Source organism: Achroia grisella, unplaced genomic scaffold (genome assembly GCF_030625045.1).
Source record: "Achroia grisella isolate CSIRO2021 unplaced genomic scaffold, CSIRO_AGI_Agris_v1 utg509, whole genome shotgun sequence".
In the NCBI taxonomy this organism is placed as follows: Eukaryota; Metazoa; Arthropoda; class Insecta; order Lepidoptera; family Pyralidae; genus Achroia; species Achroia grisella.
The window spans coordinates 857,134-929,222 of NW_026712902.1; the positions used below are offsets into that span (position 1 = coordinate 857,134).

At 34.3% G+C, this 72,089-nt stretch overlaps 1 protein-coding gene across 1 annotated transcript; it reads left to right on the forward strand.

Annotated features, from left to right (window-relative positions):
• Positions 1-5,177: 5,177 nt before the first annotated feature.
• Positions 5,178-23,650, forward strand: LOC131846266 (piggyBac transposable element-derived protein 4-like). Its single transcript, XM_059195530.1, has 2 exons — positions 5,178-6,308; positions 23,351-23,650. Exons 1-2 carry the CDS (start codon positions 5,178-5,180, stop codon positions 23,648-23,650), a joined length of 1,431 nt encoding a protein of 476 aa, XP_059051513.1.
• Positions 23,651-72,089: the final 48,439 nt, after the last annotated feature.

A 72,089-nucleotide genomic window follows, 5' to 3' on the forward strand; every position in this document is an offset into this window, starting at 1 on the left:
CTGTCGGCATCACTTCGAACAATTCCTCAGAATGCTGTGTGTGTATTTTATATATCAAGCGAATAACTCTCAGTGACTTGATGCCTTCGGACAGTTTGTTATTTCTGTACTTACAGATTTGCATTTGAGAAGTTAAGCTTTTTCTTTCATATAATTTTGTTACTGAAGCTGTAGTTTTTATATATTTTTATCTAGCTACTTGCTGACCCTATTTCATTCACCTTTCGTAATATTTTTCATTGCTACTCCGATCCTATTGGTCGTAGCGTAATGTTATATTATATAGCCTTCTTCGACAAATGGACTAACATTTTTTTCAATTCGAACCAGCAGTTCCTGATATTAGCGCGTTCAAACAAACAAACTCTTCAGCTTTATAATATTAATATAGACTTGTCAATTTATATTCACACAAAATTATAAATATGTAATGCTTCATGCCATAGTATAAAGCAAAATCGCTGTCGCTGTCTGTCCGTCCCTATATATACTATAAGATTGAAACGCATTTTAAAATATACAGCTGGCATTTTTAGTCGCTGCGACAGACGACGGACATTCAAAAGGTTATATAGCAGTGAAATCATAGTTTACGACGACGTAACATCTTAATCCTATGTAATGGCAACATGGATAAAACGCGCGTCACGCCGGGTGGTGTAAGTAGTTCATCATGTATAGCTTGCCATCATTACATAGTATAAAACAAAGTCGCTGTCGCTGTCTGTCCGTCCCTATATATGCTTAAATCTTTAAAACTACGCAACGGATTTTGAAGCGGTTTTTTTTAATGTATAGAGTGATTCGAGAGGAAGGTTTATATGTATAATATATGTACACTCGAGCGAAGCCAGGGCGAATAGCTTGTTTATTTATAAGACCATCACGCAAGTTTCTTCCTTATTATTGTTAGGTGTCAGCTTTCCAAACGAGCGGTGGAATAAAAAAAATATTAAGTTCAGTAGCATCAATAGTCAATAAGTGTACGGAAACCGTGAGTGCTGTATGTATGTCGCGAACTTTCGTTAAACAATCTAGTGACGGTAGATGAAGAAAAAACTGCTGTCACCTATCTACATTGACATCGCTGTTACTCCAGTCAGCTCGTGACCACGGCTAGTGCAACCTAGTCGAAACGTCGAGAGAGGTAAATACCTTTATTTGCCATAAAATTATTCGTGTTAAGACTCGGTTAATAATTTAAATAATGTATTTAACACGAAAGTTTAAAATTAACTATTCAAAAGTGCTTATACTAAGTTTATTTGAATAAAGATTATTTCTATTTTATACTACCTCCGCTTTGTTTGTGATATGAATGTAAAATAAAAGATCAAGTTAAATTCCAAACGGGATAGTTAGAGAAAATGTTAATAGTTCAACTATTTAGTTATTTGTTTTTATTGCGTTTCTTGTTAGATTTGTTAACTGAAGCAGCAAACTTATATACAACTAGCTGCACCCGCGACTTCGTCCGAATTTAACTTTATTTTTCTAAAATCAAGGATATTTTCTAAAATAAAAGTCATCTAAGTTACTCCTTCTTACATTAGCTACCTACCAAAAAAAGTCACATTAAAATCGGTCTAGCCATTTCAGAGATTAGCCGGAACAAACAGATAGACAGACAAAAACTGTAAAAAATGTTCTTTTGGTATGGTACATACACCAAAAGAACAATTTTTACAGTTTTTGTCTGTCTATCTGTTTGTTCCGGCTATACGGCTATAGTATTTATATTCATATGCATATAGTAAAAATGGTTATTTCAATATTACAAACAGACACTCCAATTTTATTTATATGCATAGATTCGAACTGGTTGACTGCGACATACTAAACTGAAGTGGCAATAGTCAGGGTACATAGCTTATAGGACAGATGGCAATTGGGGCAGTAAAGTCCTCGAGTGGCGACCGCGGACCGGAAGACGCAGCGTGGGAAGACCTCCAGCAATGTGGACCGACGATCTGGTCAAGATCGCTGGAAGACGTTGGATACGAGCAGCGCAGGACCGATCGTCGTGGAGTTTTTTAGGGGAAGCCTTAATTCAGCAGTGGACATCTTCAGAGCTGAATTAAGGCTTCCTCTAAAAAACTGATGATGATGACGATGAGTTAATTTAGTATTATATTAAGAGCGAGATATATTTATAATATTTAAGAATTGGTAGAGTGTTACAAAGTTATGGAGATGAAAAAGTAAAGCAACAATTTTATTCTTAATTACATTTTCAATTCGAACTGGTTAACTGCGACTTGTGATGAACATCGAATAGTTTAGCCAACTGTAATAAACTGTGAAACATTGTACACTATATTCCGATGTTCAATGCCGAATAATTATACAGTGTAAAACAAAGTCGCTGTCGCTGTCTGTCCGTCACGTATGCATCTATCTTTAAAACTACGCAACAGAATTTGATGCGGTTTTTATAATAGATAGAGTGATTCAAGAGGAAGGTTTATATGTATAATATATGTACACCCGTGCGAAGCCGGGGCGAGTAGTTAGTACTGAATATTTAATTAACTTTGAAATTAATCAATTAATTTCAAAGTTAATTAAATAATATAAGCAAATAATATTATCTATATGACGTAGGTAAAGCAAAAACTTTGTACCTCTTTTTATGAAAATTGAAGAAATAATAATAATCTCAGGACAATTCACACAGCGCTATCTAGACTCAAGTTAGCTAAAGCTTGTGTTATGGGTACTAGTATAACATTATCTGTGGTACTAGATAACTGATACAAATATATTGATTATTTTTCGTAAGTACATTACGAAATAAAATATCTATGTATTTGTATCAGTTGTCTAGTGCCCATAACACAAGCTTTAGCTAGCTTAACTTAGGTATATGTATGTAATATTATATTATCTGTGGTATATGTGAGTTGATGGCGCTGTGTGAATTCTCAAAAAATATCTATAAAATTTTTTTTCAGTGATATGGAATTAATAATTTCAGGAATAATATCTTAAGACAATTCACATAGCATCAAATATATTATATTTTTTATGTATCTACTTTTAATATTAAGGCAATAAAGAATTCTAAATTAAAAAAATAGCGTCATCTAGACATAGAAAACACCCAGGCCTATACAAACTAAGGCCGATAAAACAAAGAATTGGATCTATGTACCGAACTGGACGGTAGGGAAAAAAAAATATAATGTAAAAACTTAACGTTCATAAGCGGCTAAAATGTCCTATATGAATAAATGATTTTTGAATTTGAATTTGAATTTGAAACAATCCTACTCATGAATACAAAATATTGCTTGAACATTAACAAATAAATTCCAATTATAAAATCAATTCTTCTATAATTCTAAATCTAAATATATATAACTCAAAGGTTACTAACATAGTGATCTATCAACGCACAGCCCAAACCACTGGACGGATCGGGCTGAAATTTGGCATGCAGGTAGATGTTGTGATCTAGGCGTCCGCTAAGAAAGGATTTTGATTAATTCTACCCCCAAGGGGATAAAATTGGGGATGAAAGTTTGTATGCAACTTTGTCAATTTTAAACCGATCGGGCTGAGACTTTGCATGCAAAAAGCTACTATGACGTAGGCATCCCCTAAGAAAGGATTTTGATAAATTCCACCTCTAAGGGGATAAATTAACGCGAGCGAAGCCGCGGACAAAAGCTAGTAATTCTATATTTGTATTTACTAAATCGAGAAGCGATATTCGTAAAACAGATGGAGGCCCTAATAATCGTATTACAGCTTGTTGGGAAGTCAACGACGCAAGAGATCACAGGAATGGGAGATGTCAAAGGATGGGAGGGAAAGGGAGAGGGTTGGATTACCTATAGGGTGCTCCGTACAGCCATTTGAAGTAATACAACAATTATAATTGTTAGAGACGAAATTTAAATTATATTATTACACATAATTTAAATTTTTAAATATTTTTTTAAAGTCGGTAAGTGTAACGGATCGGTGACTGTATGGGTGTCTAAATGATGAAAACGCGTAGTTTATAATAATACTGGCTACTCGCCCCGGCTTTGCCCGGGTGTACATGTATTACACATGTAAACCTGCCTCTTGAATCACTCTATCTATTAAAGAAAACAGCTTCAAAATCCGTTGAGTAGTTTTAAATATTTAAGCATACGAGTACATAGGGACGGGAAAAAATAAAATAAAATCAATAAAATTTATAATAAATGATAGACCGTGTTGACAGAAAGAAAAGAAGTTTTTATTTATTTACTAGCTGTACCCGCGACTTCGTCCGCGTAAATAATGAAAAAATATTTAACTCAATTAACACGTTAAACGCCGATAGAAAAAAATAAAAATCGTAAAAATACTTTTGGTCGTAATTTGTTTATTATGTTACGATACGTATAGAAAATAAGTTTTATTCAATTCTGTACATGGGTTACATAGTTACAGTCAAATACATAGCTGAGGTCACCGGTGCACCCCATGGCGCACAAATACAGAAAATATATTTTACGGTACCCGGCGCCGCGCCGCCCACCCCGCCGGCCACCCGCTACACCAGTAGTGCGCTCGCGCTTACGGTGATAGAATGTGTGTTACTAGATCAATTACGTTCCTACTATCTTAGCTGTCATCATTTTCTTATTGAATAGTTAATGTGCGAGCCTTTAGATATGGATTTAGCTATGGAGGACTTCGAATTTACGCAGGATGAATGGAAGCAAATCAACGCGTCAGAAATTTCTTTTTCGATCGCTTCTATAAACAATGACGCTCTCGTAGAATCGGATAGTGAACCCATGCAATTACCGAAAAAGAAAAGACGTTTGGTTATCGCAAGCGATAGTGATAGTGACAGTGAGTCGGCTGAAAATTTTGTTACCGCCAATATAACGCAAAATGACCGTATTTCCTCAAAATGGTCGAGGCCAAAAAGACGACAGCCATCAGTGATTCCTTTCACCGAGTTCGAGGGTATGAAACCTCCATATTCTAATTTGCTGAAAGAAGCTGGCCCTGACCAGTATTATGATCTGTTGGTGCCTGAAGAAATTCTTGAAATGATTGCTGAGCAGACAAATTTGTTCGCAAGTCGAAACATCACAGCCAGGCAAACAAAGCCTGGATGAAGGTCTCATTCATGGAAGCCAACAAACAAGACAGAAATAAAACAGTTTCTTGGGCTGGTCTTGTTTATGGGCGTAGTAAAGCTGCCGAAATTAGCTTATTATTGGAGCAAAGACAAGATACTTGGACAAACTTTTCCAGCCACCGTTATGAGTAGGAACCGCTTCGAGTTACTACTGCAATACCTACACTTTAGCGACAATTTATCTGTCGACAGAAATGATCGTATTGCCAAAATAAGACCTTTAATCGATGCTCTCAATGCTACTTTCCAGAAATATTATTCGCCTAAAGAAGATGTTTGTGTGGATGAAAGCCAAGTACCTTTCAGAGGTCGAATAATATTCAGGCAATACAATAAAAGTAAGCGACACAAGTATGGCATGAAGCTATTTAAGTTATGTACTGTTCCCGGATATACTTGCAAACTTAATTTGTATAGTGGGAAAAACATTGACGCAATAAATACTACGCCAACAAAAGTGGTGATGGCACTATGTGAAAATATATTTGACAAAGGACACACGCTAGCAACTGATAATTGGTACACTAGCTTGCAACTGGCTTATCGGTTATTGGAGAAGCAAACCCATTTAATTGGCACATTGCGAAAAAACAGAAGAGGATTGCCTAAGGCTGTTGTTGATTCGAAACTGCAAAAAGGTGAAACAATGGCTATGGAGAATGAAGATGGAGTAACAGTGCTTAAATGGAAAGATAAGAGGGACGTGCTTATTCTGTCGACAAAGCTTTCCGACAAAATTGCTGTGGTGGTGAAAAAAGGCAAACAGATTCGTAAACCAAAAGTTATTTTGGATTATAATAAATCGAAAGGGTCTGTAGACATGAGTGACCAGATGGGTGCCTATTCTTCGCCATTGCGGAAAACCGTAAAATGGTACAGAAAATTGGCAATAGAACTACTTCTAAATACGGCAGTTGTAAATGCTTGGGTCATGTACAATGAAAATAAGCAGAGCAAATCTTCAATTGTCGACTTTAGGAGGGCTCTCATAAATTATTTGACTCGGCCAGCAGATTCCCAAGAAATAATTATCAATGAAAGACCTAAAAGACTCAAGCATGTTCTAAAATTAAAGGAAGGAAAAGTAAGAGACACGCGTCGTTTTTGCGTGCAATGTTATAAAGATTCAGTACAGGAATTTGGTCGTAAAGTAGCTAAGAATAAAGCTAAGAAAGTGAGTACGTACTGTGTGCAATGTAAGGGGGAGCCTCACTTTTGTCTAAAATGTTTCAATTATGTCCATCGCTAATATGTTGATGCTATAAAAGGTTTCTTATCTCATCTTTTACAGCATGTTTTGTCAAATATTATGGCTAATTATTTATATTTCTAATGGTTGTTTGTGATTATGCTTACTAATGAGAACTTTATTTTATTTTTCAGTAAAACTGATTTTTATGTTTGTATTTCATTAAAAAATAAAGACTGCTAATTTTCGTTTAAATAATAAAGACTAATTTGAATTATATATCCTGAATTTTTATTTTGGTTACTTTTTTCGCTATCTTTCATTTTTTCAATTCCTTACAAGGTATGTTTGTCCCACTGCGCAGTATAGTTCTACAGCGCCGTGCCGGTCACGGAGTACGAATAAAGTAACAGTCAGTATGGCCGGCGGCGAGAAAAAGTAGTTTGAATATGACTATACGTTGAGGTCACCGGTGACCCCCATGGCGCTATGATAGAGGAAGGGTGAGGTCACCGGTGACCCCCATGGCGTTTAACGTGTTAACACAATATAAGTCAAATAAATAAGTTTCATCGTTTTAGCTTCAAAAATGATAAAAAGTAAAAATAAATATTTAATCAATAGGCTAAAAAATAAATTTCAAACTTCTAGCTTTAAATATGACGATACATCTATATAACCTTGGATCTACCCTTTTAATCCTCTTGCAACCCTTTTTCACATTAAAAAGTAACCTATGTCCTTTCTCAGGATCTAGTCTATCTATGTCTGTTTCAAATTTCAATTTAAATCGGTTCAGTATTTTTGGCGTGTAAGCGAGACAAACAGATAAAGTTACTTTCACATTTATAATATCAGTAAGGTATTTAATAAACTAACCCTAAAAAGACAAAGAAAAAAGTTTAATCGTTCTAGCTTCCACAACCACACAAACAGCAAATTTCCACAATAACTTTCATTCTCTATTTTATTTTACTACCCCCCCTCCCCCTAAGAGTAAACATTTTACAAACATTGAATATCATATTTATTGATATTTAAACAACAGCCTAAAAATGAGTCTCAAACTTCTAGTTTTAAAAAATGACGATTCTTCCATACAGCCTACCATTGCAACCCCCTTACAATCCTTTTTTCACATTCAAAAGTACCCTATATTCTTTGTCCGGGTGTAAACTAACTGTGTACCAAATTTCATTTAAATTTTTATTTTGTTTTGGAGCGTAAGACTGACATAAAGACAAACAGAGTTACTTTCACAGTTATAACATTAGTGGGGTTTTTAAAAATCTACCCCAAAAGAACCAATGAAAATAGTTTCATCGTTCTAGTTTCAAAAATTACGAATTTACATAATAACTATCATCCCCTACTTTATTTTACCCCCTTAAGGGTAATTTTTTTACAAACAATGAATGTCATATTTATTTATATTTAATCAACAGCCTCAAAAATAAGTTTCAAGCTTCTAGCTTCAAAAATGACGATTTTACATAAAAACTTGCATCTCCTATTTTATTTTACCCCCTTAAGGGTATTTGTTTTTACAAACAATGAATGTCAATGTATTTATATTTAATCAACAGTCTCAACAATAAGATTCAAGCTTCTAGCTTCAAAAATGACGTGTTTACATAAAAACTTGCATCCCCTATTTTATTTTACCCCCTTAAGGGTAATTTTTTTACAAACAATGAATGTCATATGTATTTATATTTAATCAACAGTCTCAACAATAAGTTTAAGCTTCTAGCTTCAAAAATGACGAATTTACATAAAAACTTGCATCCCCTATTTTATTTTACCCCCTTAAGGGTAATTTTTTACAAACATTGAATGTCATTTTTATTTATATTTAATCAACAGTCTCAAAAATAAGTTTCAAGCTTCTAGCTTCAAAAATGACGATTCTTCCATACAATCTTTCATCCCCCCTTTTAACCCCTTACAACCCTTTTTTCGCATTAAAAAGTAGCCTATGTCCATTCTCAGGGTCTAGACTATCTGTATACCAAATTTCATTCAAATCGGTTTAGTAGTTTTGGCGTGAAAGCGAGACAGACAGACAGAGTTACTTTCACATTTATAATATTAGTTTTTGTCGCAGCACAAAAATATATTTTTATCGTTTCCGTACAAATAATAATTTTACAGTATTAATCTACAAACCAACATTTTGTTTCTTACAATCAGCTAAATAATTTAAATAGTTCCATAATATATGGCATAATGAAAAGGTCATTTATTTTATAAAAAAGACAGTTAGTTTTTATTTTAGTGAAAAATAAGAAAATTCTATTTTGATACAACAACCATATATTTATTAATACCTATACTTTATTAATTTTGTGTTAATGCTTTTTAAATAAACACCCACACATTATTTCTGTATAACCTACAAAAATGGGTAAATAATTTAATTTCGGATAGTGCCACACCACAACATTCTTTAAAAAATGTAAATAATAAAATTTGAAGAAATTGTGATTGTACTGAACAACTTAAAAAGAAAACTTAATAGTTTTTTTTTAAGTTGTTCAGAACAGGGAAACAACATTTGACATTTATTATTATTTAACATTGGATATTGACTTTAATTTTTGTAATTTATATTGTAAAACTTTAAGTTGGGCTAAACTGGGCTTGTATCCAGAGCCGTAAAACAAATTGATAAAAAAAATCGCCAAATTTGTCTCGCAATCGGCCAATTTCAGGTTTAAAGAAAAAACACATACACACGATATACGATTTTATCATAAAAAAGTGTCAAAAACAATATTTTCACTAAACGTCAACGTCATGTTTCCGGCAAGATCTTTCGTTTTACATTATGTTATCTGTGGTTTTGTTCTCTGTGATGGATACCTTATTGGCGCAAACGCACGCGATGTGTTGATTGGTTGTTAGCTAGTGAAATGAAAATATGACGAATAAGGATTCAACCGCATAAAGATAACCTTGTATTTCCATTTTGAACCCCTTACAACCCTTTTTTCGCATTAAAAAGTAGCCTATGTCCATCCTCGGCGTCTAGACTATCTGCGTACTAAATTTCATTTAAATCGGTTCAGTAGTTTTGGTGTGAAAGCGAGACAGACAGACAGACAGACAGACAGAGTTACTTTCGCATTTATAATATTAGTAAGGATTAATTACAATTATTTTATGGCGTTTAAATGGGAAAATGGGATAAGGAAGAAGCAGATGATGATGATACAAAAACAGGTTTCATGTGCTGAACAATAATAGTTAACTAGCATTTTATTCAAATAACGTATTGTCTACAAATGCAGTCGTGAAAATATAATTAACTAAATAATGGCAATATTCTCTGAGTGGCCCCTCATTAAAACACTCCAATTAGTATTCGCGGAGTATCTCCAGCATCCTTGGCTCATTTATTTATTAACTTTTCGGAATAGTCTAGAAGGCTTCATGTTTAGTGGAATGTTTAACCGAAAGTGATGGATACGTACAGGTTTGCATTTGTGCAATGTAATAATATTTTAAGGATTACCAACACAAGATACAGCAATAAAAATCTTCGTGATTCTTATATATATATACAATTCTATACATTATGCTTATACTAACTGTTCTCACATTTATAGGTAACTACAGCATACGTTGAGTTATTATATCGCTACTATTACACTATTATTTATTATTACAATATAACAATAAAAAAAAAATCAAATTCAAATCAAAATATCTTTATTCATGTAGGTCTATTACAGACTTATGATATGTCAAATTTACCGTCAGTTCGGAATGATTTCGAGATGAGAAGAACTGACAAGAAACTCAGCTCGTATTTTTTTTTAATGTTGAACATATTTACTATTTCATATAAATTCAAATTTGGGAAAATAGAGTGACCACCAGCATATGCTATATAAAAAAAAAGCACATCGATCCGGCTCACCACGCCGCCACAAGTTTTAACTTTATAGCGAGCATGACTGTTTCAAGTTACTCCACTACGTCATTTATATTGTACTGTACCAATCACAGTTTTCACCCAGTACAATATTTAATTTACATTAATATATAATAATAATCTCGAATCTGATCTGGATGAAGTTGATAATTTCCAGCTTATTAAATAATAATAATCATGACCATCATCATAAGAAGCACTAATAAAAGATAACGACTGAGGCTTTGAAGCCGGCTACCGCAAGGGAAACCCCAAGTAGACCCGTGTTTTGTGACACGGGTGTAGGTTTAAAAGGCCCTTTTAGAATCCATTAACACTCACCTTCACTACTTGCAGCTTCCCCCCAGGCCCAACTAAGATCGGGATGAGCCCATTTCTAATACAATTCACAGTGAATTTTTTCTAAAACCTATTATTTTAGTTTCTTAAGTTAGTTTCTAGCTGAGCCCGCGAATTTGTTGTTGCCACGCAAAATGACGATACATCTATATAACCTTTCATCCCCCCTTTCAACCCCTTGCAACCCTTGTTTTGAACCCTTGATTAAGACGTAGCCTACGTCCTTTGTTAGGGTCTAGACTATCTGTGTACCATATTTCACTTAAATCGGTTCAATGGTTTCGGCGTGAAAGCGAGACAGACAGAGTTACTTTATTAGTAAGAATGTCTTATTTTGTTAGTAAAACATCAAATAAACATTAATGTAGAATTCATTTAAACGCAACATCAACTTGTCGTAAAGTGTCAAAGGCCATTTCACGGCTGCCGTTCTAAATAAGGAAACTGGCTCGGCCGTAATCCTCTTAGTTATAAATAAATCAGTCATTAATGAATGATTTATGATTATTAAAAGTTGCTACAGCTGCCCGGAATATGGATGGATCGCTCTTTGTTTTATATTACGTCTTTCCGACCAAATTCCGAAAGGACTTTTCAATTTTATGTATCACTAGCTGTACCCGCGACTTCGTCCGCGTGGAATTATACTTTATTTTTCTGAAATAATAATTTCAAAATGTTAACATCTGTTCAGCCATTTCAGAGGTTAGCCGGAACAAACAGAACGACCGACAGACTGACAAAAATTCTAAAAAGTGGGTTTTGGTGTATATACCTTATTTATATTCATATGCGTGCAGTAAAAAACGGTTATTGCAATATTACAAACAGACACGCCAATTTTATTTATATGTATAGATAATACCGGCTGCCGTTCCCGGGTTTGCACAGATTTTTTATATTCATTCTCATTTACTAGAGGAATGTCTAAGTTGTTATAATTTTTGTTTCATTTTTTTATTTATTCGAACTTTAATTTTATTAACACACATTAAAAAAAACAGCCAAATTGAGACCTCCTATCGCGTACAAGCAGCAAGCAACAAAACGCAACGAAAAGGGAGCATTCTGATTGGAGCGCACACCCATCCAATTTAAATACGCAACCTAACGAACAGATTTTAAAAATCTATTCCATCGATGTGACGTACCTTCGTTCACTCCACCAAAATTGTAATTTATAATAGTACTAGCTTTTGCCCGCGGCTTTGCTCGCGTTACTAATACTCGGGTACTAATAACTGATAGATATATTTTTTTCTACTTACATAAGAGAAATCAATGGTAATCCGAATGAGTGGTAGAATAAAAAAATAGGGCTATTCAAAAGTGCTTATATTACATTTATTTAAATAGAGATTGTATCTTTTCTATTCTGTTTCTTTTATTTGATCTTTATGTTAAGTTTTTATTGCTTCTGTTCATTAAACACCCGTTATATGTATGTAGCGTACAAACAAACAAACATCCCATCAATTATAGTTATAGCACAGATAATATAATATTACATAGTTATAGTGAATGTTTGGCGAAACTAATTGGCGAAGTAATAGATTTTATAGTTAGTCTAGCTTTTGCCCGCGGCTTCGCTCGCGTTAATTTATCCCCTTAGCGGTGGAATTTATCAAAATCCTTTCTTAGGGGATGCCTACGTCATAGTAGCTTTATGCATGCAAAGTCTCAGCCCGATCGGTTTTAAATTGACAAAGTTTCATACAAACTTTCTATTTTAACCCCTTGGGGGTAGAATTACTCAAAATCCTTTCTTAGATAACTACGTCATAACATCTACCTGTATGCTAAATTTCAGCCCGATCCGTCCAGTGGTTTGGGCTGTGCGTTACTATACTACACTCTATAAATCACTACGTCAGTCACCTTTGAGTTATATATATGTAGATTTACCCATTAAATTGAAGAATATAAGCAAATTATATAATTTCTACAATCCGTAATCTACTGAAGCCATCATCTAGTACCATCTATTCATTCGAGCCGCATCACCACCTATCACCTCCTACTCCATTTTCTTAGTCAACTAAAAATAAACAGTCCGTCATCATTAAAATAAAATATACACATAATAGTAGAACGCTATTTATTTTATTAGAACAAAGAATTAGATTCACCTTAAATAATGTTCCTCCACCTAAATCTCATCAAAACCCCAAATTTCGTATTTAAAGGTAAAAAAGTGACGTAATTTACAAATAATTTGCGACAGCCATCCGCGTTTCACCGTCATCTTTGGCCTTAACCTTACAACGCAATAAATTGTTTGCAGTAGTGCGGAGCTGTTACAATGTTTTTTTTTAAACAATATGAGGGCTTCGGTAGTCTAGTGAATTTGCCCGGTATAATTGTTTGTAATAAAAAAAATATATATTTATATCAGTTATCTAGTACCCATAACACAAGCACTGCTTACCCTGAGACGATAATAATGATAAGAATAAAAATATGGCCTTATAATATATGGGTTCCACAAACGAACAACCTTATGGTACAACTAAAACCAATTGATTCCTGTTTTTTGGAATGAGGCACTAACAGTTTACGCTGGTGGAGCACTAGTGGATGATGACAAAATGAAGTCAGGTTACTTTAGAATTTAGTAATAAAGAAAAAATAAAAAAAATTTTGACTACAATTTTTTTTTGTGTATAATAATGGATTGGTGCTCCCGCCTGCGCTAACGGTTTACGCTGGCGGGGCACCAGTGGAGGATGATAAGATGAGCATGTGGTCAGGTCAGTTAGCACATCGTGACAAATTCACCAAGAATTTACCAGGGGGAACCGCGTGGAGGTCGACCTAACATGTTACATGCTAGCAATGGGATTATTAGTCCACATTATTAACAATCCCTTTCTCTCAGTCAGAGGCATTGCCAACTGTTCACGGCGTGATGCTCTCAATACTTGATATGCTCTAAATAAGTTCTACGTGGCACTTGTACGGTCAAAGTCTCTAGAATTATTTTTTCTTTTATTGCCGATATATCCATTCCCGGAGAGTCAATCAATAGATGATAATGATATATGATAGATAGATGATAATGGAATTGTGCCCCCGCCTGCGTTAAAGGTTTACGGTGCAGGGGTTTCAGTAGAGGATGCTTGGATGAATATGGATGAATATGAGGTTAAGTTAGTCGGTATTCATCATGATGGTTTCCACGGGAAACGCGTAGAGGTCAAGCTGACATGATCTGCATTATAAACAATCCCCCCCCCCCCCCCCCCCACTTAAACCACTTGGCTACGAGGCTTTTAGTAACATGTTTCAATAACAATTATAAATATTCACAAGTCTATTGATATCATCTGGATTCGAAGTCATGCTCTTTAAGTTTCAGGGTACTAAACCACTTGGCTACGAAGCTTTTAGTAACATATTTCAATAATTATGTTAATGACGAAGTTGTACTGCTGCTCGAGTTATATTCATCGTTCCGAGAATTAATGTTCAAAAACACAATGGCGCGTTGGTAATTTTTCCTTATTAATGCGTCTTTTCACTCATTTTCTAAGACGACCAGCAGCGGCTTTGTCTCTCGCACCATAAGGGAAATTGCTCGAATTTTTCCTTGCGAACACGGCCGGAATTTTTTTTCCAAGACCACTTTTTCTACGTCATTATCGCGGCATTTTCGTGGATCGCAGCGCTGCGGTTGTAAACGTAAGATGTTTTACATCGTGTTGGCGATTACAAGTGACAGATTAACCCTTAATCAAATTAAGCAATTGCCTAGGTCATCACGTCTGGGGAGGTACCAGAAGAAGCACAAAATAAATTGTCCTTAGGGCATCACGTCTCACTTTTGTGTCACCAAAAAAGTAGCATCACGTCACCAAAAACCACACAAAAAAGTTGAAATATTAAAATTAAAAATCTTAAAAATTGGAACAAGGACAAAGATGGTACAAGAAAGGCTCGATAATTTATGGATATTCTAGTTGACATACGGATAGGGGGGCCCAATGGCGTGGATCGCTTAGAGCAGTGGTTCCCAATTACTTTTTCCTGCGTACCACTTCAAAAAAGACCTCAAATCTTGCGTACCCTTTATTACAGCAATTACACTAATATTATGCGAAAGTTTGTGTGTGTGTGCGAGTATGTTTGTTACTTCACGCTCAAACGCCTAGACCAATTTGAATAAAATTTGGTGTACAGGTAGTTAACACCCTGGATTAATAGACAGGCTACATAACCCGCGGGGCACAGCTAGTGGTAAATAAAAAAAAGTTAGTTTAAATAACATTAATAATGGGTGACGGTTGGCGAGGGCAGCCGAATGACGAGATGCGGCAGGTGCGGGATAGCGCACAGTCGGTCATAGTGCTCCATGCTCCGTGCTTTTACGATGGTGATCGTTACAAAATAATATTTTGGAAATTGTTCTTGTTTTTACTGATAGCCGCACGTACTCCTTGATGCAACTTCACGTACCCCTGGGGGTACGGGTACCACTAATTGGGAAACACCGGCTTAGAGCATCAAGTAGTTTTAATTCACTGGTGCTTACAGGAACAAAGACACGTCTATTACTCTCGTTTTTAGTCGTTTTGTATTGCCTCGATGGTCTAGTGGTATAGTAACGACCATCGGAAAGTAAGGCGCCGCGCCGTGCCTTGTCGCGGGTTCAATTCTCCAGTACAAACATTTGCATTCATGAGTATGATTGTTTGTATCGGTCTGGTTATTTCTTATGTATAGTATATATGTTTTTATAAAAAAAAGGTATCTATCTAATATTTCCCATATTAGGCTGAAGTCCACACAGTCCCTGGAAACTATCGCTGTCTGTAAGAGATTGCTTCTTGCGATAAGACAGCCTTTTGTACTTCCATATCTCTTTTCTGTATAATTCTTATGTATTAATTCAATAAAGAGGTGCAATAAAGAGTTTATAAATAAATATACTTTTACAAAAAAAAAAATATCAAACCATCTAGTAATACTACCCGTATTAGGCCGAACTCCACACGGTGTCCCCTGGAAATCTTCATGAGAAATTCCTGGTAAATTTCAAGGTGAATTCATCACGATGCTCAACTAACCTAACATCATGTTCATCCTGTCATCCTCCACTGGTGCACCGCCAGGGTATATCATTAGCACAGGCAGGTACGCCATTCCATTATCATCCATAAAAAAAATCACTCGCACCTCTTACCCTGTAATTACACTGCCTAATCAGCACAGTACAACCGTAACATAAGTACAAAACCACTTACTGTCCAGACAATGTGTTTTGCTATCTTCGCCCGGCGCGGCGGCGTTTCTTTGAGTTATGGCGTCCGGTCCGGCCCGGTCCGGCGCGGCGGTCGGTACGGTTTTTGTGAATACGTTATCACCCGTACTATTGGAGTTGCTGAAAATTTATCGCGGTTGGATGCTTTTTGTGCATAAATTTCTTTGCACGATTTTACAAATCTGACTCGGAATTTATAGTGGTTGATTTTTTCCGGATAAAATATAATAATATTACATCTATTTTTAACCGACTTAGAAATAAGATGTGGTTCTTAAATGGGTTGTATTTTTTTTATATTTATTGTCTTAGAATTCCGTCATGTATTGACACGATTTGGAAAACCCTAGGGTACTGGCACTAATAGTCGGCCCCGCACCAGTACTCAGCCTTTTTCGGTTTAAAACCAATAGGAATAGCGCTATAACAGAAAATACCTAATCAAATTATTTTAAATTGCTTCTATGACTTCTCATTGGTAGAATTAAATCCAAACATAATAGCTACATGGCTGCGAAGTACATTAAATATGAATCTATTTCGACGTCATCGGCTGACGAGGCGACATGCGGCGTGCGCGCCATTTTTTTATTAGTGAGAAGCGTTCACAGAAATGGTAATTTATTTCATTTTTTTGTTAGTTTTAGACCACATTGTATTAAAATTTACATTAATTAATAGTTTTGGCATTCTAATCAATGAAAAGTATCATGTTTTTCTTAAGAATTATTAAATAATGAAGTGGCCGACTACTGGGTTCCATTTTTATATACATTATCTAGTACTCAACCACCCCTGGTTGACTACTGGTTTTAACGCTGTTTGTCAAAAACCCAATAGTCGGCCACTAAAATAGTTAGAGTTTGTTACCTGGCTGAGTACTGGTGAAAGTAGACCCAGTATTCACCCGTCCATATTTAAATTGCTTTTATATAGTTTTTTATACAAAAAAAAGAAAAAAAGCATGATCTAGATTCTACCAAAAGTAAAGCGAAGGAGACTACAAAGAAGAAAAATTATGAATATGATAAGGAATTTAGTGTAAAATGCACAAAGACAGGCTGTGATTTAGTGGGAATCAAAAGAAAATAAAATTAAAATTCTCAGTAATATACTTCTATCTCCTGAAACTCCTGACACAGAAACCTGTAAGGAAGATAAGCTCCTAAAAAAATTGTTTATCGGCGACTTTTACAAAGAAGAAGAAGAAGAAGAAGAACTTGTAATCTTTTTAAATACTGATGTTACTAAAGAAGTTTCTGACTGATTTAAATATAAGTTAGATAGGTATTTGATTGTTGTGATTGTTAGGGCACAGTTAAGTCCTTTTAGGTTCTATGACCGGACTAATTGTTTATTAATGTTCTTAATCTTTAAGCTTAAAACTATTGATCTTAAGAGAGGCTGACCACTGGTGGCAATATGGCTGAGTACTAGTTTTTGGCGGCTGAGCACTGGTGAAAAGTGCCTTATTTTGTTAAAAAGTATTTTTCACTTTATTAAAGGATAAATTTGTAACTTTTGTTAATTTTGTAACAAAGTTTAATAAATGAGTAAGTTAAATTATACAAAAGACTTTCAATTTACTCTTTCTAATATTTTCTTATATAAGTTTGAACCCAGACTTACCACTAAAAGGCTGACTACTGGTGCCAGTACCCTATACTTATATTAAATCTAAATAGGTAATTCAAAGGTGACTAACATAGTGATCTATCAACGCACAACGCAAACCACTGGACGGATCGGGCTGAAATTTGGCATGCAGGTAGATGTTAAGATGTTAGACATCCGCTAAGAAAGGATTTTGATTAATTCTACCCCCAAGGGGTTAAAATAGGGGATGTAAGTTTATATGAAACTTTGTCAATTTTAAACCGATCGGGCTGAGACTTTGCATGCATAAAGCTACTATGACATAGGCATCCCCATAGAAAGGATTTTGATAAATTCCACCCCTAAGGGGATAAATTAACGCGAGCGAAGCCGCGGGCAAGCTAGTTTAACTATAAAATCTATTACTTCACCAATTAGTTTCGCCAAACATGCACTATAACTATGTAATATTATGTTATCTGTGCTATAACTATGTAATATTACATATATTATCTGTGCTATAACTATAATGGATTGAATGTTTGTTTGTTTAGTACGCTACATACATATAACGGGTGTTTAATGAACAAAAGCAATAAAAACTTAACATAAAGATCAAATAAAAGAAACAGAATAGAAAAGATACAATCTCTATTCAAATAAATGTAATATAAGCACTTTTGAATAGCCCTATTTTTTTATTCTACCACTCATTCGGATTACCATTGATTTCTCTTATGTAAGTAGAAAAAAATATATCTATCAGTTATTAGTACCCATAACACAAGCTTTAGCTAGCTTAACTTGGGTCTAGATGGCGCTGTGTGAATTGTCCTGAGATTATTAGTATATTATTGTTATGTTTATTCATAAATGAACTTTTTATAATAAGATTTTTCGGTCATATTGACGGCCTCGGTGGTCTAGCGGTTTAGCATACCATACTTCCGAAGGTCGCTGGTTCGATTAATCTCACAAACATACATGAGTATTATTTGTTTCAGTCTGAGTGTTCCATATATGTTATGTATGTATTCACAATAAAAATATATAAGTACTTATATCAGTTATATAAATACATAGATATATCTTGGCAAAACGCATAAAACAAGCTCTGCTTAGCTTGGGACTAGATGACATGGAATCATCTACTCCCAATAAATAAATTCAAAAATCATTTATTCATGTAGGACATTTTAGCCGCTTATGAACATCAAGTTTTTACATTATATATTTTTTTTCCCTATCTAGAATTTTTTTCTTCCCTAAATAGAAATAATCTTTATTCAAATAAACTCATTACAAGCACTTTTGAATAGTCATATTGATTCTACCACTCATTCGGAACGATTCATCACAAGAAGAATGAACAAGAAACTTGTGTGTTACTCTTTTGAATAGATGTTTTTTTTTATATAAATAACTAGCTACTAGCCTACTCGGGTGTACATGTATTATATATATAAACCTTCATCTTGAATCACTCTATCTATTAAAAAAAACCGCTTCAAAATCCGTTGTGTAGTTTTAAAGATTTAAGCATACATAGGGACGGACAGACAGCGACAGCGACTTTATTTTACACTATGTAATAATCACAGTATAACAAGTAAGAGGCAAGCGATAATCAACATAGAAATCGCTACGCACTCATTACTAGTGTAACCAGATAATATTTTCAGCGCCAAGTCGTGAATTGTCCAGGCCTATTATTGTTATAAGCCCTCATAATTATGCTGAACTCATTCTACGTTTCACGCATTTTAATACAGGAAATTGTGTTTGTATTTTTAGTACATTAATTTTGCTCGCTTCCTGCTTTTTTCATGTAATGAAGTCTAGCGCGATTAAAGCGGTTTTCCTTTGTTTTCAGAATAAACACAGCCCGTCATCCTGTTGTGTCAGATACTGGGTTTTACAACCGAATCTATTCTTGTTTGGACCGTCAACCGAAATTCCTCAAATTCTAAATTCAAATTCAGAAATAATTTATATTTGAAAATAACAAAAAGGTTTTTTTTTAAATTCCTCAAATTCTAAATTCAAATTCAGAAATAATTTACATTTGAAAATAACAAAAAGGTTTTTCTTTTTAAATTATTCAAATTCTAAATTCAAATTCAGAAATAATTTATATTTGGAAATAACAAAAAGGTTTTTTTTTAAATTCCTCAAATTCTAAATCGAAATTCAGAAATAATTTATATTTGAAAATAACAAAAAGTTTTTTTTAAAAATTCCTCAAATTCTAAATTCAAATTCAGATATAATTTATATTTGGAAATAACAAAAAGGCTTTTTTTTTAATAATTCCTCAAATTCTAAATTCAAATTCAGATATAATTTATATTTGAAAATAACAAAAAGGTTTTGTTTTAAATTTCCTCAAATTCTAAATTCAAATTCAGAAATAATTTTTATTTGAAAATAACAAAAAGGTTTTGTTTTAAATTTCCTCAAATTCTAAATTCAAATTCAGATATAATTTATATTGGGAAATAACAAAAAGGTTTTTTTTTAAATACCTCAAATTCTAAATTCAAATTCAGAAATAATTTATATTTGGAAATAACAAAAAGGTTTTTTTTTTAAATTCCTCAAATTCTAAATTCAAATTCAGATATAATTGATATTTGGAAATAACAAAAAGGTTTTGTTTTAAATTTCCTCAAATTTTAAATTCAAATTCAGATATAATTTATATTTGGAAATAACAAAAAGGTTTTTTTTAAGCCGGGATGTGAAATTCCAGGTCTTTTACATAGTTTTATTGGACACACAACTATATTTTTTGTTACACTAAAACCTAGAAGAGTAGTTTTCTAAGGGATATCTACTTCATGTTGGTGTTTACATTTTACCATTCTTAACCTACTTCTATTACATACATACATACATTTCTATGCTGAGTGTCAGCCATGTTGCCAACCATATGTAGAAATAATATAAGATGAATTATTGTAATTGTTCTAAGTGTGTATGTATGTATGTATATATGTATATGAGTGTGTGTGTGCATATGTGTATATACATACGTATATATATATATAAATATAGTATATATGTGTAAAGTGTACAATTGTCAAATGTGTATATGTAATAATGGTTGACAATAAATGTTTTTCTTTCTTTCTTTACATTTTTTATACTACTGCTATTATACTTATTACTATTTATTTCTAATGCTTATCTAATGGCTGTATATCCACAGAAGACCGAAGAGATGGCTCCTAGGACAAAGAATTAGTCTAGCTATTCAAAGAGGAAACGCTGCCAGTATCTTCGGAACTTTGCCTAAAGAGACTCCTTTTGATATACATTTTAGTTATTATATTACATTTTTAATTTTAGATCCTTAGTTGTACAATTAAGATATATAAATAAATGTTCGTTCGTATATTAAAGAAACAATTATTTATTCATGTAGGACATTTTAGCCGCTTATGAACGTCAAGTTTTTACATTAGAATTTTTTTCCCTACCGTCCAGTTCGGTATATAGATCCAATTGAGAAGAACTGGCAAGTAACTCAATTGAATAACTTTTTTTTAAAGCCAGTTTATTTACAATGTATATTTATATAGGTGTCTATGTCTAACATTAAATGAAAATCCCGTGCATGAACAACTATTGCCATACATGCTCGTCATTAAAGTAATCGTTTAGAGAGTAATTAAAAAAAAAAATTCAAAATTCAAAATATCTTTATTCATGTAGGTGTATTACAGACTCTTATGATATGTCAAATCTATCGTCAGTTCGGAATGTTATCGAGATGAGAAGAACTGACAAGAAACTCAGCTCGTATTTTCTTCAAATAATAGTGGAACATGTTTATGATAAATACAGTTATTAAAATTCTAATTTGGGAGAATAGAATGACCTCCAGCATATGCTATCGCAAAGAACAATTTAATCAGTGTTCACAACCTGAACAGACCAGTCCCCACAAGCAGCACCCGTTCACGAGTATGACGTATGAGCCAGCCATCATTGTACTCAACCATATTTGAGGGAGCACTTCGACCCGGCCCACCACGCCGCCACAAGTTTGAACTTTATAGCGAGCATGACTGTTTCAGGTTACTCCACTACGTCAATTATATTATTTACAGCATAGGCTGTACCGATCACAGTTTTCACCCATTACAATATTAAATTTACATTATTTAATTTGCATAATAGGCTTTGCTCAGTAAAAAGTAAAGCGTGTAATTATAATTCGTATTACAAAATGTAAGAGCAATTTATCATTTTTAATTATATTGTAATGTAATTAATAAAATGCTTCATAATGGTCACATGGACTTTGATCTGTATAACAAAACATTTGTGCCCCTTTTTATGATAATTGCTCGAACGTAGGTGTATGAAATTTCGCAAACTTATCTATACATATAAATAAAATTGGAGTGTCTGTTTCTATATTGAAATAACCGTAATTACTACATGCATATGAATATAAATACGGTGCATGCACCAAACATTTTTTACAATTTTTTTCTGTCTATCTGCTAGTTCCGGCTCATCTCTGAAATGGCCGGACCGATTTTGACGGGACTTTTTTGGCAGGTAGCTCATGTCATAAGGAGTAACTTAGGCTACTATTATTTTAGAAAAATAAAGTTAAATTCCACGGGAACGATGTCGCGGGTACAGTCAGTAGTTTCTATATATACTAGAGTGGAAAGAGAAGGAGTGCAGAATACTAACTTTTTTTTTAAATATCCGTCTTCTTCTGTCTGGCCTTAGTTCCATTTATTTGGGGTCGACTCCTCTGGTCAATGTATGGTAGAACGATAGGCAGGTAATAGTTTTTAAATTATGTCTCGTACCTGTATGGTTCTGCGGATTTCTTGGGCTTCAGGGTCTCGAAGATATCTTCGCTAGCTTTCCAGTTTCACAGTAGGTTTAACACAGTTCTAATTTATTTCAATTCACAACAAATGCGCGCGCGTCATGGCCGCTGTACGGTCAGTTCAGTACTTTCCCTAACATTTTGGTAGCAGAGCGTAGTTTCCCTAACAGTAATATTGTTTATCTTTCATTAAAGGTGTGTCGAGTTTGAGATTATCATCATCATCGCAGCCCGGAAGACGTCCACTGCTGGACATAGGCCTCCCCAAAGATCTCCACGACGATCGGTCCTGCGCTGCTCGCATCCAATGCCTTCCAGCGATCTTGATCAGATCGTCGGTCCATCTTGTTGGAGGCCTTTCCACGCTGCGTCTTCCGGTCCGAGTTAGTTAGGTAGTTAAATTATAGAAAACAGAAGCATAAAATATTTCATATTTATATAAAATTTAGGTAATAATATATACCCGAACATTTTTTTTCTATAAATATTATACATACATAATATACAGAGAAAATACCCAGACTGACACAAACAACTATACTCATGAATAGTAATTTTAACCGTGTGAGGAATCGAACCCGCGACTAAAGAAGTAAGGCGGTGTACTAAACCACCAGACCATCGAGGCCTTATGTGAAACAGACGAAGTCGAATTTCTGCAGTGTACTTAAAGTACCGTAATTGCACTCAGGCGAAGTCAGGCGTATAGATAGTTTATAATAATATTATGTGGATGCCATACACAAGACTGTTTTGGTTTACTTGGAGCAGTGGTTCTAAAACTTTCAGCGATGCGTTATTTTTTGTTTTTTTTTTTTGGTGTACCGTATTAATATTCATATGCATGTAATAAAAAACGGTTATTTCAATATTACAAACAGACACTCCATTTTATTTATATGTAATAAATGGCATAACAGAAAACAAATTTTCACAAATGGCCCCCATTTGTGTTTTGGAGTTGTACCAAATTGGAGTGTCTGTTTCTCGGACTTATTCAGCTGTTTGAAGAATTGACTCTCGGACTATTTCAGCTTTTTGAAGACTTGTCTCTCGGACTATTTCAGCTGTTTGAAGACTTGTCTCTAGGGCTATTTCAGCTGTTCGAAGACTTGTCTCTAGGACTATTTCAGCTGTTCGAAGACTTGTCTCTCGGACTATTTCAGCTGTTTGAAGACTTATATCTAAGACTATTTCAGCAGTTTGAGACTTGTCTTTCGAATGATTTCAGACACGTCGATGGACCACGTGGTCCGTGGGCCACCGAGTCGACGGACCACGTGGTCCGTGGGCCACTGTTTGAGAACCACTGGTTTCCAGGCAGCTTAATGTAATTAATTAGCAGTGTTTCATGTTTCAGTACATTGCAGTGGATATGCGACCAATATAATCAAGGAGGCCATTTATATAATTTGTTTTTAGTACACTACATTTGAAAATAGACCTTAATGCTCTAGTATTTAATTTTCAATTCGTCTGTACATGTGAATCTAGAGAAATAATGAAGAAATATATTCTTATATATACATATATATAAGAATACATTTCTTTTAGAAAAAAAAAATTATATGAATATTTTTTTTTTTAGTATATTTACGATATATATACATATATATATATATCGTAAGTATACTAAAATATCATTGGATGACCCCTGTGGTCTAGCGGTTTAGCACACCGTCTTCCGATGGTTGCGAGTTCGATTCCTTTATCTTAATCTATACATATAAATAAAATTAGAGTGACTGTTTGTAATACTGAAATAACCGTTTTTTACTACATGCATATGAATATAAATACGGTACGTACACCAAAACAACATTTTTTAAAATTTTTGTCTGTCTGTCAGTCTGTTCTGGCTAATCTCTGAAATGGCTGCACCGATTTTGACGGGACTTTTTTGGCCAGATAACTGATGTAATAAGAAGTAACTTAGGCTACTTTTATATTAGAAAAATAAAGTTATATTCCACGCGGACGAAGTCGCTGGTGCAACTAGTGAAGAATATATACATATGTTTGGCCTAAGTATAAAATAACCTCGGTAGTTAGTTACCTAGGTAGCGGTTTAACACATAATATACATAGATAACGTTCAGACAGACAAACATTCAGAACCGAGCAGCCAGAATCATTGGTAATCAACGTCTTTGTGACTCGACCCATTGGCTTTGCGGCGAGATATTGCATCTCTGTGCATTTTCTACCGCATATATCACGGGGAGTGTTCTGAGGAATTGTTCGGATTAATACTGCTGCTGAAACTGCTGAGTGTCACCACCGTACCACCCGCCAAAAACTAAAATACCATCCTGATCATCTGGATGAATGGCGGTCCTACACAGTGCGGTTTTCTAGAAACTTTTTGCCTCGCACAACCATATTGTGGAATCACCTTCCAGCAATGGTATTTTTGATACGATATAGAAACCTTCAAGAAAAGAGCTTATTCCTTCCTAAAAGGCCGACAACGTACTTGCAATTCCCCTGGTGTTGCGAGTGCTCATGGGCGGCGGTAATCACTTACCATTAGATGAGCCGCATGCTCGTTTGTCCCCTGTGTTATAAAAAAAATCATACTCATGAATGTTTGTAAAATGTTTGCACCGTGCAAGGAATCGAACCCGTGTCCACCGTAATTAAGGCATTGTACTAAACCACTAGTCCATCGAGGCCGTCAAGAAATGTAGGTTACATTTATTCTCAATACTGACTGAATATTTTTTCCAACGCTGGCAAGTATTGTACAAGTGGGATGGGCGAGCGACAGTAATTGATGGAAATGGGTGGGACAGACGATCTGTCACTGCTGATGCTGCTGTCTACTGCCATCAGGGTCTTAAGGATAATAGCAACGGTATTCTTGCTACCAATATACGGCATATACAGGGTTGCCAGCCATCCGTCCAGGTTTCCCAGGATTTGTCATAGTTTAGACCGGATCCGGTCCGGGGGCGTCCATTTTTTAGGTCTAATAATTAAAATACATTATAATACTTTATATTAATAAATTGTGTTTTATTTGGAAAACAAAAAAAAAACAAAATTATTAAAACATTTTGTAATAAACTATTTAAGTAATATTATTATAAATTGTTTTAATAATTTTGTTTTTTTTTTGTTCTTCAAATAAAACACAATTCATTAATGTATTTTAATAGATTAGGTAATATAGGTAGATTCTCTTTTGTTAGTCGAGCGATCTACTGTATGAAGAGTCGTGACTCATTAAGAGAGAAATTCAAAGAGGCAAATATTCTCACCGTTGCTTCTCAATTTATATATTCAAATATCCTATATGTTCATAAAAATCTTGACTTATTTCCAAAAAACAGCAATATTCATAATATTAATACTAGATTTAAAGACAAACTTGCTGTCCCCAAGTATCGTTTAGAAAAAGTCAATAGGTCTTTTATGGGAATAGGTATAAAAATTTACAATAAGATACCAAAGGATATGTTGGAATTACCCTTAAATAAATTCAAAACATCTGTTAAATCATATTTACTGAGCAAAGCCTATTACTCACTACACGATTACTTGAATGACGAGTGTGCATGACAATAGTAGTTCATGCACTGAAATTTCATTTAATGTTAGACATAGACACCTATATAAAAATACATTGTAAATAAAATGGCTTTAAAAAAAAAAGTAATTCAATTGAGTTTCTTGCCAGTTCTTCTCAATTGGATCTATATACCGAACTGGACGGTAGGGATAAAATAAAATTATAATGTAAAAATTTGACGTTCATAAGCGGCTAAAATGTCCTACATGAATAAATGATTTTTAAATTTGAATTTAAATTTGAATTTAGGTACATTTTAGGTATAATAGGTAGATTCTGTTTTGTTAGGTACATTTAAAGTTATAACAAAAAATTACTACTTATTTATTTATAAATATTTTTTATTTCAATGACTTTGTTTAAAAAAAGCGTGTTGACATATCTGGGCTCGGGATTCTAAAATCCGAGGTCTTCACGCGTCTTGGCCCTGTTTCCAAATTTTAGAGATGGCAACCCTAGACATACAGAGACAATACTAATACATTATACTATTATTAGTACAGGGTGGCCCAGAAGTCACTTTACATTTTGAAAATGAAATAACTTTTTTTCTATTAATATATTTCTTTTTCTCTTTTCAGAATTAAAAAATATAATCCCTGGAAATTTTTATCATGGATAAGTTTACAACAGAACAACGAGTGAAGATTTCAACAGCATTTGTTGAAAACGCTTCACTAAGTTCCTTATTGCAGGCCTACTAGGGGGATGTCGAACATTAAAATGGCGCATATACGATCTTTGCGTTGCAACAATTAACCATCCATTTTCAAAGTAAAATTCAATTATCTTCACTCGTTGTTCTGTTGTAAACTTATCCATGATAAAAATTTCCAGGGATTATATTTTTTTATTCTGAAAAGAGAAAAAGAAATATATTAATAGAAAAAAAGTTATTTCATTTTCAAAATGTAAAGTGACTTCTGGGCCACCTGTATATTGTAAAAATATCGCACAGCAAGCAAATGGTACTTGAATAAAATAACGTTTCCAACACACTTGCTCGTAATTTTTTTACAATTTTATTGTGAGATATCCTGGGAAACTTGTATAACCAATAATGATGTTCATTGATCAAAAATCATCTTTGGTAACACAAGTTTTTCGTTGTTACCATAGTAACAGTTATACTTGCTGCATAATAAATTACCTACAGTTAGCAATCTCTGTTCAAAATTGTTCACAAACAAACTGGCTGATAAATGTGTTTACTCATTGAAAGATTATTTTGAATACAAAATTAAATAGACTCGGTGGTCTAGTTGTTTAGCACACCATTTTAGTTCTTAGGCTCGCAGGTTCGATTTCTCGTACCTTGCAACAAATGTATTTCTTTATTTGTTGTATCAGTCTAGATGTTTTCTACGTAATATACCTAGAGTATGTTATTATTTACAAAAAAATGTATCTAAATTTTCTATCAGATGTCTGGTACCCATAAGCTCCTAACATTCCTAAGTTAAGTTTAGGAGATGGCGCTGTAACTCATACAGGGTTGTTATTATTATTGTAATACATCGACAGACGACCTCGGTGGTCCAGCGGTCTAGTGCACCGCATTACGACCGATGGTCGCGGGTTCGATTCCTCGCACGGTACAAACATTTGTATTCATGAGTGTGATTGTTTGTATCGGTCTGGGTGTTTTCTATGTATAATATGTATGTATATGCAAAAAAAATATATATGTATATGTATCAATTATCTAGTACCCATAACACAAGCTTTAGCTAGCTTAACTTGGGTCTAGATGGCGCTGTGTGAATTGTCCTGAGATAAATTAAATAAATAAAAATAAAAATACATATATGAAAAAAACTATTACGTATATATAATATAGTTATATATATGGATTTATTTTTAGATTATATTTTGGGGGAACTAAATATAACTCTATACTAGTACAATACATTCAGTTCGCGTTATGGACACCTGTATAAAGTTGTGATATACATATATATTTAGATTATATGTAATATAATAGTACATATATATTATAAAGCTACTAGGCGACCCGCAAACGATATTTTGCTATATAAATTAAAATCGTTTTTAAAAAATAGGGGTTGATGGTAGAAGGGCGAAAATTTGGTATTGTATTTATTTTTAATGCCACATAATAAATAAAAAATTTTGCCCAAAATATAAAAAAATAATGTTAAGTTATTTTTTTATTTTTAGTTAAACCCCTAAATGATAAGGGTTGTCCAACAGTACGAAAAATAGATAGTAGCCCATTCTCAAACCTACTGAATATGCATATAAAATTTCATAAAAATCGGTCAAGCCGTTTCATAGGAGTATGGTAAGTAACATTGTGACACGAGAATTTTATATATAAGATATATTATACAATGATTTAAGATCTCACGCTAAATAAGGATGCGATCAAGTGCTCCAGAACGGTCTCGATTAAATGGAAAAACGGACGTATGGAGGCTCGAATATGCGAAGAAAACAAGTTAAGTAAAGACTTAAAATTGTAGAAGCCACAGGCGGCCATCGGACACCGTTATTTTTCTTTTATACATTCTTCTTCACCACTAAGTGCACTGTAACTTCGTCTGTGAATATATTTATTTATTTTTAGATGATATTTTTGGAGAACTAAATATATGTTAGTATCACAGAACCCAGATCACGTTTCACGTTATGGACATCTTTATAAAGTTGTGATATATGTATAACTAAAAGGTGACTGACATAGTGATCTATCAAAGCACAGCCCAAACCACTGGACGGATCGGGCTGAAATTTGGCATGCAGGTAGATGTTATGACGTAGGCATCCGCTAAGAAGGATTTTGATTAATTCTACCCCCAAGGGAATAAAATAGGGGATGAAAGTTTGTATGAAACTTTGTCAATTTTAAACCGATCGGGCTGAGACTTTGCATGCATAAAGCTACTATGACGTATCCCCTGAGAAAGGAACCAAAGTAAAGCCGCAAAAACTATACCTAATTAATAATAATACTTCTTAACGCCGTTAGCCGCGGACAAAACCTAGTATGTAATATAATAGTACATATATTATAAAACAATATATTAATGCTCACTCACTCTAAATAAGGACGCGATGAAGTGCCCCAGAGCGGTCCGAAATAAATGGAAAAACGGACGGATGGAGTTAAATAAAGACTTAAAATTGTGGAAGCCACTGACGGCCATCGGACACCGTTATTTTTCTTTTATTCATACCTCTTCACCCCTAAGTGCAGACGGCAGATGGTGTTTAATTAAATTTTCACGGATCAGGTATAATAGCGTTTTCAGACGATCTGTCGATAATTCTTTTGTCGAAATTTTTTGTTTGATCTTTGATTTATTTGCTTTTTATTACTGAAGGGTTTTTGAGTATTATTACAGTTAACTAACTTTGATCTGTGACTTCGTCTGTCTTTATATTATTTATATTTTATTTAATTAGAGACGAGATCTTTTTCTTCAAATTTTTTATTAGAGGGGGGGGGGGTTACGATTAAGTTATATTAAAATTTAAATAAACGTTTCTTTATTACATTGTACATGAAAATTTATAAAGTGCGAACGTACAACCTACAAAGAATGAGTTTATTTCTTTTTATTTATTAGATTGATGTTTGTTACTCTTTCACATTAAAACTACTGAATATATTTTGATGAAATTTTACAGTAATATAGCTTATACATCAGAATAATAAATAGGCTATATTTAAATGGATATTATGTAAAGTCTGCGACATATATATAATGATAAATGTATCTTATCTTAATAATATCACAGATAACATAATATTACATACAGATACCCCATCCCATACAAGAAAATGGTTCCTTCCTAACTCGGGCTATTCTTCGGGCTATTTTATTTCGCCGCCGTAGCCGCTAGATGTCTCTAGATCTGAAGCAGTTCGGATTACTAGTGGGTGCTTAGTAACAAAGCACGAAAATAGATGGCAGTCAATTCAGTCTACATGACATCTGTTTTGCAAAGATAGGTATATACAAGATATGTAGGTAACTGTATCGTGTACCTCATTAGGGACGATTCAAGATTCAATGTAAATGTGTAGGTATAATATCGTTAGCCGACACTCTGCAGTTATGGCTTATGTGCCAATGTATATACCTATTATGTTATGGTTTATTTTACATTCCATGCCTATTTTTTTGATATGTTGTAACGTGTCTGCGCTATACGTATAGCCCGATTTTGATACGTTTATACTCGTACGTATCAACATCGGGCTATAAGATTTTTTATTTCAATCGTTATGTGTAAGAGACTGGTTTTAGCTACAATGAATTTACTGGTATATACCTCATGTATTCTACGATGTACCCCTCTTTTCCCTAATGAGAATTCCGCTATATCTTATATATAAACTTCGTATCACAGTGTTAGTTGCCATATTTCTCCCACATTTTGATGAAATTTGATATGTATACTTGCTAGGTCTGAGGTAGGGTTGTTATCTATTTTTTATACCCCTAAGTCATAGGGGTGGCCTACCCTGAATTTTTTTTTTTTTGTATTATGGACAATTTTTTATTTATTTATAATGTTACATACACGCCTAAATTTTGGCCCGTCTTTCACCAACCCCTATTTTTAATAGCGATATTCTTACAAATATTATAAATGCTAAAGTAACTCTGTCTGTTTGTCTCGCTTTCACGCCCGTTACACGTTAGAAATGTGTAACGGGGGAACACGTTACTTAGTACGAAATTATGTATATTGCAATAAAACTTAACGAGAAAATATTATAATGATGTCACTGGAACACTCATTGCTTTACTACTATACCGTCCATTAGTCGCGAACTTTCTGGATGCGCGAGAGGCGCGCTCCTATTGGTCCGTCGGTGCGGTTACCGCACGACGCGCATGCGCTGTATGCTTAGATGAGTCTCACGGCACGGGCGTAAGTACTTACTATGTAATATGTATACATATGGGTGTCACAAATGTTTTTATTACAAGTAATATTACTCTATTATCTAAGCCAGTAATGTGTGCTTATTTTGAACTTGATAATATTCAGAATTACTTGTATACATAACTTTCGATATCTACAATAATAATATCTTTGATGTATGAAAGAAATGTATGTACCTACATTAAAAGAGAATTTTTGACATGTATGAAATGTATGAAAGAAATGTATGAACCTAAATTAAAATATAATTTTTGAAATGTATGAAAGTAATGTATGTACCTACATTAAAAGATAATTTTTGACATGTATGAAATGTAAGTACCTACATTAAAATATAATTTTTGAAATGTATGAGATGTATGAAAGAAATGTATGTACCTACATAAAAAGTTCATTTTTTAAATGTATGAAATGTATGAAAGAAATGTATGTACCTACATTAAAAGATAATTTTTGACATGTATGAAATGTATGAAAGAAATGTATGTACCTACATTAAAAGATAATTTTTGACATGTATGAAATGTATGAAAGAAATGTATGTACCTACATTAAAATATAATTTTTGAAATGTATGCACCGTACAATAACAATACACGTTAAACATAATACCACAGAGTCATACGCAAGTTAAAAACAAACTGCTATGATATTAATGAGAAAGGAAAATCAACTTTATGATATTCGAGTTAGGGTCGATTTCTCTCTTTTTTTTAAATACTATTTTAATCTTGCCAGTATTCAAAGACAACTACGATTCGTACTCGATATTTTAAATTATTATGTAATCGATTTTTAGTACAAATGTAAATAACCAACGACACTAATAATGTACTACTACTATATTCCGTTCTTTGAAACGGAACACTGCTATAATACAAAATAATGAAAATTTACTGTTCACAACGACTCATTAAAAGCATCATCGAATAATGCGCTGTAATAAAATCCTGTTATCGATTATTAAAAAAAATCGATAATACATGTATTTATTTTTAATATGATAACACTTCATACATAAGTATTATTGGAAATAGTATTACTTGCTTGTTCGGCTATTTTTAATTTACTTAAAATTTTTTTATATGTTTAATTTACAATAATGATATATTAAGTGCTTATTATTGGAAAATATAAAAAAGACATTTAATTAGGCCGATACAAATGACGACAATGCCATCTATGAAAGCATTTTGAAAACATTGAGCCCCATATTAGCACTGATTAAAGTGTAATTAAGTACTGGAAAATAACAAAATGAGTAAATATATGAAAATTACTTTTCTAAACGCATTATTTCATTTTAACATGTATATATAACTTTTTAAAAATTGATTAAACATTTTTGTAAACACAGTTTTGTTTTTTAAAACGTTTGCAAAACTATGAAGAATTCCATCGATACCAATCACGCCATCTATATTTTACAACTTTTAGCAATAATAATGGCTACTTCCTCACGGATTGCCACTGATAATATTATAAATGCGAAAGTATGTAAGTCTGGATGTTTATTATTCTTTCACGCAGAAACTACTGAACGGATTTTGACGAAACTTTACAGTAATATAGCTGATATGTCAGAATAATACATAGGTTATATTTAAAAGGATGCGAAAGTTTGTTAGTCTGTGTGTTTGTTACTCTTACAGAAACTACTGAACGGATTTTGATGAAACTTTACAGTAATATAATAAAATAGGCTATAATTAAAAGGATAGCATGTAAAGTCTGCGACATATAATGATAATTGTCAAGTAAGTGTGATACAGACGAAGTCGCGCGGGTCACATAGCTCGTACATAATATTATGGTAATACAGCATCTAGAATAAAAGGGTTAAAGATCTCAAACAAATCTCCAAGTTCCGTTTGCCGGCGTTACTTTTATTTATTCTTTGCACACAAAAATCTATGCATGGCAGACTTAATGCCTGATGGCATTCTCTACCAGTCAACCGTCGCGTTGATCAGAAATAATAAGGCACTTTAATAATTAATTGAAAGAAAAAAAGAAAAACAAAAATTATAACAAATAGATACAGAAAAATAGTACATATATATACAGATGCAAATATATAAAAATACTAATATACCTATATAAAATATATAAGTTTATGGATTACATATAAATAAAATATAAATTTAAACTACATATAATAAATATTCATATAATCTCATGGAGTTTATATAATATCATATCTCAATAGAAGTTTGGTTGAATACTATTAAAGAAATTTGGAATAATGTTCACGCAAGGACCTCTTCAAGGTAAATTTGGTTTAACATCATCTACTTTTCTATACCCCACACGGATATTCCCAAGGTTTTCCTGCCAACCGCAAAGAATTTTTATTCGACCGCACAAGAGGTTGAATGGAAATTATTATTGTGCCTGTAAGATGTAGGCAATGGGCACCGTATCCACAAATATTTATAAGAAAGGGTCTAGTGTGATTATACGCCTTTTCTCCCGATAAAAAGGGTAATTCACGGATAGGGCTGCATTTGAATTGTTCCCGTATCAATTTGCGTATAAATATTGTGATTTATTGTGCCCCCCAAAGGGAACCCCGCGATTAGCTGGGTCGATGTTATTTTTTCATTTCCCCGCCATTTTTATCTTGACAAATTTACATTGACTGAATGAAACAAAAATGGACCGTCTGGAAGCTGAATTTTCATTAACTTCTATTTTTTTTTTTCAATGAATATTTTTTTTCTATAGTAATATTATAAAGACGAAATATTTCTATTATTCTTTGCATTGAATAGACTCCATAACTACTGTAAAATATCTTATAATATTACTAGCTGTTCCCGCGACTTCGTCCGCGTTGAATTTAACTTTATTTTTATTATCACGTGATAGTGGCCACGTCGTAATAATAATAATATCACGTGACCTACATATAAAGAGAAGGGAATGGGCTGTCTATTCGCTTAGATCTTTTAAACTACGCAACTGATTTTAATCCAGTTTTTAGGAATAGGAAGAGTGATTAAAGAAGAAGGTCTATAAGTATAATATACTAGCTTTTTCCCGTGGCTTCGCTCGCGTTAAATTATTCCCTTAGGCGTGGAATTTATAGAATAGAATAGAAAATCATTTATTCAAATAAACTTACATTGAAGCACTTTTGAATAGTCATTACATTTTTTTAATCTACCGCTCGTTCGGAAAGCTATCAAAATCCTTTCTTAGGGGATGCCTACGTCATAGTAGCTTTATGCAGACAAAGTCTCAGGTTTAAAATTGATAAAGTTTCATACAAACTTTCATCCCCTATTTTATCCCCTTGGGGGTAGAATTCATCAAAATCCTTTCATAGCGGATGCCTACATTATAACATCTACCTGCATGCACAATTTCAGTCGGATCAGTCCAGTGGTTAGGGCTGTGTGTTGATAGATCACTATGTCAGTCACCTTTGAGTTATATATATTTAGATAACTTTATATTATGGATGATGAACATAGGCACTCGCCTATGTTCATCATCCTTTTTATTGATTTTTTATTGAGTTCCATATTATTGATCTCTAGCGTTTTTGAAAAGTAGCACTCGCTACTTTTCAAAAACGCTAGAGATCAATATGAAAAATTAGATACTGTAATTCAACTTGTGAAAAAATACTAAAAATTACTCATTATTTAATTTATTTAATATAACTATATTTTAGAAAAACAAAGTTATTTTATAATAACTTTATATTTCTACAATAAAAGTAGCTTAAGTTACTCCTTATTACTATCAGCTACCTGCCAAAAAAAGTCCCGTCAAAATAGGTCCAACCATTTCAGATATTAGCAGGAACAAACAGACAGACAGACAAAAATTGTAAAGAAGTATTATTTAGGTGTCTATACCGTATTTATATTCATATGCATGTAGTAAAAAACGGTTATTTCAATATTACAAATAGACACACCAATTTTATTTATACCAATGTAATTTAAGCGACTATGTTCTAAATATTTATAATAATTATGTGATATATATAAATATATATATTTATATATATATAATATAATACACAGACATTAATATAATTAACGATACGCGTGCAATTTATGTACAGAACCGTCATTAAACCCAACTTATTCGCACAAAGGGAACATAAAGTTTTATTGTCTATAAACTTACATGCGTTTGTCATACAAAAGCACGAATTACAAAGATCATTGTCAGCGTATTCAAATATGAGAGAAAGGTTCGTAATGTATTGTATACACGGTGGACTAGCGCGTAGCACACCGATTCACTTCCGATGGTCGGTGGTTCGATACCTCGCACGGTACAAATATTTTTATTTATGAGTTGTTTGTATTGGTCTGGGTGTTTTCTATGTATATTATGTATTAGCTGTTCTCGCGACTTCGTCCGCGTGGAATTTAACTTTATTTTTCTAAAATAACATATTTTTTAAAATATAAAATTGGCCTAAGTTACTCCTTATTACATCAGCTAGCGGCCAATGAAAGTCCCGTCAAAGTCGGGCCAGCCATTTCATAGATTAGTCGGAACAAAAAGACAGACAGACAGACAGAAAAAAATTGTAAAAAATGACATTTTAGTGATACGTTTATAAACAAAAATTGAAGTATGCATCAATAAGAAGAGGACTTCAATATATTTTTCAACTAGCTACTCACCCCGGCTTCGCACGGGTGCACATGTATTATATATATAAACCTTCCTCTTGAATCACTCTATCTATTAAAAAAAAACCGCTGTAAAATCCATTGCATAGTTTTAAAGATTTAAGCATACATAGGGACGGACAGTCAACGTCAGCGACAGCGACTTTGTTTTGTACTATATAATGATATATTTATATATAAAAAAAACATCTATTCACGTTTCTTCTTGTGATGAATCTGCGTTCCGAATGAGTGGTAGATAAAAAACAAATTGTTATGACCATTCAAAAGTGCTTAAATTAAGTTAATTTGAATACATGATTTTCTATTCAAGAATCAAAATATGACTATTCAAAAGTGCTTGTAATGAGTTTATCTGAATAAAGATATTTATATAGTTTATTTAAATATAGTTATTTCGATTCTTTTGCAATTCAACTTCTATTGCAATATCGAAGTGGTCCTATGTTTTTTTTTTATAGCATAGCACAAACGAGCATGCGGCTCACCTGATGGTAAGTGATTACCGCCGCCCATGAGCACCCGCAACACCAGGGGAATTGCAAGTACGTTGTCGGCCTTTTAAAAAGGAATAAGCTCTTTTTTTGTAGAATTCAATATCGTATCGGTTCGGAAATACCATTGCTGGAAGGTGATTCCACAATGTGGTTGTGCGTGGCAAAAAGTTTCTAGAAAACCGCACTGTGAAGGAGCGATGCCCAGATGATCAGGGTGGTATTTTAGTTTCTGGCGGATGGTACCACAATGTTTTTCGATGATTTAGAAAAAATCCATTTGGACTGTAGAAGCCTTAATAAATCAATCACATACCTGAAATTGCAAACGTAAATACTACGTCCCGTGACCCGGAAGCGGGCACGTAGTTTAATTTTAGCCGAACAGGTGCCATTAGCATAGATCATCCATATATCATTGCTACATCGAGTTTTCGAGCCACGGCAGTTCGTATTCTAGAATGTACACTAGTGATCAATTCCCAATTTATGATCAATGATGATGATGATGAAATCCCGGCCGATTTCGCCAACGGGGACTGTCTTCAACTCCGGTTTTGCCGTTGATGTGCTCGCATGTTATGTAGACAATTTTGTTTGTGAAAATTATCACACACTGTGGGCATGAGAGCACACTGCTCGCAGGTGGTCGGAATTTCAGCTCGTCGCGTCTAGCATCCAGCTCAAGTAGCCGCCACTTTTCAAAAGCTCTGACGCTAGAAATTAATTATACAATACAAGAATTGTTGTTATTATCTTTAGAATAGAATAGAAACATACAAGTTTCTTGCTCGTTCTTCTTGTGATGTGTCTCATGATTTCTTTCCGAATGCGTGGGAGATCAAAAAAATTGTGGTGACTATTTAAAAGTGCTTAAATCAAGTTTATTATTATTATTTGAATAAAGGATTGTCTATTTCTCTTCTTGCCACAATAATAATTAAAAAAATAACAAGCAACAACATTTTACACCCATTACAAAAAAGACTCAATATGGACCACGACTCAGCATCATAGTTTCCAGCGCTGATTTTCAGTTGGGTTTTATTTTTACTAGCTGTACTTGCGACTTTGTCGGCGTGGAATTTAACTTTATTTTTCTAATATAAAAGTAGCCTAAGTTAATAAGGATTTATTACATCAGCTACCTGCCAAGAAAAGTCCCGTCAAAATCGGTCCAGCCATTTCAGAGATTAGCTGGAACAAACAGACAGATAGACAAAAATTGTAAAAAATGTTATTTTGGTGTACCGTATTTATATTCATATGCACGTAGGAAAAAACGGTTATTGCAATATTACAATCAGACATTCCAATTTTATTTATATGTTTTTTTATACTCCGATGGTGGCAAGTAATTAAGCATACGGCCCATCTGATGGTAAATGGATACCGTAGCCTATTAACGCTTCAAACACCAGGGGTATCACATGCGCGTTACCGACCCTTAAGAAACCTTAATATACCCTTCTTTAAAAACCCCATGCTGTAGTCTCGTGGGAAAACCTCGGCAGGAAGTTCATTCCACAATCTAAGTGTACGCGGGAAGAATCTCCTCTGAAACCGCACTGTCCGAGACCACATATGTTCCAGCGTGTGGGAATGAATTCCCTGTCGATGGCGAGCGGTGCGATGGTAAAAGGTAGGCAGGCATCATGTCGAACAATTCCTCAGTACAAAGTATGTATAGATTATTGAGCTAGCAGTAAATACCTACCTAGGTAGATAACTACAATTTCTAGTCCAGACAATCAAGTAGGTACGACCTGTCGAAACATAACCCTGTACCTAACTGAAGGTCGTCAATAAATTTAAATAGTATTTAAACAAAGATAATGAATTTATTATACACTAGCAGTTTGTCCCGGTTTCAGACGGGTATTTAAACAATTTAAAAAAAAATCTAGGAATATAAAGTCACCAATAATGTGGACTTTGTAGCGGCAAGTACTATTGCATATTTTAACATGAAAAAGTAGTTATTGTGACGTAACTATAATAGTTAGTATTGTGTTTTTAGAGGTAGGTAGGCGACAAGCAAACAACGAGGTTGGTTACACACTGATCCAATATCTAAATATATATAACTCAAAGGTGACTGACGTAGTGATCTATCAACGCACAGCTCAAACTACTGGACGGATCGGGCTGAAATTTGGCATGCAGGTAGATGTTATGACGTAGGCATCCGCTAAGAAAGGATTTTGATTCATTCTACCCCTAAGGGGATAAAATAGGGGATGAAAGTTTGTATGAAACTTTGTCAATTTTAAACCGATCGGGCTGAGACTTCGCATGCATAAAGCTACTATGACGTAGGCATCCCCTAAGAAAGAATTTTGATAAATTCCACCCCTAAGGGGATAAATTAATGCGAACGAAGCCGCGAGCAAATGCTAGTATTCCAATAAAGAGTGGACGCAGCCATCCCTCAATAACTTAATCTACCCACATATATAACAGTTAGAAATATGGTTTTAAGTACTTTTTTATAGACATTGCTGTTCTCTATAAAACTGTAGTACATTACTTTGCTTTATCGCCAATAATTTCTGCAGTATACGAGATACAAAATTTTTTTTAGTATGTTTTTTTCACATATTGAGTTAAAGTTCACAAATTATTGAAGTTTTCATACGGATATATAATAATAATGATTTTTTAATATATCCTATCATATATGTTCATAAGGGACAATATAGGATTCTAATGGTAAATTTTTTTTTTCAAAAAGTCCAATAGTGTCCGAGCAAATGCAAACAAACAAACTGACAGTTAAATCTTTCCTGTATATAATATTAGTGTAGAAATACTAAACAATCGGCTTTTGTTTTCACAGTATATATTACAAGTCTGTACAAGGAATTTCTATTTTCGTCCATTACTAAATATTGTAAAGTGTTTACAACAACTGCGTTGAAATGCTTTGTAAATATCATTAGACAAAAGCAAATGACATACAAAAGAAATTAATATAAAAGTAACAGTTTTAAAATAACAATAAACGGTGGACAAAGTGATTTTGCTTGATATAAAATTAGCTATATTAGAATATATATGAAAATTAAGAAAAAAAACTTTCTAAGAACAATTTTTAACCAAAGCATTCATTGTGATAAATTATAAGTGCTATTTGCTATTTGACATTGTTTTGAATTTATTATTTAGTAGCTGTACCCGCGTCTTCGTCTGCGTGCAATGTAACTTTATTTTTCTAAAATAAATGTAGCTTAAGTTACTCCTTATTACATTACCTGCCAAAAAAAGTCTCGTCAAAATCGATCCAGCCATTTCAAACATTAACCAGAACAAACAGATAGACAGACAGATAGACAAAAATTGTAAAAAATGTTATTTCGGTGTATTTAGCGTATTTATATTCATAGGCATGTAGTAAAAAACGGTTATTTCTATATTACAAACAGACACTCCGATTTTATTTATATGTATAGATTATCAGACTTTTTTGAAAACTTTCGCATTTAGTACGCATTATTATTATTATTAAACGGGGTTTACCAACGAATAATTTTATGGTAAATAAAAATATTTACCTTACAGCTAGTGAAGTCTAGTCAAAACGTCGAAGTAGGGAATCAAATTTAAAAATAGTTTATTTATGTAGGGCATTTTAACCGCTTATGAAAGTCAATTTTTTTCTATCATAATTTTTTTCCTTACCGTCCATTTGAGCATGTAGATCCAATTCAGAAGAACTGGCAAGAACAATCCTTTATTGAACTGTAAAATTCATTGTCAAATTACACGCATACATACATACTGTACGACTAATTGTACCTATATATATAAAAATATACTAGCTGACCCTGCGAGCTTCCTTCCGCCTCAACGTTAACTTTTTCAAATGTTTTTTTAAGTTTAGTTACGCAATAAATTTCTGAACGCACCCTATTTGACAGGTATCAGCCGTTTGAATGAGAACATAAAATTGTTGTTTTTATTATTTTATATTTTATCACCGTTTAAACCTTCCCTGGATTTCCACGAACATATCAAGACTAGAATTAGACAAATCTATTTAGCCGTTCTCGAGTTTTAGCGAGCCTAACGGACAGTAATTCATTTATATATATATATATATATATATAGAAGATATAATGATAGCAGGCCCGTCCACGCGTTGCTGTGGTTAAGGTTCTTGAATAAAATAATATTGCGACTATAAATTGAGATGTAAGCTATCTTATCTCAAGTTGGATCAAATTGCACACAATGTGCAAATCAAATTTGCAATCGGTTCAGTAGTTTAGACCATCGCCGACAAACAACGTGACACGTAATTTTTATATATAAAGATAGGTACCTACCTAGATAGGTACCTACAACGTATTCACTTGCAACTTTCCCTAAAGTGCCTGTAAAAAATTGACAAAGTTTATCACAATGAAACAGTAGGCTGCTCCTAAAAAACCATCAAACATATATTTTTGGCACCTATATGCTTGAAGATTCCATAATGTAGTTGTTCGTGGTAAGAAGTTTCTAGAAAAACACACGACATTCATCCAGATGATCAGGATGATATTTTCTGGCGGGTCCTGTATGCTCCTGAGGGTTTCTTGGGCTTCTTAACACAGACCAGCGTAAAGTTTATGATTTTGCTAAAACTTTCACAGTTCGTAAACTAGGTTTCACACTCAGTTTATAATTCATTTTATTATAGAAAACGTACACGCTTTGAAGGCAGATTCGGTCTGTACTGTCATAGGTAAGGATCAAAGTGGGGGACAGAAACTAATGGGCTTTAATATAATAATCTGTGCTTAAAACGGGTATAGAGTGGATTTTGAACAATACTCTATTTTTGATTCTATAAAATAGAGACGAACTCTTGACAAGTAGTGCTTAATAAATGCTCGAATCTCGTGCATTCATCGCAGACAAACTCTTAACAATTAGTCCTTAATTAATGCTCAAATCTTGTACATACATCTCAGACGAACTCTTAATAACTAGCGCTTAATAAAAGCTCAGATCTCGTGCATTCATCTCAGACAAGCTCTTAACAACTAGCGCTTAATAAAAGCTCAGATCTCGTGCATTCATCTCTGACGAACTCTTAACAAGTAGTGCTTAATAAATGCTCGAATCTCGTGCATTCATCGCAGACAAACTCTTCACAACTAGTGCTTAATAAAAGCTCAGATCTCGTGCATTCATCGCAGACAAACTCTTCACAACTAGTGCTTAATGAAAACTCAAATCTCGTGCATTCATCTCTGACGAACTCTTGACAACTAGCTCTTAATAAAAACTCAGATCTCGTGCATTCATCTCAGACGAACTCTTGACAACTAGTGCTTAATAAATGCTCATACCACGTGCATCTCGCCACTGCCACTAAATCATTATGCGTCTGAGCATCCCGAACACTCGTTACCATTAAGCGCAATTCATCATTTCAACTGTCACAAGTTGACGGCGGCCACGTCATCTGCAGTGTGACAGATGAAATAAATCGAGACACGACGATCTGGACTGTTTACAGTAAAATCCCAGAGCATTGTTTTTGGATAAAGTGTCCAGATATTGTTTTAAGATAAATAACAAAAAAATTGCCCTGGAGAAATCACACGTCATCTAATCCCAAGGTAAGCAAAGCTTGAAAAGTTTTTGCTCTACGTATTAAAATACACAAAAGATATATAAAAAAGATTATGAGAAAGTTTATTTTAATAATAATAATAATAAACTCAGCAAAAAAGCTGAGAAAACAAAATATACCAATAATAATAATAATAATTTGATAAGTCTATTACCCCATCAAAGGGAGATATATAATATATATAATAATACTAGCTGTCCAGGCAAACGTTTTGCCTTAAATTAAAAAAAAAATTTTTGGGTTTGACTACCCCTAACATTTAGGGGGATGAAAAATAGATGTTGGCCGATTCTCAGACCTACTCAATACGCTCACAAAATTTCATGAGAATCGGTCAAGCCGTTTCGGAGGAGTATGGGAACGAAAACTGTGACACGAGAATTTTATATATAAGATCAGGACAATTCACACAGCGGCATCTAGTCCTAAGTTAAGCTAACTAAAGCTTGTGTTATGGGTACTAGATAACTGATACAAATACATACATATTATACATAGAAAACATCCAGACCGATACAAACAATCATACTCATGAATACAAATGTTTGTGCCGTGCGAGGAATGAAACCCGCGACCATATGAAGTGAGGCGGTATGCTAAACCACTAGACCACCGAGGGCGTCAATGTGTTTTATTAACATATTTATAGTATATTATTAAAAATAATAATAACAGAGATGAATCGAAGAGAAAACCATATTACGCCGACCCCAAATAAATGGGATAAGGAAAAAGCAGATGATGATGATGATGATGAATAATAAAGCCATATGTTAGGCAGAATTATTGTTTAATGGAGAATAAATAAAAGACCAGCTCAGTCGCCCAGGTACCAGGCTAATATTAATAATAATAAACCATGCATCGGAATTCTCTAAGCCGTAAGCTCGGCCATATTGATTCCACTGTAATATCTACGGGCCGACTTGAGATGGGTCTGGCACATACACAGATTACGAGGGACCTATCAAAATCGAATTAATTAACAGAAATTAGATAACCACGTTTAGTACCACTCAAATAGTTCACTTACTATATATTATTATTAATTATAGGTATATATTATATAATAAATACCTTTTAGACTAACATACATCTATACATATAAATAAAATTGGAGTGCCTTTTTGTAAATAACCGTTTAGTACTACGTGCATATGAATATAAATACGGTGCATACCCACACAAAAATTACCTTTTTTCAGTGGTCATCAGTCTACATTATTAACAATTCCGTTCCCCCTGATTTTCTGGTATTCCTCAAGGACAGAAGCAGTAAGTTCCACTAACTTACTTGTTCCGTATTCCGAACCTCCTTAGTCTGAGCAGGTTGTATCACCGGCTTGCTTACTGGAGCAAAGGGCGCTCGGTAATACTGGCCACATACATGTGGCCACTTAAATTTCATAAAAAGAATAATAAAACAATTGATAAATAAGAACTGGTATTAAAAGGACGCTCCGTATTTTTATCTATATAATACAAGATAATTAATGATTTATTTAACACAATATAATTGTTTTTGATGAAAATATACACTGTAGAGTGCGTGGCCACTAAACAGTACTACACATCGGGACGTTCCTGAGCAAAGGTGAGTAAGTTTGGTGTTACATTGCTTACTTTGGGGTGTTCGGAGTGTGGAAGACGTTCTTCCAGGTCGAAATCGTATTTTTACTTCCTTTTCCATTAATTATTTTCCTTTCAATAAATACAGTCCACTCTCTCTTTTATATATTAATTTATAAGGATTCGTAATCCAACTTCTGTCCTTGAAAAACTTCTTACTTACTTCAGTAGTAAACATTATTAAAACACCCTGTTCTTCTAAAATGTTTGGTGCAAACAGAGTCCGGGGGGACACAATATGTCCATGGTAAGAATCCTTTAACTTGAGGGGTCGTTTATAATTTGATAATATGGAGTGAGATCTGAGATAACAGACTGTTTGCGGAGCTGGCACCCGTAGCTGGAAGTTTGTTTCGGTGAAGTTTTATCCAATTATTGTTCAGCTTTGTCGGTTAATTTGTCGACTGGTTTTAATTTCTAAATAGTTTTAAATTATATATTTCTTACCGCGGTTGACTTTCAGTCTTTATTATTTTTCTTTTATATAATTGGTGTTGTTCTACTCGAGGCCAAGAAATCAAACAACACCGAATTGGATAGTAAACAAAGATATATTCAGGTATAAATCGAATTCAAAAGTTACATTGTTTTTTGGACTACTCTAATGCGCGAAATACTCCAAAGTGTGAGTGTCATAGTCATATAACATCTTGCTACGACCAATAGGAGCGGAGCTGCAACGAAAAATGTCCCGAGAAATGAGGGAAATGTGACGCAAACGAATTTTTTCGATTCAGCTAGTTGCAGAAACGGGAAATGTGACGTATGCGAATTTTCTCGATTCAGCTAGTTGTAGAAACGGGAAAAGTGACGTATACGAATTTTCTCGATTCAGCTAGTTGCAGAAACGGAAAAAGTGACGTATACGAATTTTCTCGATTCAGCTAGTTGCAGAAACGGGAAATGTGACGTATGCGTTTTTTCGCAATTCAGCTAGTTGCAGAAACGGGAAAAGTGACGCATACGAATTTTCTCGATTCAGCTAGTTGCAGAAACGGGAAATGTGACGTATACGAATTTTCTCGATTCAGCTAGTTTCACATAAAGATAAAGAATATTATTTGTAGTGACTACGAGTGACCCTGAATGTATACATATTGGAGTACATAGCGGTTTTGAGTGATGACCACGAATAAATTTATGTCGGGCCAGTTTGCAAGCGCCGGATGACAAAACACTAGATACCCTTTGTCAATATTTACATTCAGGGGTCCCTGCGACCCTGGAGTAATAACGGAACGAATGTCTAAGCATTGTCTATATTAACCCAAACAAACTGGTTTGCTTTTATATTTAGCTATGATATTTTCAAATTTTCACAGATTATACTAATTGATTCGCATCTGATCGATCCCCCGTCCAATTCAAACGAGGATTGGTGGCCTCAGCCGAAGTTCGAACCTCTAACGGTGCCCTCAGACTAAAGTCGTATCTAACAGGCGGGAGTTGGCCTTTAGTCGCCCCATGAGTACTTCCGCGGGTCCTCTGCACTCGCCCCCTATCGTCCGGTGAAGATGTAAAGGCGGTTGCGACCAACGCATTAGAGTAGTCCGAAAAAAAAGCAAATTAGATCAATGATGGAATTTTATACTTTAACTCACTGATCTATAATGGTTAATATCATCTGGCAATTCATTCGTGGACTACAGTGATATAGGTTCCCCTAGTGCAGGGTCCAATGTACAACAGCTTTGTTGTATATGTAACATTAACAGTTTTTCACTAAATGCATATAAACATATGTACGGCAAATAATTAAAAATTAACATTGAAATATTTGTATGTCTATTTGTTCTTGCTTATCTCTGAAACGGCTGGACCTATTTTGACGAGACTCTCACTCACAGATAGCTAATATTGTAAGTAGTAACAAAGGCTACGATTTGACACATTGAGCGTACTCAATGTGTAGGGATAGATGATGTAAAAAGTACTGACGTCTCCATTGAATACGGAACTCCTCAGGGAAGTATTTTAGGACCCACCCTTTTCTTGATTTATATCAATGACCTCTGCTCCCTCGAAGTCCCGAAATGTAAAATTATTTCCTATGCAGATGACACAGCCTTACTGTTTTCTGCAGACACATGGCAGGAAACATACAATTATGCCCAATCTGGTTTTGACCGTGTTTCCAACTGGCTGCGCCTCAATCTCCTAACACTAAATGCCCAAAAGACCCAATACTTAACTTTCTCCATAAATTCTGCATCCCAAAACATTACATCAACCCTCTCAATTAGAGCCCATTCCCACCCAATAGAATCCACTCCCTCCTACTGTAACTGTCCTCTTCTAGTTCGTACTGATACAATAAAATACCTAGGTGTATATTTGGATTATAGACTTAACTTCCACCACCATCTGAGTATCACTGCCGGGAGGATTCGTAAACTTATGTACGTCTTTAAGACATTGCGTCATGTGGCTGATGCGAATATTGTTAGGATGGTCTACATAGCCCTCGGCCAATCCCTCCTTACATATTGTATCACTACATGGGGAGGCGCCAGCAAAACTTCGCTATTAAAATTAGAAAGAGCACAGAGAGCTCTTCTCAAGATATGCACATTTAAGCCCATACTATGCCCCACCCACGACCTTTACCAATATTGCGAGGTACTTACTGTTCGTCAGCTTTTTATGTTATACACTACACTCAAACAACACACCATAACTACTCCCAACCCTATTCTTATCTCATACCGCCGTAATCGATCTGTCGCTAATACAGCTCTATACAAAACACAGTTTTCCCATCGCTTCTTTTGTTTCTTAGGCCCATTTCTCTATAACGTCCTGCATCGCAGATTGAATATTTTAGAACTAACAAGCTTTCAATGTAAACTCAAATTGACAAATTTCTTGCTGGCCTTAAATTACCAAGACACAGAGAAACTATTACTTGCATAAACATACTTACTACATATCATTACAGGTTCACACACAAACCAAACCCGCAAACGTACACGCACACACACACACACACACAAACACATTCACACGTACACATACACTCATACACTCACAACATTACTACACATATATATATATTTACTATACTTACCTAATATGTTAGACACTACAGATAACTAGATATTGCCATAATCTTACTGTGTAAATCTAAGTAGAACCGCACAACCGAGGGGTGAGTACTGGTCTACTGAGATACAGGCCTCGTGCCTAGTTCAGTTCCCAGGCTCATACAATCACAACATATTGTTTATAAAAAAAAAAAAAAGAATTTATACCTGTACATGATTGTGGCTTAATAAAATTTATTATTATTATTATTATTATTATTAATTTTAGAAATTTTATTTATTTTAATTCCACGCCAATGAAGTTTCTCGAAAAGAAAGTTGTTAATGTCACATCCATTTAATTCTTATTGGCTGTAGTCTTGGCTCGTCTCTATTCGGAATTATAGCTAAGACTGTAATTGAGAAGATATCTCGCTAAAGCCCGGGTTATAGGCAAAGGGCAGCGAAAACTCGTCGGGAAAGCACCCCTGATATCGAGTGGAAATCCTTACGTATTCCGATGCGTTGTTTGTAAGGTTGTCAAAAGTGTGAGCAGCCTCGCTCTTTTGAGAATAATGATTTTCGATATAATATGTCATTATAATTGCTCGACAATTTCGAGTACTTTATCATTCGTTATGATAAGGACATCATCATATGCTTGACATTTTCGAGAATTTATATTTTCTCTACGACACACTAAGTCGTTATCGTCTACTTGGCTTTTACGAGAATATTTATTTTCGGTATGAGATATGAGGACGTCATAATCTGCCTGGATTTTTCGAGAATTTTTATTTGCTATGAGATTTTAAGAGTTCATCATCTGCTTGGCATTTTGATAATTTTAATTTTCAGTTTGAGATATAAGGACGTATAGAGTATATTAAGGTTTCTTAAGGGTCGGCAACGCGTATCTGATACCCCTGGTGTTTCATTCGTCCATAGGCTACGGTAACCGTTTACCATCAGATGGGCCGTATGCTTCTTTGCCACCTAAGTGGTATAAAAAAAAAGGACGTCACTATCAGACTGTGTTTTTCGAGAATTTTTATTTTCTGTCTTAGGTATGAGGACGTTATCAACTGTCTGGTTTTTTTCGAGAATTTTTTATTCTACATAAGATATTAGGACATTTTTATTTGCATTTTTTTTTATATATCCTTTTTCTTTCAAACGTTTGTTCTTCTCTGTCACCTTTTTTTATATAATTTTTCTTCCACCGTTGGCAACCCTATTAGCCTTCGATTCTATATATTGCCATGAAACTTACTGGGGCGTTGTAATCTCGCTGTTTTGCATTCATCACGTTACCAGTGACACTATTTTGCATAAAATTTAAAGAAATTATAATATCAATGGTAGATAATATATTTTTGTTAGTCCATTCGATTACTAATAAATAAATATTTTCTTTTTGTCTTTAACCTCTTTCCTTTTTATATATTATTTTTCTTTCATTGCTGGAAATCCTGGTTTGTTCTTGTTATTTTTTAGCTCTTTTTTATATTATTTTTCTTTTAACTTGGGAAGACCTGGTTTATTCTTTCTTTCTTTCTTTCTTTCATAAATTTTGTTTATAATCTTTTTCTTCCATCGTTGGCAACCCTATTAGCCTTCGATTCTATATATTGCCATGAATCTTACTGGGGCGTTGTAATCTCGATGTTTTGAATTCATCACGTTACCCCACGCTAATTTCGAAGTCAATGTCTGTTCAAGAGATGGCATTCATATAAATTTTACAACTCGCGTCATTTCTGATTGCCATGGACATCTGGAGCATGCGTATGCTAATTTATGTATTATGTATTCTCGATCTTATTACAGTATCAATAAAGTATAAATTTAATTAGATTAGGGTTATATGTATAATAAATATGTTATGTATTTCTGTCTGCGCGTGGTACATGTAATAATAATAGTATATGAAATGATTTTTTTTTCTATGTTACTCTTATTAATACTTTCTTTTTTTTCGTTTAATACTTACCACTCAGTTAAAATTATATCAAATTATACTCTGAACTATTTACATTATTTTCATTATACACACACCGCACAGACAGTCACCAATAATATTGCTCTTTTTATTTTATATTTATTTTAATTATTATTTTCACGTACCCTCAAATGAGTTGACGCTGAAAATCAGTGTTTTGTTCCCTGAACAATGTTCCACGCTGAGCTTCGACCTTTTTGTATTGCTACAGATCACACATAATAACACAATTTTATAAATCTTATGTCGTATTATGTATTGTCTATTCTTATGAACATGTTGTGTGTGATTAGTAACAAACAAATAAACGATATATCTATCTATCTATATATCTAATATCTCGGGACAATTTATATAGCTCCAGCTATTGTTGTCTCAAGCTAAATAGAGCCTGTGTTATGGGTAGGTACAAGACAACTTTAATATACTTATATACATTGCAAATGCACCAAAATCAATATGGACAGTGAATAATCTTATCCACGGATCCCCAAGGGTGTACCCCTTTTTTATTGATCTTTGATTAGTGTAGTTAAATAAATTAAACTACGGAAACCTTTCCACAGTGGTTGTTATATTATGTAATTAATTCTTTTTTTTTTCGACCACTCTAATGCTGTTGGCCGCAGCTGGCCTTTACAGCTTCACCGGACGTTAGGGGGCGAGTGCAGATGACACTCCAAACCCGCGGAAGGACTTATGGAGCGGCTGAAGGCCAACTCCTGCCTGAATGTAATTAATAATTATTAAAAGACTATGTGTTCCAAAAAAATCTAAATAGCGTGATGTAGAAAAACTTATAAAAACTAAACACCGCCATCTAGTGGCACACTTAGGAACTAAAGCAAACATGTAATCTCGTTCGATTGTACAGACAGAGATATAAATACTTAGATATTTTTTATAAATACATATATAATATACAAACAAGATCGATACAAACAATCCAAATACTCTTGAATACAAATGTATGCACCGTGCGATGAATCGAACCCGCGATCATCGGAAGCAAAGCGGTGCGCTAAACCGCTAGACCACCGAGGCCGTCGATATACATATATATAAACATAATATATATGTGTGTATATATATACATTATTTCATGGAATCGTAGCAATTAGTTTTCATAAAACAACTTGATTGTAAGCAACCCACGTGTCGTCTTAATAATGATTACCAGGAAATTTAATTTATCGTGTAATTAAATGTGTAAATATCGATGTTGCCATAATAGAAATAGAGTTTGTATATTGTTAAACGTATACATATATTTACGACTATTACTCTGAATGAGGTAGGCAGAGTGTGGTATTGATAATAAATAAATAACTCTGGACAATTAATACGTTTCAACACGGGATCACCTAGTAGACTATATAAACATCATATAATCTATACATATAAATAAAATTGGAGTGTCTGTTTGTAATATTTAAATAACCTTTTTTTACTAGATGCATATGAATATAACTACGGTACATATACCAAAATAACATTTTTAACAATTTTTGTCTCTATATCTGTTTGTTCCGGCTAATCTCTGAAATGGCTGGACCGATTTGACGGGACTCTTTTTGGCAGGTGGCTAATATAATAAGGAGTAACTTAGGCTACTTTTATTTTAGAAAAATAAAGTTAAATTCCACGCAGACGAAGTCGCGGGAACAGCTAGTGATATTAATAAGATTTTTCGTAACTATGATTCGTCTAGCGTCCAAGTTGTTACATGTCGTGATTTCGAGTTGTGATTTCTAGTATTTGGCCTCTTTATATATATAAATATAATGTTCTGTGTTCTTCCACAGTGTTCGCATTCATTCAAGGATAAAAACATCGAAATGACCGTATAGGAAATTGCTGCCATAGTCCAAGCTTGAAACAACGCCAAAAAGAACCGGAACAACGTGCTCCGTTTAAGGAATTAGTGCGCGACCGTGATTACTTTTGCCTTTTGTGAGGATGAAATTAATTCTAACTATTTGTATCAGCAGAACAATAGATAGAAAGATAGATAAGAATTTTATTTCTATCTTCAGTTTATCAATTTTTTTTTTAATAATATCCCTGAAGAATTCACACTGCGCCATCTAGTCCCAAATTAAACAGAGCTTGTGTTACCAGTACTAGGAAACTAATATAAATACTTAGATATACATTTTTTTTTAAATACATACATAGAAAACACCCGGAACGGTGCAAACAATCATATTCAAGACTTCAGTAATATCCCTGAACAGTTCACACAGCGCCATCTAGTCTCAAATTAAACAGAGCTTGTGTTATGGGTACTAGAAAACTAATATACATACTTAGATATACATTTTTTTTAAATACATACATAATATACATAGAAAACACCCAGAACGATGCAAACAAACTCATGAATAAATATTTTTGCACCGTGCGAGGAATTGAACACGCGACCATCACAAGTGAAGTCCGCTAAACTGAACCATTGAAGCCGTCAAATATTCAAATGTAACATTGCAGTGCCTACAAGGTGCTTGTTTTGTCACGTCATATGCTGCGTGTCAGCCATGTTGCCAACCATAACATATAAATAATATAATATGATTTTTTGTAATTGTTCTAAGTGTGTATGTATGTATGTGTATATGTATATGAGTGTTTGTGCATATGTATTTATATATATATGTAATAATGCTCCATTTATGGTATGGGTTCCAGGGAGTTATTGCGAGAGTGCTTTAAGGAATCATATATCCTCACTGTTGCTTCTCAATACATTTATGAAAATATCATGTATGCCAGGAAGAATATAGACAGTTTCGAAAGAGTTAGTGATTACACTAATAAAAGCTTACGTAACAATAACAAACTGATTTTACCTAAATGTCGTTTGGCTAAAGTTAGTAATTCGTTTTAAGGACAATTGCGTAAGGTTTTACAATAAAAAAGTCAGTTATAAATCTGCCAGTTAAAAGATTTAAATGTCAAATAAAACAGTTCCTTTGCAAAAAAGCTTACTATAAAATTGAAGAATTCGTGAACGACAATAATGTTTTTATAGAAAAACTTTAAATCTATAGCACTGACAATATTATCTGATTACACTAATAATGAGTGCGTAGCGATTTCTATGTTGATAATCGCATGCCTCTTACTTGTTATACTGTAATTATTTATATAAAAAAACAACTATTAAAAAGAGCAACACACACGTTTCTTGCTTATTCATCTTGTGATGAATCTGCATTCAGAATGAGTGGTAGAATCAAAATATGACTATTCAAAAGTGCTTGTAATGAGTTTATTTGAATAAAGATTATTTTTATTTCTATTTCTATAATGGTTGTCAATAAATGTTTTTCTTTCTTTCTTTTCTTACTTTCTTGCTTTATGTGTATGAATTAATTCATTGTATACCATAATTGTGTTAATCAACGTAAATAAATAAATAAATGAAAAATAAATTGTTGTTGGCAGCTTGTCCATCATTCTTTTTATAAACATTTAATTTGTTTTTATAATTCTGTTTTAATATATCACTTTTGACTTGCTTGTGAGCCCATCATCCTATTCTTACCCCATTTATGTGGGGTCGGCTTTCCCACTTCTCCCCATCTCCTTTTACAACTCTTCTTCGCATTAAAAAGTAGCCTATCTCCTTTTTCAGGGTCTAGTGCAGGGTAGGCGAACCAATGGCACGCGTGCCATTGACGGCACGCGACACAATATTTTGGGCACGTCGTCGATCATACAACTGTTTGAAGAAGCTGGCTCATGCTATTTTAACAATATTTTCACCTACCTATGCCTGCGAGACATTATTTTCAGAGATGAATAACATTAAAAACTCGGTTAGAATCCGTTTGACAGATGAATCCAGTTCAGCATGCATTTTGCTAAAAGTAACATCGTACAAGCCTGACATAAATTATTTGTCATCTAACCTGCAGCAACAGAAGTGACACTAATTTTACAGTAATTTAATTTATGCGTGTAATGAAAACAATCGAAAATGTACCTCTTTTGTTTACTTTATTTCATAGAGAGTTTTGATAGTATTTATTATTATTATTTTCCAAATAATCAGAAAGTCAAAATTATTTACGTCAATGACCCCATTAAACATTTTTTGGAAAAAATGGCACGTTGATGCATAAAGGTTCGCCTATCCTGGGCTAGACTGTCAGTCTATCAAATTTAATTGAAGTCGGTTCAGTAGTTTTGGGGTAAAAGCGACACAGACAGATACAGATTGAGTTTCGCATTTATAATATTAGTAAGGATATATATATATACATACATATATTTTTCAATAAAAAGTTATAGTGTTTCCGCACCAGTCAGCAAAATAGTGTATAAGTTTCTGAAGTAAAGTTTTTCATTAATAATTTGATATGTTATTTTATTACTCAAAAATACATAAATCCATCACTACCCCACTATTTGTTTTTTTTTGACTACTTTAATGCTATTGGCCGTAGCTGGCCTTTGCACCTACACCGAACGGTAGGGGGCGTGTGCAAAGAGCACTCCAAACCCGCGGAAAGACTTATAGAGCGGCTAAAAGGCAACCCCGAATGGATACGACTTTAGTCTGGGGCACCGCTAGGGGTTCGAACCTCAGCTCAGGCCGTAATATCGATTCCCGTTTGAATTTGACGGTAGAAACAATTAGAAACATTAACTAACTAATTTGCTAATTAGCACATAACAGTACTCCGCAATACAACGACGCTAAAAAATAATAAATAACTTTGTTACGTTTTGTTGCTAACGCGGGTAGTTTAATTGTAACAAATAAACACTAATTACAGTACGCTCGGCTGCTGTTAATTACAAAGTAAATTTCTTTTCCGATGTATTCTTTCAGAACTTGAAAGATGTTACAAGGGAAAATAAAGTTGGTACAGGCAAAGGAGTTTCTTATTGTCTCTGTCTAGCTTTTATATAAAACTATCATAGCTTGCGGAGTGCAAACGTTGTTTAGCTATATAAATTAAAATCGCTATAAAAAAATAGGGGTTGAGGGAAGAATGGTGAAAATTTTGGGTTGTATGTAAATACATACGTTATAAAAAAATAAATAAAAAATCTTGACCAAAACATAAATAAAATCTCCACAAGCAACACCCGTTCACGAGTATGACAGATGAGTCAGCCATCATTGCGCTTGGTTGAGTGATATTATAGAGAGCACATTGACTCGCCACCAGTTTGAACTTACGATATTAAAAGCGTCAAGAAAAGAGCTTATTCCTTCTTAAAAAGCCGGCAACGCACTAGTAATTCCCCTGGTGTTGCGTGTACTCATGGGCGGCGGTAATTACTTACCATCAGGTGAGCCGCAAGCTCATTTGTCCCCTATGCTATAAAAAAAATATTCACCGGTAAAACTAGATAAAAGCGGTGCCTAACAAAATAATAATAATAATAATCTCAGGACAATTCACACAGCGCCATCTAGACCCAAGTTAAGCTAACTAAAGCTTGTGCTATGGGTACTAGATAACTGATACAAATACATAGATATTTTTTTCGTAAATACATAAATACTATACATAGAAAATACCCAGACCGATACAAACAATCATATTCTTAAATACAAATGTTTGTGGCGTGCGAAGAATCGAACCCGCGACCATCGGAAATGAGGCGGTGTTGTAAATCACTAGACCAACGAGGAGGTCATGAAAATGTTATTTTGTCTATCATCATCATTATCATCATCAGCCCACTGCAGTCCACTGCTGGACATAGGGCTCTGCCACTGGACACGATCTTCAGCCCTTCTCAGCCAGTTATTACCAGCAACTACGTATGTTGTCGCTCAGCCTAGCTGCGGGGCGTCCTACACTACGTTTGCCAATTCGCGGTCTCCTCTCTAGAACACGCCTACTCCATCGAGCATCGGTTCTGCGACAGATATGACCAGCCCACTGCCACTTCAACTTACAAATACGAAGAGCTATGTAGGTGAGCTTAGTTCTCTGTCGAATTACTTCGTTTCGGATCTTATCCCTCAGAGAAACTCCATCTTTTTCCATAGCTCGTTGAGCGACTTTGAGTTGGTGGGCCAGTCGTATCGTCAGTGTCCACGTTTCAGCACCGTAAGTCATAACGGGTAGGATTTTGTCTACATTCGTTTTCATATTACCTGGTCCTTTCAATACTATATCAGAACAGTACCCATACCTGAACATGACTGAATGACACAAGGGACGGAATAAATAAAATTTATTGCTCCTCCGAACAAATTCACTATTTTTATTGCAGATTCATTCGGACCGTGAAATAAGTGTCTTCTTGTTAAGGAGAGGAATATACGAATAAATACCTACTAACTAGCGAGACGGCCTCGGTGGTTTTTCATCGTTTCATTATTTACTTCCGATGGTCGCAAGTTCGATTCCTCGCACGGTACAAATATCTGTATTCATTAGTATGTTGATTTTGTATTTATATTTATAATTATAGAAAATATAAATAGTTTTCTATATATAATATGTATATGTATGTATCTATAAAAAGAATAAGAATAGAATAGACTAGAAAATAATTTATTCAAATAAACTTACATTGAAGCACTTTTGAATAGTCATCACATTTTTTTTAATCTACCGCTCATTCGGAAAGCTGTCTCATCACAAGAAGAACGAGCAAGAAACTTGTGTGTTACTCTTTTAAATAATTTTATTCTTACTTTACAATTTAAGTGTGTGAATATAAACTACCGATTAGCACAAATTCAATTAAATAATCAGATAGAAAAAATATTGAATACACAACAACTGGTTAAATAATTAATAAGAGGAAAACAGTCATAGTGATTAGAGCAGACTAGTCAGTAAAAAAAAATTAATCTATGTTTTTGTATCAGTTATCTAGTACCCATAATACAAGCTTTAGGTAACTTAACTTAGGACTAGATGGCGCTGTGTAAATTATCAAAAGAAGGTGCTAGAAACACGCTTCTTAGTAAGATACTGATTTAAAACTATAGGTTTACACGTATGCTCTTTCACGTGCGATTCGCCTTTCACGCAAGAAATAAAGAGAATGAGAAGACAGACAGAAAGACAGATGAGAGCACAAGAGGCCAGCTCGCGCATTCCAGCGTCCTTCAATCACGCATACTGGGATCGAAATTACGACGGCCTGAGCCGAGGTTCGAACCCCTAGCGGTGCCCTCAGACTAAAGTCGTATCCGTCAGGCGGGAGTTGGCCTCCAGCCGTTCCATAAGTCCTTCCGCGGATTTGGAGTGCCATCTGCACTCGCCCCCTATCGTCCGGTGAAGCTGTAAAGGCCAGCTGCGGCCAACAGCATTAGAGTAGTCCGAAACAAAAATGCTAGGATCAATATACGGTTGTAACCTTATAATTGTATATTCATTCAATAAGTATTAATGCTACTGATCTCCAGAACCTCGATTTTATACAATTTTATATCTATATATATATAAATAAAATTGGAGTGTCTGTTTGTTTGAAATAATAGTTTTTTACTACATGCATATAGTATACGGTACATACACCATGACAACATTTTTTACAATTTTTGTCTGTCTGCCCGGAACAGACACTTTTTGTCTGTCTATCTGTTTGTATCGGCTAATCCCTGAAATGGCTGGACCGATTTCACGGGCGTTTCTTTGGCAGGTAGCTGATGTAATAACGAGTGACATATGCTATTTTGATTTAGAAAAATCTTTTATTTTAGAAAGAAAAAAATTCCACGCGGACATAGTCGTAGGTACAGCTAGTACCTACATAAATTCAAAGCACAAGAATATTGGGTATGCCCACATCTACATTATACTAAGAAATCTTAACAGATCCTCGAGGTTTATGATATCATGTTATCAAAACGGTCTTTCAATTGAATATAAAGCAATTTTGTTTATATTTACATTGTTGTTTGGTTGAAACTTTCTTAAATTTATATCTGGCGCTTGTGAATAGAATGCGTTGTACGTTTAGAAAGATAGTGGAAACAATCTTCTATATATGTAAGCTTTAGATTGCCGTCATCATTGCTCTAACGACAGAGACGATATATATTTTATTAAATTCAAATTCAACAATAATTTATTCATGTACGACATTTAAATTGTAAAGTGAGAAGAAAATTATTTAAAATAGCAACACACAAGTTTCTTGCTCGTTCATCTTGTGATGAGACAGCTTTCCGAATGAGTGGTAGATTAAAAAAAATGTGATGACTATTCAAAAGCGCTTCAATGTAACTTTATTTGAAAAAATGATTTTCTATTCTATTCTATTTTTTCCAGTTACCCTGTATATTGTAAAAATCGAATCAAATAGCATACTACTAAAGTACAACTATATACTTTTATAATATTACCTCATTATACTAATTGTAAGTGTTGCATGATATTGTTAATTTCATTAAAGTCAGCCGAGCACCAAACATATCAATTATGTGTAATGATATCCTCTGAACCACACGATACACACTTGCATGTATAGTGTGTGGTTCGCCGTAATGTGTATTAAATGTAAAAGTGTTTTATTGGCCAATAAAGTTTAATATTATTTTTAGCATCGACTCACTCTCTCAGCATTTGTAGTTTTTTCCAAACTTACGAGCCGAAACCAAGTAAGTGCAGTGTGTGTGTGTGTTTGTAAATTGTTGTATTTGTCTCGATCCCGAATAACAGAATAACTATCCAAATTGAAAATATACTCGTTAAATGGAAATCTTACTTGTCGTCCCTCGAAATTTGGTTGGTAGAGCATTGGCCGTTGGTATTAAGGTATTCGACAGCCACTATGATGTTTCTATGTAGAATATAATATAGTAAATGAGAATAGAATATCTGAATCGATTTTTAAAAATATCTATCTATATATAATATAAATCTATTATTCTTTTTTTTTTTCTTAGCTTTTGCTGGTTTTCTTCACACTATTATTATTTTTTTTTATATATATATTATTATTATATATCTCCCTTTGATGGGGTAATAGACTTATCATTGCGGGTAAAAATCACCAAACAATGACAGTATAAATGATGAATAATGACGATGAAGAATTTTTAAACGGAAGACAAAAATTTACGGACTATTCTACACGTGTTCAGTATTACAGCTTTTTGGAGAAGTATGAAAGTAAGTGGATGAATTCGGTATTACAGCTTTTTGTAGAAGAATGAAATTATTATTATTATTATTATTTTATTTCATTTCTCAGCATTTGCTGGTTTTCTCCACACTTACGGGCTGAAATCAAGTAAGTGCAGAGTGTGTATATGTGTGTGTGCGCGTGTGTGTACGCGCGCGCATATGTGCGTGCGTGTGAGCACGCGCAGTGTGTATGTGTGAGTGTTATTATTATTATTAATATTATTTTTATATACACTACTACATTAACCCTATGGTGTATATTTCCTGATAGCGAGTAAGTTACAAACCTCCCCTTAACCGAAGTTGTTATCAGTCGTACACTGCGTCCTCATCTGTAATCGAGCGAAAGTTCTTCCCGAATACGTTGTGACGGACGATATCTTTTCATACGTATTTCAGGTATCATCAAAGATTTCCAATATCGTGAAAGAGACAATTTCCTCCAACATAATACATAGTCAGCACACGGTATACATTTTGGATAAAAATAAAGAAATGTTTATCCAAAAAATTATCCAGTTTTAGTTTGTTTCTTTAGTAGCAAGAAAGTTTTGAAGAAGTTTTGAAGCTGAAGAAACGGCGGCTCACGTAATCCTGGAGTGCACGGCAGTGGCCCAACAACGAAAACAAATCCTCGGAACGGTGAGGTCGCTCCGTGAAGCCTGTGAAGACACCAGGAGCTTCTGCGCTTTTGGGAGGAGCTTGGCTGGCTACGTTAGTAGTCTGGCTCTGCACGCACAACGGCCCGAATGAGAGGCTAATTGCGGAGACTGGAGTCATTTACATTTACATTTACATTTTTAGTATCAAGAAACAGCAATATAACTCATTTTCAATAATAATGTAAAGCACTTTCAGAAGAAATAAAAATAATACTAGATTTAAAGACAAACTTTCTGTTACCAAGTGTATGGGTTTCAAAATTTATAATAAAATACCGAAGGGTATACTGGAATTACCTAAATAGAAATAGATATAATCTTTATTCAAATAAACTTAATACAAGCTCATTTGAATAGTTATATTTTTTATTGTACCACTCATGCGGAATGCAGATTCATCACATGAAGACTGAGCAAGAAACTTGTGTGTTGCTCTTTTGAATAGATGTTTTTTTATATAATAATTACAGTATAACAAGTAAGAGGCATGCGATAATCAACATAGAAATCGCTACGCACTCATGGTAGAAATGTGTTTATTTGAATAAAGATTATTTTTATTTAGTAATGGAATGGATATCCGCAAAATGACAACTAATTCGATAAAGACGAAAATATACGAATCTGGTGGTGTCGTATTGGTTTTTACCATTTGCCGTGGAGACGGTGAGCCCATGGAGCCCGGAAGCGAAATTATTTTATCATATATTTCAGCGAGGCTCATCGATGTTACTTGTGACTCGAGAGCTGGTAGCTACTTTGCCCAAAGGCTAAGTATGGCCATTCAAAGAGGCAACGCTGCCAGTATCTTGGGTACGCTGCCTCGATGTGCCGCGTTGGATTACAATTATTGTTTTCTGTGAATGAAAATCATCCTTAAATAAAAAAAAAATAGTCATACACTCGATAAAATTTATTAATTGTTTCAATTTATCTACTCGCCTCTGTCTAAAACCTTATCAACTGATAACGTACTGAAAATAACCAGATGCCAGATGACAAATTTAGAAACTGTCTACCGTGGTCGGTAGCTAATAATCAGAGCGATATCTTAAAAGTTTCACAATGTCGGGCAGAAGGTTTGCGATTTACGACCTCTTTGATTCTACTGTGGCAAAGTTAGAACGATTACCTACGTAAGTTTTGTAAGAAGTTCCAAGGACGCCTGTTATCCACTGTCTTACTCGGCCTACTTGCTGAATACTTTGATAAAAAAACATTAAACACTGACAATTCATTCTGGTTTCGCATAGGTACAAACGTAAAAGTAATAGTAATTTTTGTTAAATTTTTTGTATATGTTATATATATATATATATATACTAGATGTCCTGGTAAAAGTTGTTTTGCCTTAAAATAAAAAAAAAATAGGGGTGGACTACCCCTAACATTTAGGGGGATGAAAAATAGATGTTGGCCGATTCTCAGACCTACTCAATACGCTCACAAAATTTCATGAGAATCGGTCAAGCCGTTTCGGAGGAGTATGGGAACGAAAACTGTGACACGAGAATTTTATATATAAAATATATATATGACAACGGTGTCGGGTTGTGGCTATAGTAAAGACTATGTTGTTTTTTTTTATTTTAAAAGGATTTATATTTGTATTTGAAAAGGTTTTTAAGGGATGATAATGGTATGGTGCACCCTCCTGCGCTAACGGTATACGCTGGCGGGGCACCAGTGGAGGATGATAAGATGAGCATGAGGTCAGGTCAGTTAGCCCATCGTGACAAATTCATCAAGAATTTATCACGATGGTTTCCAGGGAGAACCGCGTGGAGGTCAACCTGACATGGTAGCTAGCAATGGAGATATTAATCCACATTACTAACAATTCCTTTCTCCTATTTGAAAAGGAACTCAGGCAGGCCAGCCGCGTCATTCATTACTACATACATTTATTTTGTTACAAAACTATTAGGTTTTCAGAATTCGGTACAATAAGATCTAATTACTGGACACGGGACAAGATGCAAAATTCCGGGACAAAACCGGATTTCCCGGCTAACTGATCTGCAGTTAGCCCATAGTGACAAATTCACCAGCAATTTATAACGATGGTTTCCAGGAGGAACCGCCAGGAAATCAGACTGACAGCTGCAGGGGTTATCAGACCACATAACCATCCCCTACCCCCCAATATTTCAGAGTTCTCTTTTAACTTAAGTGGTTAAATATGTAAAATGTATATTTATGTATTTAGGGGTCGTGTTCCGCCCCCGGGTCGCGGGGAAGGTAAACCTAAATTACCCTAAGCTTATTTTAAATTCGTTATTTATTTATACTAGTATTTTTACAGTTTCGATAATTGTGGGTTTATACTACTGTAAGTAGGAAGGTAAAAAAGTAATTGAGGACAATTTTATGGAAACCAAATCATCTGTATTCCAATAATAATATTTATTTATTTATTTATTAAAACTTTAATGCATATAATTTTAAAGTACATATGGCGGACTTAACACCATGCGGCATTATCTACCAGTCAACCATGGGTGGTGCAGAGAATAATTGTTGGCGGTGCAAATATAAAAAAATATATTAAACGATACACATAAAAATATATATGAATAAATAACTACATATATAACATAACATACATAAATACATATTTAATAATCTGACAATGAAATAGCATGTACTGCCACAAATAAAAAAAAATGTATACGTAAAAATAAAAATAAATGAGAAAACAGGACACAGAAAAGGTTACAAGTTTAAATAATGTTCCCGTAATTTACGTTTGAAAGAAAATCTACTCGTGGCGGTTTTGATATGAAGGAGCAAGTCGTTCCAAAGTTTGATTGCCGGAATGGCGAAAGAATAATGGACGAAACTAGACAAATGAGCCGGGATATGAAGTAATAATTTTCTAGTAGTGCGAAGTGAGCGATTGGTGGACAATATATTCATTTAATTCACTACATTTCCCATATTATAAATACCTTATAGACTAACATATGTAAGAAATAATAAAATAACAATGATGAATAAAATCACAATCGTTACCATTTGATGCTCGTGATGCCACTCGTATCTTGAGAAGATGACATTTCATCATTTTTGATGACAGCTTTAATGTTCGAGTTTTGTATGTTGGACTGTATTTCCGCTTACCTCTCGCTTTGTTCCGATATCTGGTACTACTGATCCGATTTTGAAAATTCTTTCAGGGTTGAGGAAGATTGTAGACTATATTGTACGCTATAAAATTATACGGCGATGCTCCGCAGTGGTGGATAGGAAATGTATTTTACTTTATTATTACTATTTATTTGTTTGTTACTATGTTGTTTTTTTTTTTGTATATAATGATTTCATCTCTCATTTAATGCATTGTTTTTTTTATTTGCGCTTATCTTATATAATAATTTATACGCAGCTGTTAGCATCGTTTTTATTGTGTTGAGATGTGTGATGTAATTAATGTTATTCTATTCTATTCTATAACCTATAGGTGTGGAGCTGGAATGAAAAATGTTGCAGGTTCTTTTCTCGATTAATATAACTAATAGGTATGAAGCTGCAATGAAAAACGTAGCAAAAACAGGTTATCTTATCGACAAATAAATTAATAAAATATCTCACCTCGAAATTTATCTTTGTGTTATAAAGCAACTATCTCAGAAGACATAACATTGACGTTAAGTAATGTACTTACATAATTCCAGTTACTTAAGCAGCCGTTAAGACATCCCCACCTGCCTGAAAGATACGGTAATGCTAGTTAAAAAGTTAACGCTGGGAAAACTTGGCGAGCGCGCCTCAGTCGAACCTTAATGCACCAAGTAACACGGCAGCAGAATTAGTAGACGATGCTCTCATCAACTTTGAATCTTCCGCTTGTACAAATTGTGTGTGTTTTATTGGGTTGTTTGGGTTATTATCCGATGTTTTTTTATGGATGATAATGGAATAATGCACCCGCCTACGGTAACGGATTACGCTGGCGGGGCACCAGTGGAGGATGATAAGATGAACATGAGTCAGGTTAGTTAGCCCATCGTGACAAATTCACCAGGAATTTCACCAATTCACCAGGTACTAGTTTCCAGGGGGAACCGCGTGGAGGTCAATCTGGCATGATACATTGCAAGCAATGGGGTCATGAGCCCACATTACTAACAATCCCCTTCCCTTATCAGATGTTTTTTTTTTGAGCATATTTTTTTTAACTCTTAGCTTCTATTTTGCGCTTTCGGGTTACGCTCGCTTTAGCAGAGTATGTGAAATGTTTGATTTTAAGACGAGTGATTGGATTTGCGATGTTGTTATTTTTTAGATGATAATTATCAGATGTTTATAGCACCTGTAGCACTGCGACCTACATAGATCTATTGTGCTCGCCCATTTTCAAATTTCGCTACCTAGACCCGTCAGATACAAGAATTGAAGGATATTCTTAGGAGCGATGGTTTTTATCTCCTCGGGAAAGAGTGTAAACTTTCCAAAGGAGATATTTCGTTTATGCATGAGTGGGCTACAACCACATAGTATGTGTAGTAGCGTTTCCTCTTCAGTTTGGCAAATTCTGCAGATTTTTTGGTTATTTCAATATTACAAACGATACTCCAATTTTATTTATATGTATAGATATCTCATAGTTACATTATTCTATTACCATTACATTCATGTCAGAAGCTATTTCAATACGTTCAATAGACTACTGATATAATGTATTTGAAATCCTACCTTGTACTGTAAATGTGAACATATATTAGATAGATATATACTCGTATACTCTATTTGCAATATTAACATAGTATAGAACAATGTTGCCGCCGAAAATTTAAGAGATCTAACCTAATCTATTATGTTATATCTTTTAGATTTTCGACTGATTGAACTGAAATTACAGATTGGAGCTACTATGATGAAGACGTTCGCTTAAATAGCATTTTGATAAATTCAACCCCCATGGGGATAAAATAAGGGATGATGCAGGATGTAAATGTATTAGTTTGAACCTATCAGTACCTAATAAATGATTTTCTATTCTATTCTATTCTATTCTATTCTATCCTATTCTAATGGAACGAATAAATTAAAACGAACAAAATGATTTTTAGTTCTTTAGGCTCCTTTTATTTCAGAAACAAAGTTAATATTAGCTAATTTAGTAAGCTACACACTACTGAAATGCGTATGCTTCGTTGGGCAGGTGGAGTTACGCTTACAGATAAAGTCCGAAACGAGCATGTAAGGGGCAGCTTCGGAGTGGTACCTATTACTGAAAAGCTTAAAGAATGTAGACTTAGGTGGTATGGACATATTCTGCGTAAACCTGAAAACCACATTGTGAGTGTGCCTTTTCATGGCTACAACAAAAAGAGGACGAGGCAGGCCACCAACTACCTGGTTGACAAATGTCCATAGAGACATGAAGGAGTTGGGCCTGTCAAATGACGATGCTTACCAGCGAAATGTATGGCGCCCCAGGATTAGAAAAGCCGACCCCGAGTAACGGGAAGAGGCGAGGATGATGAAGAAGAAGAGTAGCTAGTTTAGTATATAAAATCAGTATGTCTATGTATGTACATATTGTCAGTCAAATCATCTGTAATACACATCGTCTCTACCGACAACATCATATTCTCATCCCGGTACATATAGCTAACAGAATAATTTAAAACGCATATTTTTCGGAAAAAGGTGTTATATCCGTCTATCTCATCGCACATCCTAAACACGTGCCTGTCACGTACGGCGAAAACTCCGATATCTGAACATTATGAATGGCAAGGGTGCCATACGCCTCAAAATGATATATTAGCAATATGCAAATTTATACGACAGTCTTTCTGTTTGCAATTCAGGAGGAAATTAATTGTCTTAATGTTGGAAGTCGGGGCCTGAATATTAAAATCTTACATAATTTCAATTCTACGAAATAAACGTAAAATTACAGGGTTTTTTTTTATAATATTGCTTCAATGAGGGCGTTGATGCCCTTTTTAATCGAGTGCCAAAAAACGTTCGGAAATATACCAGGTGCGCTGTAGCGTGGCGCGGGTGACAGTTTCATTAACGTTTCGTTTCACTCATAAAAGTTGCCGCGATTTACAAATTATGACTTAGTATAGTGATTCTCAAAGTGGTCTATTTCGACCCCCAGAGGTCTATGCCAAACTGCAAGGGTCTACGGCAGCGGTCATCTTGTTGTTTTTACTTTATGTTTTTAACACTAAACTTTACTACAGTTAGAAATTTACAAAAAAGTCAATACCAGGTAAAAATTTTTATTAATTTAGAAGAATTTTTCGGTTTAGAAACCGAAAAATATGGCAAGAGGTCTGTTAAATATCCCACTTTGAATATTGTCTCATTATTATAGCTGTTTGGGTTTCTTCCGTTGCTTTTAAAAAGGTGAAATAACTTTGGCGCCAAAATGTAAAAAACATAATATTATAGAGATCAGAAGTGAACTTAGAGAAAATATATATATTGTCATATTTATTATATAAATACGTTATAACAGTTTTCAAAGTGATGTAATGTACAAATATATTTAAGGCTACAAATTAAAGATATATGTTTAGTGATTACAGTTTTAATTGTTAGTATAGAAGATTCCCTATTAAACAGGGTCTATGACACAAAAAATTTTGGGAACCTCTGACTTAGTATTTCAGCTGTACTATATCCGTAATATACTAAATCATTAATAACTGTATTAACTTAAATGTAGCAATTGTTAAATATGAAATTAGTAACTGTCACCCGCACCATACTACAGCGCACACAGTATAACTGGTTTGGGAATCACTCAAAGTGGTCTATATCGACCCCCAGAGGTCTATGACAAACAGCAAGGGGTCTACATCAGCGGTCATCTTGTTGTTTTTACTTTATGTTTTTAACACTAAACTTTACTACAGTTAGAAATTTACAAAAAAATCAATGCCAGGTAAAAATGAAGGGTCTACCTAAAACAGAAAAATATTTCAGCTGTACCACATTTGTCATATATTACATTGACCGCCGCGGTGGTATAGTGGTTTAGCACACCGCTTTACTATCCGATGGTCGTGGGTTCGATTCCTCGCACGGTAAAACATTTGTATTCATGAGTATTTGGATTGTTTGTATCGATCTTGATTGTATATTATGTATGTATTTATAAAAAAATATCTAAGTATTCATATCTGGGTGTTTTCTATGTATAACATGTATTTATTTACAAAAAAAAAATGTATCCATGTATTTATATCAGTTGTCTAGTACCCATAACACAAGCTCTGCTTAGCTTGGGACTAGATGGCGCTGTGTGAATTATCCTGAAATATTATTATTATTATTAAATCATTAATAACTGTATTAACTTAAATGTAGCAATTGTTAAATGTAAAATTAGTAACTGTCAACCGCATCATACTATAGCGCACACAGTGTAACTGGTAATTTTTATGGATATTTCTTATAATAAATGATAATGGAATGGTGCACCCGCCTGCGATAACGGTATACACCAGCGAGGCACCAACAGAGAATGATGAGGTGAGAATAAAGACAGACTAGTTAGTATTTGTCACATTGATTTTAGAAGAAAAACATTAACCCATCACATTTATGATCTCCCACATGCCATACAGGATAGATGCGGCATAGTGTTATTTACAGATGATACTTCATTGATTTTTAAAGTTAATAGAATGACTAATAATTATGACGATGTAAATAGTGCTTTGCGGCGTCTCCTGCACTGGTTTACAACTAACAATCTTATGTTAAACGCTAAGAAAACAAAATGTGTTAATTTTTCTCTGTCTAAAAGTTTTAATACTAATTGCAACATAAAATTAAATGACGAATCTCTCGAATTTATAGAATCTACTGTCTTTCTCATCACATTAGATAATAAAACACAATGGGCTGCACAAATTCAAAGTCTTGCAGCGAAACTGAGTTCAGCAGTTTTTGCCGTGCGTAAGGTTAGACAGTACACTGTATACTGATACTGCTAGATTGGTCTATTTTAGTTATTTTCATAGCTTACTCTCTTATGGAATATTATTATGGGGAAAAGCGGCAGATATTACAAATATATTCATATTACAAAAACGTGCCATTATCTACCGTATGAAGAGTCGTGACTCATTAAGAGAGAAATTCAAAGAGGCAAATATTTTCACCGTTGCTTCTCAATTTATATATTCAAACCTTGACTTATTTCCAAAAAACATCAATATTCATAATATTAATACTAGATTTAAAGACAAACTTGCTGTCCCCAAGTATAGTTTAAAAAAAGTCAATAGGTCTTTTATGGGAATAGGTATAAAATTTTACAATAAGATACCAAAGGATATATTGGAATTACTCTTAAATAAATTCAAAACATCTGTTAAATCATATTTACTGAGCAAGGCCTATTACTCACTAAACGATTACCTGAATGACGAGCGTGCATGGCAATAGTTGTTCATGCACTGAATTTTCATTTAATGTTAGACATAGACACCTATATAAAAATACATTGTAAATAAACTGGCTTTAAAAAAAAAAAGTAATTCAATTGAGTTTCTTGCCAGTTCTTCTCAATCGGATCTATATACCGAACTGGACGGTAGGGAAAAAATAAAATTATAATGTAAAAATTTGACGTTCATAAGCGGCTAAAATGTCCTACATGAATAAATGATTTTAGAATTTTGAATAAATTTTGAAATGTTGCCAACAACAGTGCTTCTCAGAAATTTTGATGGCACCTGCTTACGAGAAAAGTTATTCACGTCGCTAAATGAGATTCGAAGTAAACTAAACTATCCAAGTTAAAAATAAAAAGTTAAACGATTTACTGAGTTGCTCATATTTTGTCGTACGTCGCGCTCACTGAAAACATACGGGTCCGATTCGGTACTTTCTCTCTAATTAAAAATCTTTCTTTATAGTTTTGTTTCGTCATACATGTATTTTTTTTATTTATGTATGTGTATATCTTATATATAAAATTCTCGTGTCACAGTTTTCGTTCCCATACTCCTCCGAAACGGATTGACCGATTCTCATGAAATTTTGTGAGCGTATTGAGTAGGTCTGAGAATCGGCCAACTATTTTTCATCCCCTTAAATGTTAGGGGTAGTCCACCCCTAAATTATTTTTTTATTTTAAGGCAAAACAACGTTTGCCGATACAGCTAGTTATTTAGTATTTGTATGTATATGTATTTAGTATTCATATAATATTTAACTCTCTTTTTTACTGCGCCACCTTTCCCTCACCCAATACTTTTATCTCCCAGGTTGTCTGTAAGAAATCGCTTTGAGCGATAAGGCTGACTTTTGTTCGCATATTTTTCTTTCTATATTTTTTGTAATTATTTGTTTTTTGTTTTGCGCAATAAAGAGTTTTTATTTTTTTTTTTTTTTTCCAAAAATTCTCATCTCCCCTCTTAAGCAGAGGAGATGGCAACTTACCCCCGGCAGAAGCACAGTCGGCCGGGGTTCCGGGCCCCAGGGAGAGAAACCGGCGTACAATGCGGGTAGAATCTAACAGCACCGCTTTCTGCATCTTTCCCGGGAGTGAGCCGCCTCGGAATCCCAACCGTCTGAGATGTTGTTCCAGACTGGTTGGGATAAGACCGTTCACCGACATAACGATTGGAATGATTTCGGTGGACATCACCCCCCACATTTCGGTCACCTCGTGAGCCAGGTCGAGATATTTTCTCTTTTTCTCAGTTTCGGCTTTCACGAGGTTCTCGTCATGCGGTATGGTGATGTCCACCAAAAACACCCTCGAGAGTGCCCGATCCATCACCACGATATCAGGTTTGTTCGCAAGAACGGTCCTGTCCGTGATGATGGATCGGTTCCAGTAGAGCTTGACGCTGTCGCTTTCGAGGACCGGCTGGGGCTCGTACTTATAGTGCAGCAACCTCTCATTATTATTATTATTATTATTACTGTTCCGCTGCGGTTTAAATGAGTAGTTGATCATCGTATTATTATATTCAATAATATTTGATCACTATATCTATTCCTTATTAATAAGGTTTTTTTATTGAATGTTGCAATATCGTATTAGTTCATAAATACCGTTTTGGAAAGGGAGGAAGGAAGGTACGGAAGGTTATCATAATGTCGTTGTGCGTGGCAAAAAGTTTCTTGAAAAACGGACAAGAACCAACTTTCATCCAAATTAAAGGTATTTTAGTTTCTGGTGGTATGGTGTTATTCTGAAGCTGGTATTAATCTGAACAATTTCTCAGAACACTCTCCTCTCCAATATATGCGGTAGAAATGGACAGATGCAATGTCTCGTCGCAAAGCAAATGGTTACTCTGTTTTTTTTTTTTTATAACACGGGACAAACAAGCATGCAGCTCACCTGATGGTAAGTGATTACCGCCGCCCATGAGCACCCGCAACACCAGGGGAATTGCAAGTACGTTGTCGGCCTTTTAAAAAGGAATAAGCTCTTTTCTTGAAGGTTTCAATATCGTATCGGTTCGGAAATACCATTGCTGGAAGGTGATTCCACAATGTGGTTGTGCGAGGCAAAAAGTTTCTAGAAAACCGTACTGTGGAAGACCGCCATTCATCCAGATGATCAGAATGGTTTTTCAGTTTCTGGCGGGTATTACGGTGGTGAAACTCAGCAGCTGGTATTAATCCGAACAATTCCTCAGAACACTCCCCGTGATATATGCGGTAGAAAATGCACAGAGATGCAATATCTCGCCGCAAAGCCAATGGGTCGAGTCTGTCACATAGACGTTGAATACAAATGATTCTGGCTGCTCAGTTCTGAATGTAGTCAAATGAAAGTAACTGGTATTCTGGTGCTCCCGCCCAATAGAAAAACAGTATTTCATATGCGGCTTGATCTGTGGCTTGTATGTAAAGGATGGGTCGCCATGAAACACCGTCTCGCTTTACAGGGTACACCTTTATAGAGCCTGTTTTTTTATTTTTTATTTTTTTATTTATACTCTTTATTGCACCAATTACAGAACAAAAACAAAAAAAAAAAAACAATTAAAATGGAAAATATACACTGATACAAAAGGCGGTCTTATCGCTAAGCAATCTCTTCCAGACTACCTTTGGGTGGATAGAGAAATAAAAATAAGAACAGGGTAGGTGGCGCACGTAATAAACAAAAATAAATATATATGACTCAAATATACATAAATATAAACATACACACACATTAATACATATATACATACACATACATATACTTAATAGTGCACATACATTCGGAAAGAAGAGATATATAAGAGACACACATACATTTGGAGAGAAGAGATAAGGAGAATAATAAGAAATTAATTAAAGAGATATAAAATGGGATTTGACAGAGGCTTTAAAGCTGGCAAGTGATTGAATGCTCCGAATGCTAGAGGGCAGTGAGTTCCACAACCTAACGGCCTGGACAGAAAAGGATTTAGAATAGAAGGAAGTGGAATGAGAGGGAAATCTTAGACGGAGATAGTTAACATTACGCGAGGAGTGGCTGTTGTTCTCACTGAGAAATGTGAAGTTGTGTTTTAGCGTTGAAAAGCTTGTTTGTTATTCCAGTTATATAAATAGAACTAGCTTTTGCCGGCTTCGCGTTACCCTATCCCCTTAGGGGTGGAATTTATCAAAATCATTTTTAGGGGATGCCTACGTCATAGTAGCTTTATGCATGCAAAGTCTCAGCCCGATCGGTTTAAAATTGACAAAGTTTCGTACAAACTTTTATCCCCTATTTTATCCCCTAGGGGGTAGAATTAATCAAAATCCTTTTTTAGCGGATCCCTACGTTATAATAGCTACCTGCATGCCAAATTTCAGCCCGATCCGCTCAGTGGTTTGGGCTGTGCGTTAATAGATCACTATGTCAGTCACCTTTGAGTTATATATATTTAGATATATAAAACGCTACAGATAAAACTACTCCGAATTTCCTTCCGTGTACACCCATCTAAGTTTATGAACGAGGGACTCCCAACATGGCTAGTGTATTTACTCCTGCTTATAGAAGTTGTAAAGTTGTCGACTACTAATAGGTCTAATGAGGTGTGCGCAAAGGGAGCCCATTAGGCTATAGTGCTGGAAGTTCTTTATTAGTATAAATGTGTTAAGCTATAATATAGTTGACTAGGATACAAATAGGCAGAGTTTTCAAATATAATAACTGGCTAAAATTAGTTACAATATTTCAACATAGATGGCGCTCTAGTGTTAAGTGATTGAAGCGTATTTATTTTTTTTATTTATGATTGTTGTAATGGCAGTCTTTAATACAGATACGTCAAATCTATACCGGTGATTTAATTAATAACAAATTAGGAAGTTAAACAAACAATAACATTTACTAAACTAATTCTAATGAACTCTACTAATACATAAAGCGATGTAAAAGTTTCATATACATTACATACATAACCTCGGTGATCTAGTGGTTTACATTACACCGACTTACTTATGATGGTCGTAGATTCGATTCAATTCATGGTACAAATAATTATGTTCTCATAATGACATAGGTATCTTTATAAAAGGAGTCTTCAACAACTGTAGAATGTAGTTGTAAAATTGTGTTACGTAAATAAAGAATTTTGAATTTTGAATCATATTCATAATTTGCATGAATGATAAGTATAAAAAATATTCAAAATTCGCCGAGGCCACTACTTTTTTATTAGTTTTCAATATTATTTAAGACTAGCTGACCCAGGCAACTTTGTCTGCATCAGACTTAACTGACCTTTATCATTATATTTTACGTAATATCATTTAATTTATAGCCTATGTGTTATTCTTATGTATAGACTATATTACTGTAAAGTTTCATCATTATCCGTTCAGTAGTTTTTGCTTGAAAGAATAACAAAAATCCGTCCATACTCACATACATGCGCGTTTATAATATTAGTAAGATATTATTTAAATTTGTTATTTATTAAATTAAATTTAGTACGTTTTTAGTTGCATCCTAGCAGTTATTAGCAATTTTTATTTTCACCATTATAGCAACACTGAACTGATACAATAAACTATTAACCCACGATGTTTACCAGCTTGACACTTGACATTTAATCACAAAGGAACAAAATCGTCAAAGGAATAACATATATACGCAGTGTATAGTGGGCTAACTCCATTTACGATAAGATTGATGTCAATTGCGACGGTAGTGTGTCGGCCGCCTTACAATGAATCAACTGGGGCTCGGGCCTATTAGAGTTGGTATAGAAATAAATTGAGGTGGATATACTATAGTCGACTATAGTCGACGGAGATAGGCACATATTGAAGCGGCCTATATTTTTATTGACAAATATTTCACTTAATTTAATTTATAAATAAAGACTATATAAAGTATTTCGGGCTTGGGTCTATTAGAGTTGGTATAGAAATAAATTGAGATGGATGTACTATAGTCGACTATAGTCGACGGAGATAGGCACAAATTGAAGCGGCCTATATTTTTATTGACAAATATTTCACTTAATTTAATTTATAAATAAAGACTATATAAAGTATATCGGGCTCGGGCCTATTAGAGTTGGTATAGAAATAAATTGAGGTGGATGTACTATAGTCGACTATAGTTGACGGAGATAGGCACAAATTGAAGCGGCCTATATTTTTATTGACAAATTACGCTTTGTGCTTGCTTAGATATTTTAATCTATGCATCGGATTTTAATGCAGTTTTTAGTAATAGATAGAGTGATTTAAGAGGAAAGTTTGTATGTATAATACATGTATACCCGTGCGAAATAGGAGCGACCTAGTGGTTTTATAAAATAAAAACTCTTTCTAAATAAAATTGTTTTAATCAACAGGGGGCTTGGGTCTGTTAAAGTTGGTATAGAAATAAATTGAGGTGGATGTATTATAGTCGACTATAGTCGATGTAGATAGGCACAAATTGAAGGGACCTATATTTTTAATGACGAATATTACGGTTATTTTAATTTATAAATAACAACTATATAAAATATTTCGGGCTTGGGTCTATTAGAGTTGGTATAGAAATAAATTGAGGTGGATGTATTATAGTCGACTATAGTCGACGGAGATGGGCACAAATTGAAGCGGCCTATATTCTTATT

Coding starts and splice junctions, on each gene's coding strand:
- LOC131846266 (XM_059195530.1), top strand. CDS start 5,178: ATGGGCGTAGTAAAGCTGCCGAAATTAGCTTATTATTGGAGCAAAGAC. Junction 6,309..23,350: donor CTAAGAATAAAGCTAAGAAA/GTGAGTACGTAC, acceptor GGACTATTTCAG/CTTTTTGAAGACTTGTCTCT.